The sequence below is a fragment of the Saccoglossus kowalevskii genome, chromosome 1 (assembly GCF_978046115.1).
Source record: "Saccoglossus kowalevskii chromosome 1, keSacKowa6.1, whole genome shotgun sequence".
Taxonomy (NCBI): domain Eukaryota; kingdom Metazoa; phylum Hemichordata; class Enteropneusta; family Harrimaniidae; genus Saccoglossus; species Saccoglossus kowalevskii.
The window spans coordinates 41,085,121-41,149,078 of NC_140641.1; the positions used below are offsets into that span (position 1 = coordinate 41,085,121).

General features: G+C 38.3%; 4 protein-coding genes across 4 annotated transcripts; 2 read left to right on the forward strand and 2 right to left on the reverse strand.

Annotated features, from left to right (window-relative positions):
* Positions 1-852: 852 nt before the first annotated feature.
* Positions 853-5,075, forward strand: LOC102806008 (neo-calmodulin-like). Its single transcript, XM_006818970.3, has 5 exons — positions 853-1,044; positions 1,860-1,890; positions 2,155-2,298; positions 4,129-4,380; positions 4,535-5,075. The coding sequence occupies exons 1-5, from the start codon at positions 976-978 to the stop codon at positions 4,567-4,569; spliced, it is 531 nt and encodes a 176-aa protein (XP_006819033.1). The 5' UTR covers positions 853-975; the 3' UTR covers positions 4,570-5,075.
* Positions 5,076-7,659: 2,584 nt separating this feature from the next.
* Positions 7,660-13,613, forward strand: LOC100369331 (calmodulin-like). The gene is made up of 5 exons (XM_006818969.3): positions 7,660-7,815; positions 8,417-8,453; positions 11,144-11,287; positions 11,433-11,675; positions 12,775-13,613. Exons 1-5 carry the CDS (start codon positions 7,813-7,815, stop codon positions 12,822-12,824), a joined length of 477 nt encoding a protein of 158 aa, XP_006819032.1. The 5' UTR covers positions 7,660-7,812; the 3' UTR covers positions 12,825-13,613.
* A 440-nt stretch (positions 13,614-14,053) lies between these two features.
* LOC100367075 (neo-calmodulin-like) lies at positions 14,054-22,206 on the reverse strand. Its single transcript, XM_085502046.1, has 6 exons — positions 22,081-22,206; positions 17,149-17,182; positions 16,671-16,814; positions 16,459-16,488; positions 15,864-16,103; positions 14,054-15,178 (listed from the first exon to the last, which is right to left on the reverse strand). The coding sequence occupies exons 1-6, from the start codon at positions 22,081-22,083 to the stop codon at positions 15,132-15,134; spliced, it is 498 nt and encodes a 165-aa protein (XP_085358172.1). The 5' UTR covers positions 22,084-22,206; the 3' UTR covers positions 14,054-15,131.
* A 21,873-nt stretch (positions 22,207-44,079) lies between these two features.
* LOC100367223 (uncharacterized) lies at positions 44,080-62,387 on the reverse strand. Its single transcript, XM_002736754.3, has 5 exons — positions 62,295-62,387; positions 61,301-61,358; positions 59,704-59,847; positions 44,605-44,844; positions 44,080-44,495 (listed from the first exon to the last, which is right to left on the reverse strand). Exons 1-5 carry the CDS (start codon positions 62,295-62,297, stop codon positions 44,455-44,457), a joined length of 486 nt encoding a protein of 161 aa, XP_002736800.1. The 5' UTR covers positions 62,298-62,387; the 3' UTR covers positions 44,080-44,454.
* Positions 62,388-63,958: the final 1,571 nt, after the last annotated feature.

The window sequence follows — 63,958 nt, forward strand, 5'->3', positions numbered from 1 at the left end:
TTTCTTCGTATAATAACTTTTAGATGTAGTGTAATTGTGATTTGTCGTATTAGCTGATGTCGCTTGTATATCGTGTCAGTCATGTTGCCTTTGAGGGCGCTCAGTATGATGGTTTGTATCTCGTCTACCATATTATTTAACCGCTTGCTGGCGCGCACATGTCACGTTGTAATGAATGAAAATGTTTGATTGCTATTCCCTGTATTACGATAACTCTAAGATGTCGTAGTAATGGTATTTGTCATTATCGTAAATCTGCAATAACATTATCGAAACTTAAATCATTATATACGAGCGTACACGTGTTGTTCTTTTGGGGATAGGAACAACGATTACAAATTACCAGTCTAGAGAGGTATACTTTTCCTGATTCATTACACATTCTCGATCTAGAAATATCGCCGCATTAATGCCCGGTTTGCTACTAGTGACAAGTGCATAGAAGGTAAATACACACATTTCCATGTTTTCGAAGTAAAATAAAATGTATTGAATCATAGAGGTAACATGTCGTTCACCTCCATGATTGGATCAAAACATGTATGCATACACGAATATTTCGGTGATATGTAAAACAGAGCCCAAGACAGGGTATAGATAGGTACATAAATATCATCATTTCAGAAAAGATAACGCTATCATTTTCTGCAGAGCGAATTAAAATAAATAAATAAATAAACAAACAAATACTTCTTACGTGAAAGAAGATGAATGTAGCACATTTCACATTAGCATTACGCCCTCTGTCTCCTAACATTTATAAACTATTGTAATTTGACAGTCGTTTCTTGACTATTGTTGCCCTACTTACGAAGTGGGTGTGATCTCTATTGTGATTCACCAGTGAAGCGAGTTTAAGGGAGACATAACATAGAATCAGTTAGCATGCCTTGTGGCTACATAACATAGTCCTAGCTACCTAGTGTAACTAATTTCAAATTATCTGGAATTCCACCGTCAATCATCATCATCGCTATGTCACAATATCGCAGCCTAGTCACGGAGTTTGACAAGAAGGAGTCGGACCAACAATCCGCTGCTATGGTAGGTGTGAATATAGTACTCATAGTTATTACGTGGTTCACATACATTATTCATTTACATTACGTTGTATTTTTGAAATATAAACATTGAACTTTACTCAAATGAAATGTTTACTACGTTAGGTTCTGTCCAATTATACCTCAGGTCGCCTCTGTGGTTGTCGGCAGTTAGATGGCTTTGGTGGCAATTTCTTTAAATATCACGTCTAACCCGCCCGCTTTGGCGTTGTACGTTGAACTGTATAAAGTCGAATTGAGTAATGACCTGTTGCTATGCAATTCTGTCCTCGTAACTATGTCGGCTATTTACAACTAAGACTATGGTTAACAGTCATCATACAGGAGTTAAGGAGTTAAATTCCGCTGTGGTAGAGTACTTGAAGTCATTTGTCGTCTCAAACACATATGATTGTTTATTTGAAATACAGTATGACCCGTACCGTGGGTAAGAGAATATCCTTACTCACGCTAGCTAGTAGTGTACTTGTATATTGTTTATTTCAAATATAATTACAAACATTCATGGATATATACGTCTAAAATATCATCACTATTGACATCTGTGTGAACCTTTCCGGCAATAGTGACCTTAAATGTTGCTATGAAATAATCCAACGACGTTTTATCGCAGTGTTTTAAACGGGCCTGTTTTCAAAAATTGAAGGTACTTTCTTTTTATGGGTTCAACATACTGAACTATTGTTAAAAAAACCCTATTGAAGACGTCATCAATGCCGCCCATTGTGTTGTCTGCTATCGGGAGATGAAACCGCGTCTATTGTAATCATTGTCTTCTTTATTTCTTTTGTCATCCAGGATGATGAATTGTCAATGGAGCAGATAGCGGGTCAGTATTTACATACTTCTAATGAGATTTCAACGGTTGCCAACAACTGAACAATTTACAACAAATAAACTACTTTATTTTGCACAATATTTGTGGTACAAAAAATAAATATACCATAACATTGGCATGAATGCAATATTTAAATACAGATATAAGTAGGAATCCAATATGCAAGTAGTATTGTAAATTCACCTGCACTGACTCAAATAATAGTGGTTTTGCGATTCAATAGATATTTCGAATTGTAACCATTCCGTTTCATAGATTTGAAGGAAGCTTTTGCCCTTTTCGACAAGGATGGTGACGGCAGTATAACCGTGAAGGAGCTGGGTATTGTAATGAGATCTCTTGGACAGTATCCAACGGAAGCAGAACTCCAGGATATTGTCAATGAAGTAGATGCCGACGGTGAGTTTGTCCCTTAACGCACAGTCACATTGAATCTTCTCTATTCGGCACTCAATACCTTTGGACAAACCAGACACGAACAGAATACCTCTCATTTTAGATGAACGAACGCAGTGTAAAAAAAACTGTTGTCTAGTTGTTTTGTCCGAATGTATTCTGTTCGGGGGTGTTTTGTTGGGAGGTTTTGTCCGAATGTATTTTGCGTCTAGTACGTTTTGTCTGGATAGCATTACAGGTGTATATTATTATATACACTTTTCAAAAGACAAAAACGGGTGCATTACTTATTTGTCAAAATTCTTGCTTATTTATTTCGCAGTACTGTGTAGCAGTATTTTGGATACTTACAGAGTTTGCAAAATTGAAATTGAAATTCACTCTTCGGTGTTTTGTTATATTTCAACCTTCTTTGGCTTATTTTGTAAGTAGGTGAATCAATCAAAAGATCCGGTCAACTTATCTACTTAACATTCCACAGCAACGTACATTAGACGCGATGGAAACCCTACTGTGATATTTCTGCCTTTCTCGTTTCCTTTCTCGTGGTAAATTTCACGATTTACCGTTGCTAGGTGCATACGTGCATAAACAACACACGTCACAGAAAGCAGCATCGTTCCTAGTAAAATATTAGCATATAATATGAGTTAATGGAAAAATACCTATCATGCACAGTTGTTTACACATTTTAATTAACGCCATGAATTATTCGATGGATTGACGTCATGACACCGGCATTAGGCTAAGGGGAATAGCACCACGCAATATTTCATCGGTTATCGGTTAACCTACAATCTCATTGAATCCAGGCATTTCTAAAAACTTAATAAATAACTAAGTAACTAACTAAGTAACTAACAAACAAACAAACAAACAAACAAGAAAATAAATAATTTACTAAATAATATTTAGATTTTTTGGGAATAAACGGAATATAGTTGTTGAACCTTCAACAGCCTTCAATTGGTTCTTTGAAAATGAAAAATTCATTTGATTCAAATTAAAGAAACCCCAAATGAATCGATTTCACAAGGTAATATATATTCACTTAATTTTAATGAATACTCGGTCTTAAATACACTTGTCACTGATATCGTATATTCCACTTTCACCCATATTACCTACACGTGTCGCTATTAGTGTGGCATTCATCTAATTGCCATAATGGTAGTAGTAACAGTGACCTTGCACTTGTCAAACCGCTAACAGCTGAGTCTTATTATGCTTCACGATATAAAGAATGAAAGACCAATGGTTACAGAACTGCGAAACAAGTTGCATTTGTTTATCAGTGGCAATGGCAAACAATCATATTTCAATAACAATTCGAAATTACTCTTGAAATAAAATAACCCGAATTAGGATTGTGGGGAATTTGTTTTTCTAAATATGTTCTAAAACATATTCTACGGAATTTTATGAAATCATAATACTAGTATATTCAGGAAATCGTGACTATTTTATGTTCTTTGACGTGAATATATTTGTGCACGATGTACCCATATTAGGTTCATTACCTTAATATCTGACAGAACCCTGGATATAAACTCGAACATTTAAAGTTCATGACAAAGAATCGTATATTATAGTATAATAATTGTATACATTAGTATACTTGTAGTTAATCATGACGCGTAGCCATGGTAACCGAGTGACATTTACAAGGAGATTAGCACAACTGAAGATGTTACACTGAAACATCTAACTATGATAGTATATCAATGTAGTCAACGAGCACGCCACCACGAGTGTTAGTAGTCAGTACTAGTAGCAACGAATGATACATTTCAATAACATCAAATAATAGCATTCCACCTTAATATGTCTTAGGCGATGGAACAATTGATTTTGATGAATTCATTGATATGATGACAAAAAGGATGAAAAGGTTAAAAGACGTTGACCCCATCAAAGAACTCCAAGAAACATTTCGAGTATTTGACAAAGATAATGACGGGTTTATCTCAAACGAGGAAATACGACACATTATGAAAAGTTTGGGTGTGATATTGACAGAGGAAGAAGGAGAGGAGATGATAAAAGAAGCTGATGCTGATGGTGATGGACTTGTGAGTTTCCAAGGTAATAACAAACAGAGTTTCATCTTTACATATTTAGATCAAGTGATGTCATAAGTTACTTGCAATAAATTTTGTCGTGGCCCATGTGATAAATGTCTCTTTGCAAAGAGAATTGTTGTAGTCAGTAAATACCTTATTTCCTTCATTCTTTTTAGATTTTGTGAAGATGATGGGAGAAGAAAGTGTTTGAAGTAGATCGCCCTCTAACGACAAAGGATGTACAGATGCACTCGTAATCCGCATATCACCAATAATGAACACAGCTTCATCGTTTGAAATATAAAAGACAAAGTTTCTGTTATGGGCATATTACCAAAAATGCTTTCAATTTTGTAATATGTAAAATTCCGAGATACTTGTGATGATGATGATGTGCATGTGCATACCATGTGCATTTGAATGAGATGTACATAAACTATATATTAGTCAACTATTAATGCGCAGGATTTTCACATTTAGCGCATTGTATGGAGATGGGGAAATAGTCAGCATGCTGAAACATTCAGATTGTTAAACCTCTGAGAATGTACCATACCAGTAGCATACCAATGCAGCACACTACGTCATTTGATTGTCAATTGCAATTTAACTACATAAATCATGGTCCTCATTCCATGACACGCAACCGCCTCGATTAGAACTATTCACAAACAGATAGACAAACAGATGTAATACATTATCGTCCTTCTAAGCAAACTGTATTCATTTATAAAAGTCTGGTGTGAAATGGATCAGTCCGTATGCGTATTCAGATCTGTGCCTTGACCTCATTCGTATATGAAGGCTCCGGGTACACGACGGTAGTACTAGTATTAGATTTATATCATCAAGAAATAATATTACCACATATTTCAGTTAATATTAACTATCTTCTACAATACTCATGTCTCGTCGCCTTGTAAATAAATCAGATTACCAGTACATATATACGTTACATATGTATTATTTGTAAGAAATCCTGAAGTTGAAAGTAACGCCCTTTCCCTGACCATCTTTTTTAGTTGGAGAATTGATATACAATGCTGCCCTCAGTGGCAAAACATGGGAAGTACTCAACGAGAATTGCATCAGCGAAGATTGTTTACAGCATGAGATCTCGGACCTCTGATTGGTATGGTATTTCCCATCTGAAATTAACACACTTAGGCTCAGCCCAAGTATTATGTGATCCGGTTGGGGTTGATGCTCTGTAGGTCTGAGTATTGGTCGACTTGACATTTCTGAAAAACTTCAAATAAAATATTTTCACAAGCTGGTTTTCCCAACTTATTCAGTTCACAATATTTCAATAACCATGGACGCCTATCATGATGTATTAAAAGTATTAAAAGTTGTTTTGTGCACCAACGTGATTGTCGTAGTGGAATGCATGTCGAACTCGTAGAGGGTTTACAGTGTTGTCTTAAACCTTCTCTGAGGTTAATAGTGTGGTTTTAGGCCTTCTGTAAGAAATACAGCAAAAACAAAGTCAGCTTGGACGTTCAGTTGCGAGACGTAACAAAAAAACGCAGCCAGTGATACATTTTGAAAATAAAAACACAAAATAAACGCAATCAGAGGCGCCGACCAAGCGCGTTGGTAATAAATAGAACGCCTTGTAACACAGTCTCACCAGCCTTTCACTGACGCAATATATTTATGCTATTTCCCAACGCACTTATATTTAATACATTGACAAAAAACACAAGAAAAATGTAAATCAACCTTGTAATTACAAGTAACTCAACTCGAACGCAATATTCATCACTGTAAAAGTGGATAAATTCGAACCAGCCAGCTCACGATCGTAGACGTCCCGTCGTCTCTGTTGATAACTCGCCAATTCACCATAATCGTGGTGGTGAACTGTTTAGCCGATTTTTAAAAGATGGACATTCAATTCATTTTCATCCCAACTTATTCTTTCGGAAATTTGAGACATTGTTAAAAAAATCCTGTACAGGGTTATGTCTGATGTAAAGTAATAATACGCAATTATCCAGGCAGTACTAGAAATTATTGCTGATACTAAAAAAAATTTTGTATTGGGAAGTTGGATACTTGAACGTGTAGTCCCGGGGCATGTAGTAGACGAGCATAATCGTATTGTCACATGTTTTTCGTCTTCATTTCGCCTTGTCTTTTCGTCTTAACCGTCACAGTCCGCTTCATTGAATGTTTAGTTTGATAATTTATAAACATATATTCAGTGTGAGACTGTTGCTTTCAAGTTGTGTTAATACAAAGATGATTTAAACTTGTCCCTTCCGTTGCCAACGTATTCAATATACGGAAATAGCATGCGTGTGTGCATTTGCGTGAGTGAAAGATGCAGGTGAGATTTCACGTCGCAACGTGTGCTATTTATTTCCAACGCGCGTGGTCGGCGCCTTTGATTGCGTTTATTTTGTTCTTTCATACTCGAAATCTATCGCTGGCACCGTTTATTTTGTCATGTATCACAACTGAACGTCCAAACTGACTTTGTTTTGGCTGTATACACTTATCCCAGCTATCCTCGGGGTCGGAGCTACGTCACAAGACGTTCCACGTTGCGAAGACGCACACCACTGTACCACCAGTCTAGGACATGAGTCGTTGCAGACCCATGGTTGGATACAATACATACCATAAAACGCCATTGATATAAACGTATTCAATATACAATACTCTGAAAACAGAAACAGGAATGTCCGGATTTATCACACTCAGGGCTTTAACATACTACTGATGCATGTAGGTAAATGTGGTCTGCGAAAGAAGTTATAAAAAATTTGGGCACCAAGCTCTACCCGAGTTGGCCCTTGGTGCTGACACACATAATTTGAGTTCACTGCATATCTGAAGATATCAGAGAAAGAAACTTAGATCAATAGATCCAAAATTCAGTCTCATGCAACTGTGTACGATTGTTTTCATGAACATACTGATACTAAAGTAAGTGATAATTGCCATGGTCTCACTGAATGTTTTCAGTTGAAATTAGCAAACCTTTGTTATTGACATACAATAGAACCTTCCTTTTAATGACAACACTATTTAGTGCCTTTGCCAATGATCACGCATTTAAATATAATAGAAACGAGACATGTCACATCTGAAGATAAATTTAGGCGCCATATTATATAATAAAATACATACAAACAATTGTACTGTCTGGCAGTATATGCGACGGGTTGTAAACACCAGAATGTACCATGCTTCAGTAGACACATACACAGAGGAAACAAAAGCGTGACGGCCGCAGGGCACAGCTGAGGAAAATAGTTGTACGCATGCGCAGTCAATCCTTTCTAATTTAAACATTGGAGAATCTTTGTGAGTTTTTTTGTCAACGAAGTCTTAGGAACAGGCACAAGTATGCGCAGAACCATAATAAAAACAACCACCTAAACAACGGATGTTTGGAAGCAGATTCGAATTTCCTCTATAATCACTCTTGGATACCTCAACGATGGTGAGTAAACCGTATAAGTTCATTTATTTCCACCGTCAAACATAGACACATGCACAAGTTTTTGTAATTGATCAACTTGAACTTCATCTAATGTTGTCATTGGCTTCTACAGTACCAGATTTAACGACGTGGTTTGCTCTAAATTAGCTCAGTCTGCACAAAAAGAGACGACAAGCTAAATATGTTGTGCCGTTTTCATCCTCACAACGTTCAACTCATTTCCAGGTGTAGATTACGCTGTGGGTTGTCCACCCTTAAACTATGGAGATATCACATTAGCAAATTATGCAATTGTTGTATTGTTATTTATATATGGTATAATTATTGATCAGATTACAGTTAGTTATGATAGAACATCGATGTAATGAAGAAGGAGACTCTAATGCAGTGCGATAAAACACTCAATTTAGTGCTTTAGAGTTGAAAGCCACAGTACATGCATGAATGCATTGGGATAAATGAATGAATGAAGTTGTTTGTTTCATTCATCCGGACTAAAGGTTATCGCTTTTCAAAAAGAGAGAATTCATACACAAGGCGCGTGTTTTCCTGTTCAATAGCCCCATTCATCTGATATTTCCTCTCTGTCTTTAATCCGCAGTCAGAAGAGGAGGCGGTGACGCCAGAGGAACTTGCAGGTAAGTTGCTATTGAAGGAAACGTGGTTCTACACTAAACGCAAGAAAGTATTGATGTGTTCAGCATTTATTAATATTGCCTCAGTCAGTTGGGTGTCATAAGTCACAGCACGTTGCCATAAATTACCAAACAAACAATTAGTGCCTCGTAAACATACACTAATCTTGCACTGGTCACTACCGTGCTTGGGCCTATTTTGTTGTTTTTGGTAGGGCTGTATAGAAAACAAAATCCATTCAAAATTCATTTCCCGGCAGTTTGTTATTTGGAAATTGGTGAATTATTCTTAGCAGTTATAATTAACGCTAGTTTCCAGTAGGAGTAAATACTGAACATAGTAACGACAATAGTACTAAACAATGATCCTATAAGAACGCAGAGGTCGTCTCCTAGCACTTACCCTGCGGCTTATTACACCATAAAGCGCCGATTTTTATGAGCTAACACAGGATAACATTAATTCATATCCACCTTTATAACAGCTTGGTTATTACAGAATGACTGTAACCTAGCACGTCGTGTATAGTTACCGAAAAGAAAACAAATACAAAAAAAGCTTCTGTGGGGATAACTGTAGTAACCCAGTATCATACAAAATTACTAAATTGAGGTAATAATAATAATAATAATAATAATAATAATAATAATAATAATAATAATAATAATAATAATAATAATAATAATAATAATAATAATAATAATAATACTGTATACCGTATGGGGCAGTTAAAATAATCCGATTTCCATTCATAGTCCTAACACACGATTTGGTATTTGCATACATATTATGTAATACTTTAAACATCTTCCCGTTGACACCCCCTTTGAGCAAAACATACCACAATCTTCGACAAAGGCACAGTATAATTTACAACGTTTGTTGGTAATATGCCTTTGAGCTGCGGACTGAAGTATATAGATGTTATCAAATGTCGAATAACCATGCCTAAACTCAGCCTGTGCCTCGTCGATTTTCCCCAAGGCATTCGCCCAAAAAGTTAAGCGTGCATTTAAAATGAATAAAAAAAACTTACTAAAATACTAAGTAGCGATATCGCTCTATTAAATGACCTGGATCACTTTTTGCGCCATTTTTTTTTATAAATGGGAACGAATATCACCTTTGACCACTCAATTGGAACAACACCAGAATCAAATACTTTATTAAAATGCAGTATTAAGTATGGAAACAGAATCTGAATATTACTTTTAAAAAATCACCAAGAAGGGGATTTATTATTTTAGATGTTTGATACTTTCAGTAATTTTCGATTCTGTGTTTTGGCCATTCAAAATATTTAAGTCAATTTCCCTGTCATACGTAAAGGTATCAACTGATTCCAAATAACTTAACAATTCAGTGTTATAAATAAACACATCATTTGTTGTCGAGATAGAATAGAGATTACTAAAATAATCACCCCATAAAATGATGATATTTTTCGAAAAAATGCCTCTAATCGTGGACCATAACTGTTTACTACTGTTTGTAAAAGTCATTATGTTTGCTTCCTGTGTATCCATGTAAGATAATTTGCTTTCTTTCATGGCAAGTGTATTTAAATGTGTTGCGCGCACTCCGATAAGCTCTCAAATGGTCAGGGTGGTTTGTATGCCAAAATCTCCGTAACAATTGATATTTTCGCACTTTGAGAATTTTTACATGTGCTGTCAAACCATATCGGTTGATCACGCTTACACCCAAAATTGGAAGATGTCACACGACTTTTTCCTGCAGGTGTCTTCAGCACCCCTGTAAAATATGTATACATTAATTAATATTGATGTCAGGTGATTCTACAATTTCAATAAGCTTACTTTTGACAGAAAGAGAAGAAATTGAATTGTTAAAAGAATTACTACAATTTCCTAACCAGCTAAATTTGCTTTGACTCTTTCCCACCTTTGGGTTACGTGTAAATGCTACTTCCAATCTGTAACGCTAGTAACAAGGGGAGGAAAACAATAAAAGAAGGTGGTTAGATTCCACTATATGATGTTAGAAATTTACTTTACGATATGACTGAGGTTTGGTTTGCCCATGAAGTCAGTAATGTAAAGGTTCTTTTAACTTGTGAGTGAGGGCAGATATCTGCTCATTGGACAAACTAGATACACATGTTTCTTTAAATCTACCCTTGAGCCGGAAATATATTTATTATCTGTTAAAGTCAATACCCATGTACAAGCTTTAGTGCGGTTACGTTGTTCATCCCATTGTCTAAGAATAGAGAGAGGGCGGAGTTCTTTTGAGAGAAACCAGCGCTTATGTGAGTTTTGTGATCTAAATGTAATTGAAAACGAATTACATTTTTTACTTTTATGTAATTTTTACCAAGAAATCAGAAACCGTTATATACAACATTTCTATTTTACTCCGCCGACAGATATTAAATTTATAATTTTCTTACAACCCCAAATGAATCACTTTTACAACGTGTTGCAGATTTTGTGTACCAGGCGTTTAAGTTTAGAAGGGATGCCACTGAAGTATTATTGTAACTGGAAAAAAAAGAATAATCTTGTGATATGTACTAACCTCTTAGGGCCGATGGCGTTTTTCTGGTAATAAAAATCCGATAACAAATATATGAGGAAAAACTGAGTAGTAACCCTTCACATGGCACAATAATATATATATATAAATGTATATATATATATAGTTAATGTAATTGTTAATTTTCTCCTAGAATTTAAGGAGGCATTTTCAATGTTCGACAAGAATGGGGACGGTGCCATAACGCGAGAAGAGCTTGGTATAGTCATGCGATCACTGGGAATGAATCCAACAGAAGCTGAACTTAAAGACATGATTAGTGACGTGGACGAAAACGGTAAGAGATCAGCCCTCCTTTTATTTACATTGTGTTTATATACATACAATAAACGTATCAACGCATGAGTTCCCCAAACCAATTATAGCGCCCTCTTCCCTTATGTATTTTGTGATTTCGTTTTTTGTTGTTGTTTTCTGAAAAGGCAATGGAACTATTGAGTTCAACGAGTTCATTGAGATGATGATTCGAAAGAAGCAGGAACTTGATCCTGAAGAGGAATTACGCGAAGCCTTTAAAGTATTCGACAGGGACGGTAATGGGTTAATCAGCGCAGCAGAGTTACGTTACGTTATGGTCAATCTAGGAGAGAAATTAACTGACGGTGAAGTAGATGAAATGATAAGAGAAGCGGACATTGATGGAGATGGTCATGTTAATTACGAAGGTAAGCTTCACTATTTTGTGTACAAATATTGGTCGCATAGTTGAGCCATGCAGCGCGCGGATGGGTTTACAATTTGTGTCCTGTGTCATGAATTTGTTTTTGCGTATCTGTTAACCGACTTAATTAGCTGATTATTAGCTGAATTGCTGTGTTATGTCTGTCATCGTTTAGGCCTATTTGAAGTTTTGGACGGAACTTGGCTCAGTGATTTGGAACTAATTACCAGATAACCGCCGCTATTCAGACTAATCATTCTGACAGTTTATATTCATAGTTATTAATGTAGTGAACGATTAATCAAAAAATATGACGTATTCAGTGCTTAGTGTGATTGGCTTTAAGATTGAAGGTTACGCCCTAGAGTCTTTTTACTGTTTTGTAATTAGTTAGAGTTTTGAAAATGAATAAAGAGAGTTTGAGTTGGTCTTGGCGAGTACTCCACGATAGACGCACTCCTGGGCAGTCGTAGTGCAGTCCTGGAGAGCCTTGGGGCGAGTGTTGACGCAGTCTAAGAGAGTCTTGGGTCAGCCTTGCGATAGTCTTGGGGATTTTTCCCCAGGGCGCCGTGTCTTATAGAGTGCTCGATTGACCGACTAAGACGAGAGCTGAAACGTATTTCGTTGTGTGTTTCTTATTTGACTGTAAAGTATAAGTGACTTCCCCGATCCCGTACCTCAAGGGGACGAGATATAGAGACGAGACGAGATTCCCCCCTGGCAAGTGTGGAGGAACCCCGTGGAGGAAGATCTTCCCCCTGATACCTGATTGAAAATGTACAATGTAGTATAAGACGTATTTACTAAGTTTGGGATATGCGAGTAAATTCATATCAATATTGATTCGCTTGTACGTATATTTAATGTGACGATCTTGAGGGGGGGGGTTGTATCGTATCAAGCATTGTTTCTATGTAACTGTGCAACAAATTCTAGTGTTGTTATTGGCTGATGTCTTCGATTACTTTGGAACGACACGTAGTATGAGTAGCTGTAGGAAACATGTGGGTCAACATGAACATTACAGGCAATACACGTATCGTATTCAGGCGTTAGACACAATAAAATGATTGTTGAATATATTTATTTTTTGTTTGTTTCAGAATTCGTACACATCATGGCCGGTGAAAGTCTCTTCAAACGCTTGCATTAAAAGCACCTACGTGACATGGATATCTATGCATCGTATGATGAGCAACACATGCAATGACAAATTCACGCGTTATTAACATTATAGTAAGGGACAAAATGTGCGTGGCATGTCGCCATGCGATACATTGGTTTGCTTAAATGCTCCTACGGGTTGTACCTAAACAATATTATTATTATTATTATTATTATTGACATATTTTGTTTGTGTCTTCAAATCAGAGGATGAGTACACTGGTTTATTTCTGTGAATCATTTTACAGGATGTATTCCTATTTTGTGACATCCTCAAAACCTCCAATCACTTGTTACATTTACCAAACACTTAGATGCCTTCGTTATTCAAGTTATCTCGGCGACTCTATCTGAATAATGCGAATAGGATGTGTAGCCGATCATTGTGACACTATAGCACAAAGTTGATTCCATTTTGTTTAACATTCGCAGTCGGGAGAGACGGTTTTATGGAAGAGATAACATTGTCCAGATTCTGGTCAATCCATGAAACGAAACGTGCTATCACATTATTGTTGTTGATGACAGAAAATAATTCATGCAAATTGTTCGTGGTGCCTCATTTAACCATGCTATAAGCTTATGGACGCTTTGATTGCACACTCGATGATGTTGTGCCTCTTTTTTGTTTTTCAATATTAACATAATAGTTATACAAAGACCGACAAGAAATTATTCAAATCCTATTTTATTGGTCCAAAATATACTGTAGAATTGTAAACAATATCTAACATTTATAATGAGTAATAAAATGTACATAATACATATAATACGTTAATTTACCCTGTTTACTATAGTGACGTGTAACCAGTATAGGAGAGAACACTTCGATGATTTCATTCCATATAATAAGGATGACCTATACCTCAAGAGATGATAGTTACATACACAGGTTCTTGCCACGGGCTATGTGATTAAAAACGTTAGCCCGTGTCAAGAAATCATGCGCAAACACTTAGTATATGCTAAGAAATAGCAAGTACGAGCAAAATGTGACCCACTCTTAAAACACAGGCTAGACCCTTAGAACGGTTAGCTCGGACAAAGCGCCCACTTGAATGGAACAAGGCAGCAACAAATACCAATGTGCTTAATGTCGTTTAAAAGATTTACATTTATATTAATAATCATTCATTTCGGTGTATCATTTCCGACATGACAAGCAACATCGGTGTGTCTTGATGTATTGTTCTCTGGGAAAAATAAGTGACGACGACGATCTGTAACACTTTTTATTATTGTACAACTTTCACCTTTGACCCCAACAAAGAATTGACTGTATTTATACAATGCAAACAACTATGCGGTATTGCATTCACTTAAAGCTTATATAGATTATATTTATTGCATTTTATAAATTTCTTATGAACGCCAACCCCAAGTAAACACCAGGGTGCGAAATATCATAAAATATAGAACGATGATGATATGAATTACATCTAGTGTTATTTTACATATTTACAATTGGTGAAATCTACTACAACGAATGAACATCTCTATAAATATACATGACAAAATACCCATGGTAGCATTGGTCGGTTCACAAAATGCTCGGAGGTGTTGGAATCTGGTTGTTGTAACCAACAACGTGTTGATTAAGAAAGCGTGACAAAACACAACTGTAATGACACTTATTGGCGGATGTATGTGGGACTATCTACTTGGGAATGAATTAAAATTGCTGATTCACGATATATTAAAGTAAACTACACATGTTGACATGATTTCGTACCGAGAATAATCCCGTAAAATTATAACATAAATCTAGCGCATTTGCACTTTAAAGCTTGTAAATTATCTTCCTCAGAAATAGAAAATTGATCAGCCGAAATGAAACATAATGGTTAAATAGAACAAAAGCTGGCCTCCACACAACACTAAATACATGCCTGTGGAAGTACATATTCATATAACACACATATGTGGCAATGTATACACGCCAAGCCCAAAAGCAATAGCATTTATAGTTTATATATAAATATAAAATGATAACTATGCTTATATTGAGTCACTAAAACACTATGTGCTTACTATGTACTGACTGGTCTACATCAACAAAGGTTCAGTTCATTAACTGGTTTTGGTGAATGTATAACTTATGGAATGATTGACGACGTACAACTAAAAGCTGTGTCTATTGCAGTACTAGGTGCGTCATATATCACGTGATAGATGTGAAACCCCGTAAATACGACCTTCTCGTGTACATTAATGACAAGTGTTCTACTCTCTCGGTAACACCATTGCGCGGAAGTCTAAAAAAAGACATACAACATTTGTAGTAAATCTATATCCGTTATATTCTTGGAGCATTTGGATGAGGAATGACCATAGCCTGGAATTCTGAAATGGTAAAAAGACAGAGAAAAAAGGTAAAGATAAGGTAGAAAGGATGAAGTCAGATTAGAATATGGCTCACCAATGCGATGACGATGTAAGTGTCGATTATGTCCACCAATGCGATGACGATGTGAGTGTCGATTATGCCCACCAATACGATGACGTTGTCAATGTCCAGCAATACGAGATTCGGTAAGAACAAGATGCATTATAATGAAACACTTCAAACAGAATGAAAACACCGATGACCAACTTTGAAATTTGACTGCCAATAATCGTGGCGTCAAGTTAATACAAAGGAAATGTAATACAGATGAATGATGGATGAGCATGCCTGGAGTGGAAGCACTGAAAAAGTGGTCGTTGCGAGAATAGCGTAGCGTAGTGTAGTGAAAATAATATGATGATTTAATTATTTGTGCATTATGGAAACGAACTTCTATGAAAACATTTTATAACATCATGCCATTGAGTGTTTATTTTTTTATTTTTTAATAAGAGGGTATTATTATTGGGTGATTGGGGCGAAAGATGTCTATAACGGGTGGTAAATAAATTTTAAATAAGAACAAACTCGTTTTAACAAGAATGCATTACGAACCGATTTATTAAAATTATTGTGGAATATTTATTAGTAAAATACGTTAAATTGTGTTCGTTGTGCATTTTAAAAATGTAGAAAGCTGACCTTCAAAATCAATTTCTCCGTCTCCATCGATGTCAGCTGCACGTACCATTTGATCTATCTCACCATCGGTCAAATCTTCCCCAAGATTTCGTATGACGTCACGTAATTCTTGGTAAGATATTGAGCCACCATTATCTTTGTCGAACACCCGGAATGCTTCTTGAAGTTCATCTTCGTCACCTTCTTTCAGCTTCTTTGCCATGACAGTTAGGAACTCCGGGAAATCAATTGTTCCGTTGCCTGCGGGAATATTTCATTGAAATGTTCGAATAGCGAAATATATCTTCACATCTTAATACGTGTTGCCATAATTTTAGCACACGTCGGGAAAAATACAATACTCATTGTCACTACTGACAAACAAATGGTAGCAGTATCCCTACTGAGAATAAACTGTTTTCTTGTTGTCATCATTATTGGTTTACCACGTGTCGTAGCTCTAATGACAGTGAATACAGTTGCTATGCGTGCTAGTATTCACTGTGATCAACGCGCACATATCATGCAGAATATTTTTGTATCCAAGTAACTTAATAATGAAAATAGTACAATAGTTAAAGAGAACAGACGTGGAAAGCTTGTTACTTGATCCTACCTTTTGGTTGTTTACCGACTACCAGTCGCGCTGCCAGTGCAGAAAAGGAAGAACGGTGCATTAGATAGAAACAGATAATGAAATAGACAAATAGCATATACTTATAGATTCTGCAGATAATATCACAATAGTGTTAATGTTATATGCAATTGACACTAATTTATACATTGTAATATTTGATTAAATATAGCGAAGGCTTTGTATTTTCTTACCATCGTCATCTACTTCATCAATCATGTCTTCTAGTTCTTGCGCGGTTGCTGGAATTCCAAGGGCCTTAACGACGAATCCCAGCTCAGTAGCAGTTATTGTACCATCGCCATCTTTGTCAAACCACGAGAACGCTTCTTTGAATTCTGTCATTTGTTGAGAACCAACAAAAAAAAACATCACATTTTATTATTCAGTCATAAATCGCACAACACATCCATTGTTCGAGAACATATGAGCTTAATGTCACCATATTTCGGAATAAAACAGTCGAATGGTCCGGTAATATTGCGATAGATAATTAAGTACACGAGGGAATACTGTCTATCCAGTACTCCAAATAATCAGAAATGCACGGAATGTTTTTTTACGAATGAATAACACGTAGTACGACCACACACAAGGTAAATTGAATTACGAATTTGAATAACCCAAATATCGCATTATTTATCTGTAATCATCCAAACAATCGTCACCTACCAGCAATGTGGTCTTCTGTCAATTGGTGAGCGGCCTGTCAAAGAAACAATCATACGAGTAATATAAAACTCGTCAAATAGTATGAAACAAAGTGGAAGAATTCAGTTTCATTTAAAGTCGTTAGGCCATAAACAGTCTCATTCTCTGCACGATTGTCCGAAAATTTGACGAGAAACAGTTAGTGAAGTTCTCGGCCTCAGTGCTAGGCACGTGCATGCTGTTTCTAACACTTTCACAGCGCCACGTTACACAGCCAAATTATGCTAGACACCTGATATATTAGTATTCTTAGCCCATCCAATACCACATATTTTTACCTTAAGTTACCACAATAATTAATGGGTGTTGGTTACACTGATATATATATACCAAATCGTCTTTCAATAGAGCTCTTAATATTTAGTGATCATAAGTTTATTATATGAATTCTATTTTATGTTTATCATGATAATATAATTAATTGTAGATATGATACCCTATAGATAAATAAGTATAATTTATATGCACATTATTTGTCGCTCTGGTTTACAAATACACAGTACGCAATTCAGCAGACTGCATTGATTTACTGCTTAGATAACGACTGACATAAGAACACAACAGTTCAACACAAACAATCAAATTGGCATCAATGTCCACGTAGTTTGGTATAATTGAACCGTTTGCCTTCGTGACGTACTATTTTTTCTGTGTTTTTCTCTACATACTATTTTTGTTGGACGGACAGATTTTGCTGAAAAAAGTGCTTGACATTGATCATTTGCATTTACACTTGCATTTATGGTGTATACTGTTATAAACGTAATTAGAAGAAGTTGACAGAAAATACAAGAGCCACGGGTAATGAGACGAGGAAGTCTGGTGACGTCCCTAAAAGGAAAGTGCTATTGTTGTTTATATTAAAGTTGTTTTTATTGTACCCTAATACAATTCTGGTTTGTTCATTTTAAAATGAAAGATTTCCTTTTCATTTAACACAATGCATTTCTAGTTTTATTTTTTCCATTCCTATTACACGCCCTTATACCCATTGTGGCCCTTTAAATGAGCTGGAATCTCTCATGCTAAAGATTTAGTTTTCCAGTGTTCAGACAATGTAGACGGCTAGAAGGTCGTTAGCTTGAAAAGCGTTTTCTACAAGGGACAATATAATGAATATAACGGGAGTAGAATAGTGAATAGAACTCGCTGACATTCGTGACAGGAATACGGTAATTAAACACGTACTTTTTACCGGTAGGTGTGATTTAAACAATATCATCGAGAAAACTCAAAATAGTTTAGAATGAACAACCATGGGACGCATAATACATCTGATCTCAGACTGGTGGCACAGAACACTTGAACGAAATAAAAGTATTAATACGTGATCTTCGAATTCAATTTTCGCTTCAGCGACTTGCCTCTTGCTTATAGATTTGTCTCAAGTTACTAAAATTAGATATTTTCACCTATCACCACAATAGTCCAAGATGATATGAACGATGAAACAGGTTCTTTTGGGGACCATCGATCATGTGTTATCTAATTACACTGAAACAGTGTGAATTCTCAAACACATGTTATCTAATTACACTGAACCTGTATGCGTTATCTAAACACGTGTTCTCTAATTACACTGAACCTGTATGCGTTCTCTAAACACGTGTTCTCTAATTACACTAAACATGTATGCGTTCTCTAAACACGTGTTCTCTAATTACACTGAACATGTATACGTTCTCTAAACACGTGTTCTCTAATTACACTAAACATGTATGCGTTCTCTGAACACGTGTTCTCTAATTACACTAAACATGTATGCGTTCTCACAACACGTGTTCTCTAATTACACTAAACCTGTATGCGTTCTCTAAACACGTGTTCTCTAATTACACTAAACCTGTATGCGTTCTCTAAACACGTGTTCTCTAATCACACTGAACATGTATGCGTTCTCTCAACACGTGTTCTCTAATTACACTAAACATGTATGCGTTCTCTAAACACGTGTTCTCTAATTACACTAAACCTGTATGCGTTCTCTAAACGCGTGTTCTCTAATTACATTGAAGCTGTATGCGTTCTCTAAACACGTGTTCTCTAATTATGAGTGAACCTGTATGCGTTCTCTAAACACGTGATCTCTAATTACACTGAACCTGTATGCGTTCTCTAAACACGTGTTCTCTAATTATGCCTGAACCTGTATGCGTTCTCTAAACACGTGTTCTCTAATTACACTGAACCTGTATGCGTTCTCTAAACACGTGTTCTCTAATTATGCCTGAACCTGTATGCGTTCTCTAAACACGTGTTCTCTAATTACACTGAACCTGTATGCGTTCTCGAAACACGTGTTCTCTAATTACACTGAACCTGTATGCGTTCTCTAAACACGTGTTCTCTAATTACACTGAACCTGTATGCGTTCTCTAAACACGTGTTCTCTAATTACACTAAACCTGTATGCGTTCTCTAAACACATGTTCTCTAATTACACTGAACCTGTATGCGTTCTCCAAACACGTGTTCTCTAATTACACTGAACATGTATGCGTTCTCTAAACACGTGTTCTCTAATTACACTGAACCTGTATGCGTTCTCTAAACACACGTTCTCTAATTACACTAAACCTGTACGCGTTCTCCAAACACGTGTTCTCTAATTACACTGAACCTGTATGCGTTCTCTAAACACGTGTTCTCTAATTACACTGAACATGTATGCGTTCTCTAAACACGTGTTCTCTAATTACACTGAACATGTATGCGTTCTCTAAACACGTGTTCTCTAATTACACTGAACCTGTATGCGTTCTCTAAACACGTGTTCTCTAATTACATTGAACATGTATACGTTCTCTAAACACGTGTTCTCTAATTACACTGAACCTGTATGCGTTCTCTAAACACGTGTTCTCTAATTACATTGAACATGTATGCGTTCTCTAAACACGTGTTCTCTAATTACATTGAGCATGTATACGTTCTCTAAACACGTGTTCTCTAATTACACTGAACCTGTATGCGTTCTCTAAACACGTGTTCTCTAATTACATTGAACATGTATGCGTTCTCTAAACACGTGTTCTCTAATTACACTGAACATGTATACGTTCTCTAAACACGTGTTCTCTAATTACACTAAACATGTATGCGTTCTCTGAACACGTGTTCTCTAATTACACTAAACATGTATGCGTTCTCTAAACACGTGTTCTATAATTACACTAAACATGTATGCGTTCTCTAAACACGTGTTCTCTAATTACACTGAACATGTATACGTTCTCTAAACACGTGTTCTCTAATTACACTAAACATGTATGCGTTCTCTAAACACGTGTTCTCTAATTACACTGAACATGTATGCGTTCTCTAAACACGTGTTCTCTAATTACACTGAACATGTATACGTTCTCTAAACACGTGTTCTCTAATTACACTAAACATGTATGCGTTCTCTAAACACGTGTTCTCTAATTACACTGAACCTGTATGCGTTCTCTAAACACGTGTTCTCTAATTACACTGAACATGTATGCGTTCTATAAACACGTGTTATCTAATTACACTAAACATGTATGCGTTCTCTAAACACGTGTTCTCTAATTACACTAAACCTGCATTCGTTCTCTAAACACGTGTTCTCTAATTACATTGAAGCTGTATGCGTTCTCTAAACACATGTTCACTAATTACACTGAAACTGTATGCGTTCTCTGAACACGTGTTCTCTAATTATACTAAACCTGTATGCGTTCTCTAAACACCGTGTTCTCTAATTACACTGAACATGTATGCGTTCTCTAAACACGTGTTCTCTAATTACATTGAACCTGTATGCGTTCTCTAAACACGTGTTCTCTAATTACATTTAAGCTGCATGCGTTCTCTAAACACATGTTCTCTAATTGTGACTGAACCTGTATGCGTTCTCTAAACACATGTTCTCTAATTATGACTAAACCTGTGTGTGTTCTCTAAACACGTGTTCTCTAATTATGACTAAACCTGTGTACGTTCTCCAAACACGTTCTCTAATTATTTTGTATTTTGTTCGACATTGCTTGTTGATTTTTAATATAATTTTGCAAACTAAAACGACATATATTGCACAACAAAATAATATTCGTTCGATGAAATAGTGCACAAACGCATTCATAGTACGTATCTTGCCTATGTGTATTCAACTTATACATTATTTCATAGAATGACTTCTCTATTCTGTGAGTGTTCACGACCAAAGAATACCCAAATTTGTCCGGGTTATTTTGTGAAGTTAATTCATCATTAAACATAATTTTAAAGCAGCGTGATCTTCGTTGAACGTCGCACCATGATGCATAACACTACTCCAGTCTAACATCAAGTGAACCTCGGTATTGATCACCACAAGTCAGTCTTCGTCCATGGTTTTTATCCCAAACGATTGTCTTTTCACAAAAGCTATTATTTTGCGGCACACGACGAATTGTCACGTCTGATTAGCAATTATGATAATAATCACGTAAAGGTAACACGAGAAAGGTAACACGAGACATTGAACAAACGAGACGCAAACATTACTATATACATGTTTAAATCAGTGAATGGAACGCATAACCCAATACATGCAGCTAAGAAATGAAATAATGTAGCGTTTATAAAAGAAGATAGCATTATAATGCAGTTTCCGTGTGACGAGCCGTCAATATATCACATAGCGTTACATACCAGTGTGTGTTGTCACACAACTCACACAGAATTAGCAGTAATATGTACATTTCAGTCATGGAACTCGACGTCAGTATAGCGCCCTGTTTGTGTACCTTTTGGAAAACACTAGCCAAACAGTCTATACGTATCGACAACAAACAACAACGCTAAAATTAAAGTGAGGACAAGCACAAGTGACTTTTTTGAATATATCCCGTGATTCAAGCCGAATAATACACTAAATGTACTTACCATTGTATATATATAAGTATGTAGTAATGAGGACGGAGGAAAACAGCAGTTCACGGCATACGAAGGACGATTTAAGAATATCACTGCAGTGGCAGTGCGTCTGTTTGTTATATACAGTATAATCCGGTCATATGGACATTGCGCATGCGTGGACACACCTGGTGAATGAACACAGAGTTGGGTAATGATATTACAAGGTCAAATGGTTTAAAAAACCTTGTAAATCATTATACGCGCCACCACGCTCTATATATTTATACGATAATACGCTTCTAGAAGAGCAGACTGTGTTATTACGATACAATTCCAATTTGTTCGATTTAAAATGAAGGTTTTATTTTCTATTTATTGCAATATAATATATATTTAGTTTTACTACTTGAGGGCAGTATGACTACCCATAATTCACAGCGGGGATTTATATATATCGTGATATGGATTGGCGAGAATTGGATGGCCAAATGTTGCTATGGTATTTTAAAGAAGTTTTCCATGTCGACTTATTTACACCAGAAGGAAGGATCTTTGCGATGTTCCTTTAGAGTGAAAGTTACAAAGCAGTGCTTCGTGGATCATTTAGCTAGGCTTGTTAATGCTTTTATGATTAATAATGCAGATATTTTCAATGATTCCCATTTTAAATAGAGTAACTGTGTCCAATAGATTATGGACTTATTTGTATTACTGGTATTGTAAAGTTTTGCTTCTGGTTTATTTTATTTCAGTTATATTTATAATGTTAGTATTTGTATTGTTTTTATCTCACCTGTCAGTAGCTACCTCAGTAGTGCGCTAATAAATAAAGAAAAATAAAATAAAATGTACGACGGGGTTATGATACGGGGAGATATAGATGAAATCAACATGAGGACAGTGTTCTTGTTTTATGATGTACGATGGGGTGTGATTCGGAATATAAAGATGAAATTAACACCATGATTAAAGTGTTCTTGTTCATCATTTTGCGATGTAAGGGTAAAGATACAAATTGAATTTTTGTTTTATGGTGTACGAGGAGCTGTGATAGGGGTTATACTGTTGCAATCAACAGCTATTTGTGTTGATGGATTATTTCCAAATTTGCACGTCTACGTATCATGATAGGTGACGTCTTTCCTGTTTCTTGTTTACTTTAAACGAAGTTATATATTGGTGTTGTTATTGGATAGCCCGTTCGATCATTCGTTCTCTCTCTCATTCACTCACTTAGTCGAGAGAACAATATCGTAAATTCACAATGATAGTAGTGATACAGTAAGGCGGCTATTCCAATTACTGTGTGCCCTGACTCTCAGGGTTGATATAAGAGCATTTACCTTTGTGTGCAATTGTATGGTTTACGAGGGATGATAACAGTGTGTTTTGTTTTGCCTTTGTGTTTACTACGTCAGGGATCGGCTGACTTATAGTCTATCTGCGTCACGGTCGCAACGATACCTCCATTCTTCTCAACCCAACGTCACACCAAGACGTCAAATGACAGATATTCTGTTAACATAACAGCGATATTCTACGCCGGGCCCCAAATGGCCGACATTTCCAAACATATTTCACCACACGCATACTCAACGATCATTGTGCCAGCCGAATGTTTAGTAATAAACAATGGTTGAAACACACGAAAACGAAAAATCGTGAAAGTCTTTCCGGATTGTTCACTTAAGATGTCAAAGTGTAAGGTGAAATAATGTAACAAAGGTTGGATTATACGACCTGTTATTGAACGGGCAAAATCTTCCACCGATCTCTGTAAAAAAGAAATAATTTGCCAGTGTAATGGTCTTGGTAGCAGTGTATTTGTGTGTTCTCTTGATTCACTGTCTAGTATTCTAGCATTTATTTGGATGATCTCACGGTTGCTTTAATGGAAAATAAATTTATGGACAATTTGAGCCGAAGACATGTGTGTAATAGCGCCCTCTATTAAAGATTTGCGCAAACTTTTACATATTTGTAAGATATACGGAGATAAGCATACCATTATCTATAACTCAAAGAAGTATAAATGTATTTACTTCTATTGACACAATTGCATGAAAATTTGCCCATCATTGCATTTATTTAATAATAATGTTGACCAATTTAATTAGCTGGAACATAAAATAACTGGTGACCTGCGAACTTGAATGCGGACAGGGATTGTCAGAAACGTGTGCTCACTGTGACCGTGAATTCAAACTTTTGTTTTTGTAAACATCTGTTCGAGTTTGTATTCCTGCCAGTAATGGTGTACATATATAAAATCGACCCGGATTCCTCAGTAGTAGTAATAGCACTTTTCGTAAACTGCTGGGGTACGACCGTGACTGTTATGCAATCACTTTGTTCATTGAAAACCGTACATTTACAATTACCGGTTTATAAACGAAGCTAATTATGCTTTTATGGATCGTCGTCGAACATCAATCAATACGCATGTTTGTGCCATGTTCAATATTGATGTCAGATGGAAGTCTGATTCAGTACAGTATTGGAACAAGAGTCTACAGTAATGATAGTTTTAATATCCCTACCACTTTACAGTCTGTTATTTAATGTACTTTTGGGTTTCCGTCTTTACGTCACAAACAGTGAAATAACTGTAACAAAAGTTCGATTGTACCACCTGTAATTGTACGAACTATATTACGTTACAAACAGTAAAATAAATGTTACAACGGCTGGAGCGTACCACCTGTAATCCTACGAGCTATATTACGTCACAATGAAATAACTGTTACAACGGTTGGAGTGTACCACCTACAATCCCACGAGTTAAATTACTTCTAGGTGAAATAACTGTCACAAAGCTATGATTGTTCCACTTGTAATCCCACGAGCTATATTACGTCACAGTGAAATAACTGTTACAACGGTTGGAGTGTACCACCTGTAATTGCACGAGCTATATTACGTCACAGTGAAATAACTGTTACAAAGGCTGGAGTGTACCACCTGTAATCCCACGAGCTATATTACATCACAATGAACTAACTGTTACAAAGGTTGGAGTGTACCACCTGTAATCCCACGAGCTATATTACATCATAACGAACTAACTGTTACAAAGGTTGGAGTGTACCACCTGTAATTGCACGAGCTATATTACATCACAATGAACTAACTGTTACAAAGGTTGGAGTGTACCACCTGTAATCCCACGAGCTATATTACATCACAATGAACTAACTGTTACAAAGGTTGGAGTGCACCACCTGTAATTACATGAGCTATTTTACATCACAATGAACTAACTGTTACAAAGGTTGGAGTGTACCACCTGTAATTACACGAGCTATATTACGTCACAGTGAAAAAAACTGTTACAAAGGTTGGAGTGTACCACCTGTAATCCCACGAGCTATATTACATCACAATGAACTAACTGTTACAAAGGTTGGAGTGTACCACCTGTAATCCCACGAGCTATATTACATCACAATTAACTAACTGTTACAAAGGTTGGAGTGTACCACATGTAATCCCACGAGCTATATTACATCACAATGAACTAACTGTTACAAAGGTTGGAGTGTACCACCTGTAATCCCACGAGCTATATTACGTCACAATGAACTAACTGTTACAAAGGTTGGAGTGTACCACCTGTAATTACAGGAGCTATATTACGTCACAGTGAAATAAATGTTACAAAGGTTGGAGTGTATCACCTGTAATCCAACGAGCTATATTACATCACAATGAACTAACTGTTACAAAGGTTGGAGTGTACCACCTGTAATCCCACGAGCTGTATTACATGACAATGAACTAACTGTTACAAAGGTTGGAGTGTACCACCTGTAATTACACGAGCTATATTACGTCACAGTGAAAAAACTGTTACAAAAGTTGGAGTGTACCACCTGTAATCCCACGAGCTATATTACATCACAATGAACTAACTGTTACAAAGGTTGGATTGTACCATCTGTAATTACACGAGCTATATTACGTCACGGTGAAATAACTGTTACAAAGGTTGGAGTGTACCACCTGTAATTACACGAGCTATATTACGTCACGGTGAAATAACTGTTACAAAGGTTGGAGTGTACCACCTGTAATCCCACGAGCTATATTACATCACAATGAACAAACTGTTACAAAGGTTGGAGTGTACCACCTGTAATTACATGAGCGTTATTACATCACAATGAACTAACTGTTACAAAGGTTGGAGTGTACCACATGTAATTACATGAGCTATATTACATCACAATGAACTAACTATTACAAAGGTTGGAGTGTACCACCTGTAATTACACGAGCTATATTACGTCACGGTGAAATAACTGTTACAAATGTTGGAGTGTACCACCTGTAATTGCACGAGCTATATTACATCACAATGAACTAACTGTTACAAAGGTTGGAGTGTACCACCTGTAATTACATGAGCTATATTACATCACAATGAACTAACTGTTACAAAGGTTGGAGTGTACCACATGTAATTACACGAGCTATATTACGTCATGGTGAAATAACTGTTACAAAGGTTGGAGTGTACCACCTGTAATTGCACGAGCTATATTACATCACAATCAACTAACTGTTACAAAGGTTGGAGTGTACCACCTGTAATAGCACCAGCTATATTACGTCACAATGAAATAACTGTTACAACGGCTGGAGTGTACCACCTGTAATAGCACCAGCTATATTACGTCACAATGAACTAACTGTTACAAAGGTTGGAGTGTACCACCTGTAATTACATGAGCTATATTACATCACAATGAACTAACTGTTACAAAGGTTGGAGTGTACCACCTGTAATTACATGAGCTATATTACATCACAATGAACTAACTGTTACAAAGGTTGGAGTGTACCACCTGTAATTACACGAGCTATATTACGTCATGGTGAAATAACTGTTACAAAGGTTGGAGTGTACCACCTGTAATTGCACGAGCTATATTACATCACAATCAACTAACTGTTACAAAGGTTCGAGTGTACCACCTGTAATAGCACCAGCTATATTACATCACAATGAACTAACTGTTACAACGGCTGGAGTGTACCACCTGTAATAGCACCAGCTATATTACGTCACAATGAACTAACTGTTACAAAGGTTGGAGTGTACCACCTGTAATTACAGAGCTATATTACATCACAATGAACTAACTGTTACAAAGGTTGGAGTGTACCACCTGTAATTACACGAGCTATATTACGTCACGGTGAAATAACTGTTACAAAGGTTGGAGTGTACCACCTGTAATTGCACGAGCTATATTACATCACAATGAACTAACTGTTACAACGGTTGGAGTGTACCACCTGTAATTACACGAGCTATATTACGTCACTGTGAAATAACTATCAGAAAGCTTTGGAGTGTACCACCTGTAATCCCACGAACAATACTACGTCACAGTGAAATAACTATCAGAAAGGTTGGATTGTACCACCTGTAATTACACGAGCTATATTACGTCACGGTGAAATAACTGTTACAAAGGTTGGACAGTACCACCTGTAATCCCACGAGCTATATTACGTCACAGTGGAATAACTATCAGAAAGGTTGGAGTGTACCACCTGTAATCCCACGAACAATACTACGTCACAGTGAAATAACTATCAGAAAGGTTGGATTGTACCACCTGTAATTACACGAGCTATATTACGTCACGGTGAAATAACGGTTACAAAGGTTAGACAGTACCACCTGTAATCCCACGAGCTATATTACGTCACAGTGAAACAACTATCAGAAAGGTTGGAGTGTACCACCTGTAATCCCACGAGCTATATTACGTCACAGTGAAATAACTATCAGAAATGTTGGAGTGTACGACCTGTAATAACACGAGCTATATTACGTCACAGTGAAATAACTGTCAGAAAGGTTGGAGTGTACCACCTGTAATCCCACAAACTATATTACGTCACAGTGAAATAACTATCAGAAAGGTTGAATTGTACCACCTGTAATCTCATGAGCTATATTACGTCACAGTGAAATAACTAGCACAAAAGGTTGGAGTGTACCACCTGTAATCGCACGAGCTATATTACATCACGGTGAAATAACTGTTACAAAGGTTGGACAGTACCACCTGTAATCCCACGAGCTATATTACGTCACAGTGAAATAACTATCAGAAAGGTTGGAGTGTACCACCTGTAATCCCACGAGCTATATTACGTCACAGTGAAATAACTATCAGAAAGGTTGGAGTGTACCACCTGTAATCCCACTAGCTATATTACGTCACAGTGAAATAACTGTCAGAAAGGTTGGAGTGTACCACCTGTAATCCCTCGAGCTATATTACGTCACAGTGAAATAACTATCAGAAAGGTTGGAGTGTACCACCTGTAATCCCACGAGTTATATTACGTCACAGTGAAATAACTATCAGAAAGGTTGGAGTGTACAACCTGTAATCCCACGAGCTATATTACGTCACAGTGAAATAACTATCAGAAAGGTTGAATTGTACCACCTGTAATTACACGAGCTATATTACATCACGGTGAAATAACTGTAACAAAGGTTGGACAGTACCACCTGTAATCCCCCCCGAGCTATATTACATCACAATGAAATAACTATCAGAAAGGTTGGATTGTACCACATGTAATTACACGAGCTATATTACGTCACGGTGAAATAACTGTAACAAAGGTTGGACAGTACCACCTGTAATCCCCCCGAGCTATATTACGTCAGAGTGAAATAACTATCAAAAAGGTTGGAGGGTACCACCTGTAATTACATGAACTATATTATGTCACCGTGAAATAACTGTTACAAAGGTTGGATTGTACCACCTGTAATTACACGAGCTATATTACGTCACAATGAACTAACTGTTATAAAGGTTGGAGTGTACCACCGGTAATCCCACGAGCTATATTACGTCACGGTGAAATAACTGTAACAAAGGTTGGACAGTACCACCTGTAATCCCACGAGCTATATTACGTCACAGTGAAATAACTTTCAGAAATGTTGGAGTGTACCACCTGTAATTACATGAGCTATATTACGTCACGGTGAAATAACTGTTACAAAGGTTGGACAGTACCACCTGTAATCCCACGAGCTATATTACGTCACAGTGGAATAACTATCAGAAAGGTTGCAGTGTACCACCTGTAATCCCACGAACAATACTACGTCACAGTGAAATAACTATCAGAAAGGTTGGAGTGTACCACCTGTAATCGCACGAGCTATATTACGTCACAGTGAAATAACTTTCAGAAATGTTGGAGTGTACCACCTGTAATTACATGAGCTATATTACGTCACGGTGAAATAACGGTTACAAAGGTTAGACAGTACCACCTGTAATCCCACGAGCTATATTACGTCACAGTGAAATAACTATCAGAAAGGTTGGAGTGTACCACCTGTAATCCCACGAGCTATATTACGTCACAGTGAAATAACTATCAGAAAGGTTGGAGTGTACCACCTGTAATCCCACGAGCTATATTACGTCACAGTGAAATAACTGTCAGAAAGGTTGGAGTGTACCACCTGTAATCCCACGAACTATATTACGTCACAGTGAAATAACTATCAGAAAGGTTGAATTGTACCACCTGTAATCTCATGAGCTATATTACGTCACAGTGAAATAACTAGCACAAAAGGTTGGAGTGTACCACCTGTAATCGCACGAGCTATATTACATCACGGTGAAATAACTGTTACAAAGGTTGGGTAGTACCACCTGTAATCCCACGAGCTATATTACGTCACAGTGAAATAACTATCAGAAAGGTTGGAGTGTACCACCTGTAATCCCACGAGCTATATTACGTCACAGTGAAATAACTATCAGAAAGGTTGGAGTGTACCACCTGTAATCCCACTAGCTATATTACGTCACAGTGAAATAACTGTCAGAAAGGTTGGAGTGTACCACCTGTAATCCCTCGAGCTATATTACGTCACAGTGAAATAACTATCAGAAAGGTTGGAGTGTACCACCTGTAATCCCACGAGTTATATTACGTCACAGTGAAATAACTATCAGAAAGGTTGGAGTGTACAACCTGTAATCCCACGAGCTATATTACGTCACAGTGAAATAACTATCAGAAAGGTTGAATTGTACCACCTGTAATTACACGAGCTATATTACATCACGGTGAAATAACTGTAACAAAGGTTGGACAGTACCACCTGTAATCCCCCCCGAGCTATATTACATCACAATGAAATAACTATCAGAAAGGTTGGATTGTACCACATGTAATTACACGAGCTATATTACGTCACGGTGAAATAACTGTAACAAAGGTTGGACAGTACCACCTGTAATCCCCCCGAGCTATATTACGTCAGAGTGAAATAACTATCAAAAAGGTTGGAGTGTACCACCTGTAATTACATGAACTATATTATGTCACCGTGAAATAACTGTTACAAAGGTTGGATTGTACCACCTGTAATTACACGAGCTATATTACGTCACAATGAACTAACTGTTATAAAGGTTGGAGTGTACCACCGGTAATCCCACGAGCTATATTACGTCACGGTGAAATAACTGTAACAAAGGTTGGACAGTACCACCTGTAATCCCACGAGCTATATTACGTCACAGTGAAATAACTTTCAGAAATGTTGGAGTGTACCACCTGTAATTACATGAGCTATATTACGTCACGGTGAAATAACTGTTACAAAGGTTGGACAGTACCACCTGTAATCCCACGAGCTATATTACGTCACAGTGGAATAACTATCAGAAAGGTTGCAGTGTACCACCTGTAATCCCACGAACAATACTACGTCACAGTGAAATAACTATCAGAAAGGTTGGAGTGTACCACCTGTAATCGCACGAGCTATATTACGTCACAGTGAAATAACTTTCAGAAATGTTGGAGTGTACCACCTGTAATTACATGAGCTATATTACGTCACGGTGAAATAACGGTTACAAAGGTTAGACAGTACCACCTGTAATCCCACGAGCTATATTACGTCACAGTGAAATAACTATCAGAAAGGTTGGAGTGTACCACCTGTAATCCCACGAGCTATATTACGTCACAGTGAAATAACTATCAGAAAGGTTGGAGTGTACCACCTGTAATCCCACGAGCTATATTACGTCACAGTGAAATAACTGTCAGAAAGGTTGGAGTGTACCACCTGTAATCCCACGAACTATATTACGTCACAGTGAAATAACTATCAGAAAGGTTGAATTGTACCACCTGTAATTACACGAGCTATATTACGTCATGGTGAAATAACTGTAACAAAGGTTGGACAGTACCACATGTAATCCCACGAGCTATATTACGTCACAGTGAAATAACTATCAGAAAGGTTGGAGTGTACCACCTGTAATCCCCCGAGCTATATTACGTCACAGTGAAAAAACTATCAGAAAGGTTGGAGTGTACCACCTGTAATCCCACGAGCTATATGACGTCACAGTGAAATAACTATCAGAAAGTTTGGATTGTACTACATGTAATTACACGAGCTATATTACGTCACGGTGAAATAACTGTAACAAAGGTTGGACAGTACCACCTGTAATCCCCCCGAGCTATATTACGTCACAGTGAAATAACTATCAGAATGGTTGGATTGTACCACCAGTAATCCCACGAGCTATATTACGTCACGGTGAATTAACTGTTACAAAAGTTGGAATGTACCACCTGTAATTACATGAACTATATTACGTCACGGTGAAATAACTGTTACAAAGGTTGGATTGTACAGCCTGTAATTACACAAGCTATATTACATTACAATGAACTAAGTGTTACAAAGGTTGGAGTGTGCCACCGGTAATCACACGAGCTATATTACGTCACGGTGAAATAACTGTTACAAAGGTTGGAGTGTACCACTTGTAATTACATGAGCTATATTACGTCACGGTGAAATAACTGTTACAAAGGTTGGACAGTACCACCTGTAATCCCACGAGCTATATTACGTCACAGTGGAATAACTATCAGAAAGGTTGGAGTGTACCACCTGTAATCCCACGAACAATACTACGTCACAGTGAAATAACTATCAGAAAGGTTGGATTGTACCACCTGTAATTACACGAGCTATATTACGTCACGGTGAAATAACGGTTACAAAGGTTAGACAGTACCACCTGTAATCCCACGAGCTATATTACGTCACAGTGAAATAACTATCAGAAATGTTGGAGTGTACCACCTGTAATCCCACGAACTATATTACGTTACAGTGAAATAACTATCAGAAAGGTTGGATTGTACCACCTGTAATTACACGAGCTATATTACGTCACGGTGAAATAAATGTAACAAAGGTTGGACAGTACCACCTGTAATCCCCCCGAGCTATATTACGTCACAGTGAAATAACTATCAGAAAGGTTGGATTGTACCACATGTAATTACACGAGCTATATTACGTCACGGTGAAATAACTGTAACAAAGGTTGGACAGTACCACCTGTAATCCCCCCGAGCTATATTACGTCACAGTGAAATAACTATCAGAAAGGTTGGATTGTACCACATGTAATTACACGAGCTATATTACGTCACGGTGAAATAACTGTTACAAAGGTTGGACAGTACCACCTGTAATCCCCCCGAGCTATATTACGGCACAGTGAAATAACTATCAGAAAGGTTGGATTGTACCACCTGTAATCCCACGAGCTATATTACATCACACTGAAATAACTATCAGAAAGGTTGAATTGTACCACCTGTAATTACATGAGCTATATTACGTCACAGTGAAATAACTATCAGAAAGGTTGGAGAGTACCACCTGTAATTACACGAGCTATATTACGTCACGGTGAAATAACGGTTACATAGGTTGGAGTGTACCACCTGTAATTACATGAGCTATATTACGTCACAGTAAAATAACTATCAGAAAGGTTGGATTGTACCACCTGTAATTACATGAGCTATATTACGTCACGGTGAAATAACTGTTACAAAGGTTGGACAGTACCACCTGTAATCCCACGAGCTATATTACATCACAGTGAAATAACTATCAGAAAGGTTGGAGTGTACCACCTGTAATCCCACGAGATATATTACGTCACACTGAAATAACTATCAGAAATGTTGGATTGTACCACCTGTAATTACATGAGCTATATTACGTCACAGTGAAATAACTATCAGAAAGGTTGGAGTGTACCACCTGTAATTACACGAGCTATATTACGTCACGGTGAAATAACTATCAGAAATGTTGGATTGTACCACCTGTAATTACATGAGCTATATTACGTCACAGTGAAATAACTATCAGAAAGGTTGGAGTGTACCACCTGTAATTACACGAGCTATATTACGTCACGGTGAAATAACGGTTACATAGGTTGGAGTGTACCACCTGTAATTACATGAGCTATATTACGTCACAGTGAAATAACTATCAGAAATGTTGGATTGTACCACCTGTAATTACATGAGCTATATTACGTCACGGTGAAATAACTGTTACAAAGGTTGGACAGTACCACCTGTAATCCCACGAGCTATATTACGTCACAGTGAAATAACTATCAGAAAGGTTGGAGTGTACCACCTGTAATCCCACGAGTTATATTACGTCACAGTGAAATAACTGTAACAAAGTTTGGACAGTACCACCTGTAATCCCACGAGCTACATTACCTCACAGTGAAATAACTATCAGAAAGGTTGGAGTGTACCACCTGTAATCCCACGAGCTATATTACATTACGGTGAAATAACTGTAACAAAATTTGGACAGTACCACCTGTAATCCCACGAGCTATATTACGTCACAGTGAAATAAATATCTGAAAGGTTGGAGTGTACCAGCTGTAATCCAACGAGCTATATTACGTCACAGTGAAATAACTATCAGAAAGGTTGGAGTGTACCACTTGTAATCCCACGAGCTATATTACGTCACAGTGAAATAACTATCAGAAAGGTTGGAGTGTACCACCTGTAATCCCACGAACTATATTACGTCACAGTGAAATAACTATCAGAAAGGATGAATTGTACCACCTGTAATTACACGAGCTATATTACGTCACGGTGAAATAACTGTAACAAAGGTTGGACAGTACCACCTGTAATCTCTCCCCCCCCCCGAGCTATATTACGTCACAGTGAAATAACTATCAGAAAGGTTGGATTGTACCACCTGTAATTACACGAGCTATATTACGTCACGGTGAAATAACTGTAACAAAGGTTGGACAGTACCACCTGTAATCCCCCCCCCCCCAAGCTATATTACGTCACAGTGAAATAACTATCAGAAAGGTTGGAATGTACCACCTGTAATTACACGAGCTATATTATGTCACGGTGAAATAACTGTAAGAAAGGTTGGACAGTACCACCTGTAATCCCACCCCGAGCTATATTACGTCACAGTGAAATAACTATCATAAAGGTTGGAGTGTACCACCTGTAATTACACGAGCTATATTACGTCACGGTGAAATAACGGTTACAAAGGTTGGAGTGTACCATCTGTAATTACTTGAGCTATATTACGTCACAGTGAAATAACTATCAGAAAGGTTGGAGTGTACCACCATTAGAGCAGTCTGAAGTTGCGTTTGTGTTGAGTTTGGCCTGACAACGTCATTTGCATAACATCGAACGCCATTCCGGCTTCGCCGTCCTTACATCACCTGCAGTCTGCTACTCCAATCTTAGTCCGAGTTATAATGTACTAGGATATTATGGTCAGGATTACCGACACTCGGATCATGCTATTGTAGAATGTTTGACAAAAACATTAGCTACACAGGTTGTATAGCTTTTATAAAAGTGTAACAACGCGTCGGGTTACAACATTTTGTATTGACCAATGAGTAAGAAACAACGTTCAGAGTGCGTACTTGTGGTGCACCTGTTGGCAAACTAGTTCTGAAAGCGAAAGTGCTATTTTAGCTGAACTTTTCTTCCTATCGTCTTCAAAATAAATTTACAATATTATGGTTATTAACAAAATGCCGGAATTAAGGTTATCGTACGCCTTGGGATATACTCCGCGATTATTTGGCCTGTGTTTTCTTTGATTAGGTGGAAAGTTACAAGTATAAATAACGTGAATACAACAACGAACATTATTTTAACGCCCAACGGTTACAGGGCTAGGCTTTTGATAACATTGTATATTGGTGTGCTAAATATTCATAACTGATTCTATGTTCATAATTGTAATAGTTTCCGTATAATTTATATTTATCATTGAAGAGACCATTTATACTAGATACTTGATGCCCAGTTGTAAGTTTATTCTTGTATGAAATAAATTAATAATAAACTAGTTGCGGCGAGTTACTAGTCAATACGACGGAATATAATGTGATTTTCAAAATTAGGACTAAATGTATTATAGGGTAGTGTTCATTCAAGAAATTAATTCAAACTTTCTTAATTATTTTAGTGGCATATATAATGCGCTCAACTAAATGATGTGACAGTCCCACGAATGTCACGAATTTGTAAGTGTGCGCTATAGAATTGTTAAGTGTACAACAAACGTCACAATTGCGTGAAATTAGTCAGATCGAAACGTGTCCCAGTGTCGGCGACAGGCTTTGTAAACGGTTATGTTTTGGTTAGTAGAGTAGACATTTATGATAAACAAATACATTGTTGCAAACATAACGCCCAACCGTCAACCGTACGTAATATAAATAAGTGACGGTAAATGTTGTATTGGCGACGCACATCTGTGTTAGGCTAGTTTATAGAGGGGCATAGCTCTTCTGTGTCGATAAAAATATATTAAAATAAAAATTTGAAGACACCAACTAAAAAACCACCACAAAGACTAAACGCCGACACAAAAAGAGCAACGGATCCAGGGGCGGTGTCCAAACTTTAAAATCGCCAGACTAAGTTAATGATTGTTTTATATTATACAAAAACAAATTGAATAATTTTTTTCAACGGGGGGCGGCGGACGCCAAGAACACCCCCCTACATCCGCCACTGAACGGATCCATAGCTACATCAAACTGTTAAACTTGTTAAAACACGGTATATCTCTTTCTGGAGGATGTGGTGGCCCTAAAAAGGGCCGTTTTGTACAGTTGTTGAGCTAAACGCCAAACGAACAGATATCCTGTTGCATTGAAGAATGATCTAGTATCAGCTGGTGTAATTTCCTCAACGGCAGAGTATATAGCATACGGAAAATTTTCAGAGCTGATTAAAGACAACGGTGGTCGCTCTAAACACCTTTTTATTTTGTTAAAACAAAATTCAACTGCGTTGAACTCTGGGGAGTATGTTGGCGTAAATACTGCGGAAGTCAAGCAAGTGTTCAAAACGTAATAAAAAAGACGCCGCGACCGGTGCGCGTGGCCCAATCAATTGACTAGCTGTAAGCTAACTTGTCAAACGAAAATATCGACGCGCCAAACTGAAAAGGTTGACGCGCCAAAATAAAAATGATAAACCACGCCCACTGCTTCAAAACAACCTGTTCACGTGCGGTGCAAGACAAAATGAAGTTTAGCAGAGATTTAAGGCCGTTTCAAACGCCAATCAGAGAAAATCAACTGGAATCATGGCTCCAAAATATTGACTCCGAACTTTTAAAGTACGTTTCTGCCTTACGAAGGGCTGGATATACCAGTTTACGGGCACGCTTAACAGCGGAAGACCTACAGGACTTTTTACAGGGAATCCCTACGGGACATAAAAGACTGTTACTTTACGAATCGTCCAAACTAATTAATGAACTGCACCGTGTCCATATTTTGATGTATAATTTTAGCATAACTAATTCCTTCCAAGCTAACCATTAAATGTAAAGTCACAGTGGGTGTCTTCATATACCGTTGAATTTCGACTGCTCGTTCACCAATTAGAGCGTGTCCGTAGCGAGGGTTCAAATCCTTACTCAATTTGATGCCGGCTTCATCAAAAAACTGGATTGTATTTGGGTCTTGGGTGTGCAGAAAATTTACATATTCATCGCAATATGCTATGTTAGCGTCCCGGTGTTGGTGTTTTGTAAGTCCATCGGCCGCCTGACAATCGGGTTCGAACTGTCCGCCCAATAGTAGTGATCGAAACATTTTCTACAACTTCACCATGTTCATTGATATGGTCTGCAATAGCACGATACGTTATAGATTGTTGTAATCTTTTCAAACTTTCGATCAGCTCCAAGTCACCATCACCAAGCTTATGGTAAAAACCTCTGTTGCGCTTGCTTGATCTACAATGAACGAATCGCTGCTATATTTTACGAATGCCCGGGTCACTGAAGCGATACTTCTCGGCTATTTCACGGAAAGATTAACAATTCCCATTGACCGGATCTCCCCCGTTCAACAATATGTCAGTTAGAATAATATTTTGTAGCTCCTCCGATGTTTCAGCACCTCGTTTAAATTTTCTGCCCGTGTTACTCACGTTACCGGCCATGTTTCAGTAGTCAGCTGACGAGTTTGATGTGCTCAGAAGCAGTGGGCGTGGTTTAACGTTTTTACTTTGGCGCGTCAACCTTTTCAGTTTGGCGCGTCGATGTTTTCGTTTGACAAGTTAGCTGACAGCTAGTCAATTGATTGGGCCTCGCGCAGCGATGGCGGCGTCTTTTTTATTACGTTTTGAACACTTGCTTGACTTCCGCAGTATGACGTTAATGCCTTGTTGGTTCAACCACATCTCTAAAACTTGTGAAACTTGGCTGTGGTGTATAGGCGCGTTGTCTAATATTAGAATGTCACCAGGATGCAGCGCCTGTACACCATAATCGCTGACGGTGTCCACACACTGTTTAATAAAATCACCAAACGTGACTGAATTCGATGGCCCTTCAACAACCTGTACATGCGATAGATACCCCATCGAGACCCATGAGTAAATTCAAAGTCATGTTAGGACTGCGATCATAGCGTACTACATCAACACAACGTAGGCCCTTAAGCGAGTGTCCGTATCTGGGTTTACCATGGTCGTTCAATTTAAACCCACTTTCATCCATAAATTTCAGTCGTCTTGGTTCTATGGTGTGCAATAAATCCAAATACGCCTGTGTGTACATAAGGTTACCAAGGGAAAAGCGTTGACTTGCTGACCGAACAGTACGCTTATAGCTCCAACTACCGCCGGTAAATCGTTTTTTGATAGCTCGGTCGATAGTTTTAACCGATACACTTGTAGCTGACACTGTTTCGAGACTTTCTTTCATATGTTTAGATGAAACTGTTGGTCTTTTAACTTTCAAACTTTCTAGGTATGCTACGTCCACGTGTAGCAAAGCAGCTGGTCTGCCTACCGTTTCAGAAACACAGCGGTTGCATGAACCAGTTCTCACGTAACGATCCCATACCTTTTTCGTGCCCGAGTTAGAAAGTCTGTACCGCTTCGAAATTGAAGTTAGAACTCCTCTCGGTATTTCACCGGTGCTAGCATCACCACCACCGGTTTTGATGTCGGCAATTACCAATAAAGCAAGATCTTTACTCAACGTTTTACCATTTTGAAAGTGGCGACCATTTACGTTGATATTCATATTCACTGACGCGCGGATAGGCTATGTGACCGTTGGTAAGATTTGGCGGGGTGGGTGAATTTAGGGAAAAGCAGAAATCGGAATAAGGGGTGGGCCATTAGAAAATTTGGGTGGGTGTGAGATAGCAAATCACTGCAAAATATTTTTGTCCTTTCCTTGCTTCTGTTTTTCTATGATGAATACTAAATATGGTGTTTTTTCACTGTGAAATAATTGGTATTTTTTTTCAATTCTGCCATCGCTCCTCAGAATTTTTAACGGCTAACTACACAAACAATGAATATTTTTCGTAAAACGAATACTCATCAAATTCGCGTGAGTTTACCAACAATTCAAACTGGTCCAACGATTTTCTGCAACATAATCGCAATATGAGAACATTTGTTTCTGCTGTGAAACGTTAATAACATATAATACATACTGGCTTTTTGAAAGCCTTGTTCATGATCGCAAAGTTCATAATTGATGATATCTCATCAGGCCGGCCTGCTTGCAATCATATAAGATCGAATGTGCAATATGTGCATGTGCATCTGTTCGTGTTCAAAATAAATGAATACAATCTCCAATGAGCATCACTGTTATAATACACAACATAACTTAGCACATAAGTAAAGAACACGATTTATTAACACTTAATAACAATGCATTGCATACAAAAATAAACCAAAATACACCTGTAGTGGTAGTATATTTAAAGAGAAAGCCAAAACTGTATTGTGTATGGCGTCACAATATAACATCAGACCGGACTAAACTTTTCATTCAAATATAGAATCAGAAATATAGCATTAGAAATGTAGTTTATATTGTTACAATTGCAATGTCAATTGATAACAATATAATATTATAACCCATACTTTCGGTTATGTTTATCAAATCAACCAAGGTTGGGATAACACAAAGGGTATACAATTAAATGAACACTGTACGACATCGTCATACGCGAAGTCTAAAAATAACATATCAAGTGAATTACTTACTACATAGAGGTATAAACAGTACCTCCATTCTAAAACAACTTACATTGGCTTACACCAAAAGTATTTAAAAAGTTATGTTAACGAGTGTTATGTACTTGTTTGCCTTTTCTTACTGTCAACATAAAACGATACGACAGTCAACACCAACAATGTTACGCGACTGTAGATTTCTTACATAACAAATGAAGCAATCATGGCAGTTTGTTTTTCATTCTTACACAAACGTGCATACATGGCCTAACACCAATCGAGCGCTGACTTCCCCTTATAATGTAATCAAAATTATAGAAAGCTAAAATTTCAGCAGCTATTTTCACATTGATTTCAGAAAATATGATTACGAGTAATGTCCACATTGCTGTGCAACATTTATCACAGTGTATTTAAAACAAATAAAAGTCAACACGTGTAAACGGTATGATGGAAATTGATGATTATTTTTCATCTAAATTGCTATTAACGGTATATGGCGGTGGTGGTGGCGTAGAAGGGAGTGAATCTGTCGGCAATGGCTGTGTCACCACAGGTTGTATTTCCGGTCTACTCATCACCGAATCACTTGGCAACTGATATGTGTGTTCTGGTACATACATGGGGCTAGTCAAGGTGCCAGGCGGCTGATAATTTCCAAGCGAGCTGTCTTGTGCTGATCGAGGCTGCTGTTGAATTTGGGTAAACAAATCATTGTTGGTAGGGTACTGGGACGGTGGAACCATCATTCGTAGATTGTATGCATTCGGAATTCCTGTAAATGATCCACCATAATATAGTTGTTGGTTCATGAGTCCATGATATATGTACGGATTTGTGTAGTATTGTACTTGTGGAACGCTTGGCGTAACAGACTGTTGAGATATTAAACTTTGTTGAATAGCTATTTCTAATTGTTTGTTTTCCTCAGCATAATTCCGTGGAGGAAAGCTAATTGCACCGCTATTTCCAGAGTCGGTGTCTAGCAATGTGCCAATAATATGACTTGAAGAATTTGTGTTAATGTCACTTTTGTCGCGAGTGGGGGATGGGAATCGAACACTGTATTTAGGATCGTTCTCCAGCAACTCGCGAACGCGATCTTTTGGTTTACGCTTGGTAGTTTACCAAGAATCCGTGTGTTATGTCTATTTATTATCTGACTGAAGTTATCTTTCTCGCGACTCAAATCCTTTGGCAATTTTCCCGAATAATGTCCTTTCAAAATAGAAATGTCCTTGTTCAGGAGATGTCGTTTAGGCTGCAGTCCTGAAGATGTGTTAACAAGGTATTTTTCTTGATCACTCCGAATTAAATAGCTTTCGACTTGTCTTTCGAAAGATGAACAGAGACTCAGATTCAACTCACGCTTTTGCTGAAGCTCTGTTTCCGTTTTCCTAATAGATTTACTCAGGTCGTCGCGATGCTTAGCTAGTACATTAATTACAGATCTTTCATCTGCATGGTCCGGGTGTGTTATATCACCACAGATTTCAGCAGACTTACACGATTCATACGGGCAGTTGCGACGTGTATGTGTTTCGCGTAGATGACATTTACCGCATCGTGTTCTACTTGTATCGGATGGAAACGGGGAGGAGTACTTTTTGTTTTCCTCAGTCAGATTAGACACCACAATCTCAAGTTCGCTGTGCAGGTCATCTAATTCGCCTTCTTTAATTGCAATGTCAAGTTCTAGAGGAGACCTGTAAACGAAATCAGAATCTTTCGTCTCGTCCGGACAGATTGCAGCTCGTTTGGCTGGACTGGAGAAATCAAGTTGTTTGGGTTGGTGCTGCGTTGGTGTCTTTCTGTTGGTCACGTGGATTAGCAGGCTTATTTGGAAGCATCACAGGAGAACAACCCTCTACTACTTGGACTTTTATCCGTCTGCAGTCTGCACCGGGAACTACCAAGGAGCATCGAAACATGTCACCGATGTCAAACATGTTGTCTGAGAGAGTTATGGCCGTGTTTTCGTCGTTTATAAATACGAGTTGAAAAATACAGTCCGATAATGACAGGATATTTTTTTTCACGTTACGAATCAATTCGTCATAGCCAACCTGGCGCTCCAGGTAGAATTGTCGAACTTTTCCCCTGTAGTTTACTTGTATCTGGTACGCCATACTCGCTCGAAGAAGACACTACAATTCCCCAGACTATTTCGCACACACAAATCCTTTTCCAATGATTACTGAACGTGTGTTCAGAGAAACTTCCACTTCCTGAATTCAGATGGGTCCCAGACTGGGGTGCCAAACCGGGGTGTCAGGTAGCTCCAGCTTATTACAGGATTTAGTTATCGATATATTTCGAAAATTGTCGAACCGTTACCGTCCAAATCTTGTTTTTATACAAACGATCCCTGTCACATTCCGGGTTTGTTCGGCACAAATGAGATCACAGTTACCACTCCTTTGAGTAAAATGGTTTGTCTCGTTAACCTCCGCCTTTTCGTCGCTGATTGTTTTTAAAATGTAGCCAGTTTGTTATTACAGTTATATCGGCCGACAAGCAATTGACGGCACCAGGTGCCTGGCAGGACAGGCCGGCAGGACAAACGCACAATCAATCAAACGGACCGACCGTTCCAAACTAATTTCACGCAATTATGCCGTTCGTTGTATGTGGCTTTGATCGACTTCATAGACATTTGAACGTACCTATCACTATATTGTTTATTTTACAAACAATTGAATTCTGGTATGAAATGTAAATTTTATAATGGTTTATTTTCTATGTAGAAAAAAATGTAAAGAGCTAGTGCACGTACAACTATGGGTATTACAGATTACTTTGTTTGTAACTTCGTTGTGCAACATGCATCGGTCTGTCAATGGTGAATTTCGACTGTGAAGCAGAGAGTGGTATGTCTCTGAGTCCGCCTGTCTCTCTAAGTCTGAGTCTGTCTATATCTAGATCTCTAAGACTATCTGTCTGAGTCTATCTCAGTCTGTCCCTAAAGTAGCATGTCTTTTTATAAGGTAAATCACGTGATTCAAAACGATACATCATATGACTCAAAATACATTTTATGATGGGACAATGATTCAATACACCCGCATACGTTTCCCGAAAATATGTTGAATAATTATTATTTGAATATTCTTTTAGATGAACAGTAAATCTGATTAAACCCACTATCACTGTGTTTAAAGGAGGAGAAACTGAAACTTTATGAAAACAATATTTACAACAATGAGATTGTCACAAAATTACCTTGTAGTCGTGTTTTCCTGGTTGGTGTCGTGGTTTCATACTATATAGATTAAATAATAGATTGTAATTGTGTTTCCATCACGCTCCACGGCACTGGAATATAGGGATTCCATCCATGCTCCATGACTTAATACGTATTAGATACCTATGGTTTCAGGGAAACCCGGGTCCAATAAGGCCAAGTATATTTAAACTTACACCTGAGCCTTATTCATCATAAACATGTACAAGTAGGCATGTGTAAGTTTAGAACCTGATTGATTGAACAACACCCAAGGCAAAAACAGAAAATGTATACAAGTCTATATAATCTCAAATTAGTCGAAGACGAATATCAGTTTTTGTTACTATGTCCCCTTTATATACTGAGCTTATGATTAAGTATAATGCCCAGTCATTCTTAAACCCACAACATATATGTAAATTGTGCTCGCTTCTAGCCTGTTGTTACCATAATGACATCATATGGTTCACACGTCGTTGCAGTATTAGTTAGGATCAACAACTTGCATGTTTGAAGTAGACGTTATAAACATATATTACAGGAATTACATAAATATATTGTTTACTATTGTATTCAGTAGTAGAAATTTCGCAATGCTTTAACCGTGAGACACATCGCCGGTAATCACGTGATCGCGCAAACGGCTGCAGCGATTGGCTGATCGCATGTTTACTCTGTTTTTAATAAAGCTGGATTCAATATTCTATTGCGATTTCGTCTACTTTTATACCGGTATCCTGTAGTAGTGAATAATAGCAATGGAATATATATGTGTTTACATAACCAGTACCATAATCGTGAATATGTGCTACAAACTTGATTATTCTGTCAAGATAAGTGACCTGATTCAATAATCTTACCAAGTACGCAATTTATTCGACTCAGTATTCCATGACGTCGATCAAGCTTACACTTCAGTAATCCCAGATTCGCTCTAGCATTTATTTTTCGTCATTGCGACACTGTAAATGCCTGTTTGACTATCTGACGTCAACTATGTTAATAATTATATGTATCAGTCTAATGTCACAAAGATTCGTTATTTTTCTTTCTGTTAATATACCATAAATGCTCACCAATAACGAATTAATGAATCGATAAAGTGTATTGAAAGCTAAATGATTGACCATGCTTTTTACACATTTAGCTTGTCTGAGTCAAGTCCAATTTGTTTGTTTGTTTGTTTGTTTAATAAACGAGATTAAAATTTGGATCGGTTTAAACTCAGTAAAAACGTACCTATACAGGTTAGACAGAAGCGTCCTTTTTAGAGAAGCAGATTTGTTACGCGTACAACATGGTGGGCCTCAACGTGTTTCTCCTCAGAGTTGACAAGCAATGGATCATGAAGGTTTTATTAATTTGAATTTACTGTGTTTTTTCTTTGAAAATTTGTTTAACAAAGACATGAACAATTTTACTTACATACATACAGATTAAATGTGACATACACATAAAGAGAACATTAGAAATTGGCAATTGAAGTTAGAAACTATTATTTAGGCAAGAATTTAAAATACGTCGAATCACTATTTTGTTGGCAGTTTACACAAAGTACAATACCATTGGTGTTTGCCCTACAGGCATATTTGACACAAATTATATATACAACCAAATGACCATGGTCATACATGTATATTGTGTGAATTTAGTATAAATTATGCCATCTGGTGCGATTAAAATAAATTAAAAGTAACATATAACGTTGTGGTAAAGAGGCTTCATCTTCACTTGAAAACACTTTCCCCTGTCATCATTTCAACAAATTCTGTGGATAGAGAAAAAGACGTAGTTAAAATTAGTATTCATATGACGGAACACATAACAGGTACTAAAATCAAATAATACAACGCTATCTGTATAATAAGTTTCTGTACCTGTATATTCTATCAGTCCGTCGTTATTTGTGTCCGCTTCACTTATCATTTCTCTTACTTCTTTATCAGTTAATTTTTCTCCAATACTCGTAAGAACGATCCGCAATTCTTTAGCATCGATTTTACCATTATTGTCTTTGTCAAAATAAGCGAACGCATCTTGGAGTTCCGCTTTTGTATCAACGCCGAGTTTCTTTAGCATAAGGGCTACGAATTCCGGAAATTCAATTGTTCCACTGTCTATGATGAAGATATCATAAAATACTGTACTGTTATCATCGCATAGAAGTGTATACATTTTATGTTAGCATTTCAACAACATTGTCATAGAGCCGCATCGTGGATAAGTACACTTGGTATTAGACAATTTTGAATGAAAAAAAAAAAATAATAAAATCCATCCATCATGAATTTTTTTAAATTCTCACAATATCAATGAACTGAGTTAGATAAAATTACATTTTCAATTTGGACTTCAAAGAGTACAACTTTAAATTATAATTTGGTTATTGGAGAATTACCTCACTGTCACTGATCGGAAAGGAAGCCAGAGTTAGCCACGTTAATTTGTACATTGTTGTACATTGAACGTATCAATGAAATGGTCGTCGCAATTAATCGCCGAATATGGCGCTTGAAAAGATTGTAGCAGAAGCATAGAGTCCGCTCGGACTGTGTGCCAAGAACAAAATATATATTATTGAAACATATTCTACAGATTTAATAACTGGGAAATGATATAAATAGCGATTTACCAATTGCACAAGGAAAGATGGTACCCTTTCAGGATAAGTCAAAAACGTTAATTATAGCTGGGACACTTTCCAGATCGCTGTGATTAAAGTAACAATTACGAGATGCAGAACTGATACGAACACCCACAATGTAGCTGCACATAATCGTCTCAGTGGACTAGTCACCTTGTTTCAGAAGCTACAGACCCTAGAGACCTTTTTTCAGATGCTATAGACTGTCCACTAGAGACCATGTTTCAGATGCTATAGACTGCACACTAGAGACCTTGCTCAGATGCTATAGAATGCCCGCATGAAACCTTGTTTCAGATGCTATAGACTGCACTCCAGATACCTTGTTTCAGATGATATAGACTGCCCACTAGATACCTCGTTTGAGATGCTATAGACTGCCCACTAGAGACCTTGTTTCAGATGATATAGACTGCCTACTAAAGACGTTGTTTCAGGTGCTAAAGACTGCCTACTAGAGACCTTGTTTCAGATACTACAGACTGCCCCTAGAGACCTTGTTTCAGATGCTATAGACTGCACACTAGAGACCTTGTAGCAGGTGTTATATACTGCCTACTAAAGACGTTGTTTCAGGTGCTAAAGACTGCCTACTAGAGACCTTGTTTCAGATGCTATAGACTGCTCACTAGAGAGTTTGTTTCAGATGCTATAGTCTGTCCAATAGAGACCTTCTTTCAGATGATATAGACTGCACACTAGAGACTTTGTTTCAGGTGCTAAAGACTGTCCACTAGAGACCTTGTTTCAGGTGCTATAGACTGCCCACGAGAGACCTTGTTTCAGATGCAATAGACTGTCCACTAGAGACCTTGTTTCAGACACTATAGACTGCCCACTAGAGACCCTGTTTCAGATGCTATAGACTGCCCACTAGAGACGTTGTTTCAGGTGATATAGACTGCACACTAGAGACTTTGTTTCACATGATATAGACTGTCCACTAGAGACCTTGTTTCAGGTGCTATAGACTGCCCACGAGATACCTTGTTTCAGATGCAATAGACTGTCCACTAGAGACCTTGTTTCAGATACTATAGACTGCCTACTAGAAACCCTGTTTCAGATGCTATAGACTGCCCACTAGAGACGTTGTTTCAGGTGCCAAAGACTGCCTACTAGAGATCTTGTATCAGATGCTACTGACTACCCACTAGTGACCTTGTTTCAGATGCTACAGACTGCCCTCTAGAGACCATGTTTCAAATACTATAGACTCCACACTAGAGACCTTGTTTCAGATTATATAGACTGCACACTAGATACCTTGTTTCAGATGATATACACTGCCTACTAGAGATCTTGTATCAGATGCTACAGACTACCCACTAGTGACCTTGTTTCAGATGCTTCAGACTGCCCTCTAGAGACCATGTTTCAGATACAATAGACTACACACTAGAGACCTTGTTTCAGATTATATAGACTGCACACAAGAGACATTGTTTCAGATGTTATAGCCTGTCCACTAAAGACCTTGTTTCAGATGCTATAGACTACCCACTAGTGACCTTGTTTCAGATACTAAAGACTGCCCCTAGAGACCTTGTTTCAGATGCTAGAGACTGCCCACTAGAGACTTTGATTCAGATGTTATAGACTGCCTACTAGAGATCTTGTATCAGATGCTACAGACTACCCACTAGTGACCTTGTTTCAGATGCTACAGACTGCCCTGTAGAGACCATGTTTCAGATATTATAGACTGCACACTAGAGACATTGTTTCAGATGTTATAGCCTGTCCACTAAAGACCTTGTTTCAGATGCTATATCCTGTCCTCTAGAGACCTTGTTTCAGATGCTATAGACTGTCCTCTAGAGACCTTCTTTTAGATGCTATAGACTGCCCACTAGTGACCTTGTTTCATATGATATAGACTGTCCACTAGAGACCTTGTTTCAGGTGCTATGGACTGCCCACTCGAGACCTTGTTTCAGATGCTATAGACTGTCCACGAGAGACCTTGTTTCAGATACTATAGACTGCCCACTAGAGACCCTGTTTCAGATGCTGTAGACTGCCCATTAGAGACCTTGTTTCAGATGCTATAGACTGCCTACTAGAGAGCTTGCTTCAGATGCTATAGACTGCTCACTAGAGAGCTTGTTTAAGATGATATACACTGCCGACTAGAGACCTTGTTTCAGATGATATAGACTGCCCACTAGAGACCTTGTTTCAGATGTTATAGACTGCCTACTAGAGATCTTGTATCAGATGCTACAGACTACCCACTAGTGACCTTGTTTCAGATGCTACAGACTGCCCTCTAGAGACCATGTTTCAGATACTATAGACTCCACACTAGAGACCTAGTTTCCGATGCTATAGACTGCACACTAGAGACCTTGTTTCAGATGCTATAGACTTATCACTAGTGACCTTGTTTCAGATGCTATAGACGGTCTACTAGAGACCTTGTTTCAGATGCTATAGACTGGCTACTAGAGACCTTGTTTCAGATTATATAGACTGCACAATAGAGACCTTGTTTCAGATGTTATAGCCTGTCCACTAAAGACCTTGTTTCAGTTGCTATAGACTACCCACTTAGACCTTGCTTCAGATGCTATACCTTGTCCACTAGAGACCTTGTTTCAGACGCTATAGACTGTCCACTAGAGACCTTCTTTTAGATGCTATAGACTGCCCACTAGTGACCTTGTTCCAGATGTTATAGACTGCCCTCTAGAGACCATGTTTCAGATACTATAGACTCCACACTAGAGACCTTGTTTCAGAGTATATAGACTGCACACTAGAGACATCGTTTCAGATGTTATAGCCTGTCGACTAAAGACCTTGTTTCAGATGCTATAGACTACCCACTAGTGACCTTGTTTCAGATACTACAGACTGCCCTTAGAGAACTTGTTTCAGATGCTATAAACTGCCCACTAGAGACTTTGATTCAGATGTTATAGACTGCCTACTAGAGATCTTGTATCAGATGCTACAGACTACCCACTAGTGACCTTGTTTCAGATGCTACAGACTGCCCTGTAGAGACCATGTTTCAGATACTATAGACTGCACACTAGAGACATTGTTTCAGATGTTATAGCCTGTCCACTAAAGACCTTGTTTCAGATGCTATAGACTTATCACTAGTGACCTTGTTTCAGATGCTATAGACGGTCTACTAGAGACCTTGTTTCAGATGCTATAGACTGGCTACTAGAGACCTTGTTTCAGATTATATAGACTGCACAATAGAGACCTTGTTTCAGATGTTATAGCCTGTCCACTAAAGACCTTGTTTCAGATGCTATATCCTGTCCTCTAGAGACCTTGTTTCAGATGCTATAGACTGTCCTCTAGAGACCTTCTTTTAGATGCTATAGACTGCCCACTAGTGACCTTGTTTCATATGATATAGACTGTCCACTAGAGACCTTGTTTCAGGTGCTATGGACTGCCCACTCGAGACCTTGTTTCAGATGCTATAGACTGTCCACGAGAGACCTTGTTTCAGATACTATAGACTGCCCACTAGAGACCCTGTTTCAGATGCTGTAGACTGCCCATTAGAGACCTTGTTTCAGATGCTATAGACTGCCTACTAGAGAGCTTGCTTCAGATGCTATAGACTGCTCACTAGAGAGCTTGTTTAAGATGATATACACTGCCGACTAGAGACCTTGTTTCAGATGATATAGACTGCCCACTAGAGACCTTGTTTCAGATGTTATAGACTGCCTACTAGAGATCTTGTATCAGATGCTACAGACTACCCACTAGTGACCTTGTTTCAGATGCTACAGACTGCCCTCTAGAGACCATGTTTCAGATACTATAGACTCCACACTAGAGACCTAGTTTCCGATGCTATAGACTGCACACTAGAGACCTTGTTTCAGATGCTATAGACTTATCACTAGTGACCTTGTTTCAGATGCTATAGACGGTCTACTAGAGACCTTGTTTCAGATGCTATAGACTGGCTACTAGAGACCTTGTTTCAGATTATATAGACTGCACAATAGAGACCTTGTTTCAGATGTTATAGCCTGTCCACTAAAGACCTTGTTTCAGTTGCTATAGACTACCCACTTAGACCTTGCTTCAGATGCTATACCTTGTCCACTAGAGACCTTGTTTCAGACGCTATAGACTGTCCACTAGAGACCTTCTTTTAGATGCTATAGACTGCCCACTAGTGACCTTGTTCCAGATGTTATAGACTGCCCTCTAGAGACCATGTTTCAGATACTATAGACTCCACACTAGAGACCTTGTTTCAGATTATATAGACTGCACACTAGAGACATCGTTTCAGATGTTATAGCCTGTCGACTAAAGACCTTGTTTCAGATGCTATAGACTACCCACTAGTGACCTTGTTTCAGATACTACAGACTGCCCTTAGAGAACTTGTTTCAGATGCTATAAACTGCCCACTAGAGACTTTGATTCAGATGTTATAGACTGCCTACTAGAGATCTTGTATCAGATGCTACAGACTACCCACTAGTGACCTTGTTTCAGATGCTACAGACTGCCCTGTAGAGACCATGTTTCAGATACTATAGACTGCACACTAGAGACATTGTTTCAGATGTTATAGCCTGTCCACTAAAGACCTTGTTTCAGATGCTATAGACTTATCACTAGTGACCTTGTTTCAGATGCTATAGACGGTCTACTAGAGACCTTGTTTCAGATGCTATAGACTGGCTACTAGAGACCTTGTTTCAGATTATATAGACTGCACAATAGAGACCTTGTTTCAGATGTTATAGCCTGTCCACTAAAGACCTTGTTTCAGTTGCTATAGACTACCCACTAGAGACCTTGCTTCAGATGCTATACCTTGTCCACTAGAGACCTTGTTTCAGACGCTATAGACTGTCCACTAGAGACCTTCTTTTAGATGCTATAGACTGCCCACTAGTGACCTTGTTCCAGATGTTATAGACTGCCCTCTAGAGACCATGTTTCAGATACTATAGACTCCACACTAGAGACCTTGTTTCAGATTATATAGACTGCACACTAGAGACATCGTTTCAGATGTTATAGCCTGTCCACTAAAGACCTTGTTTCAGATGCTATAGACTACCCACTAGTGACCTTGTTTCAGATACTACAGACTGCCCTTAGAGAACTTGTTTCAGATGCTATAAACTGCCCACTAGAGACTTTGATTCAGATGTTATAGACTGCCTACTAGAGATCTTGTATCAGATGCTACAGACTACCCACTAGTGACCTTGTTTCAGATGCTACAGACTGCCCTGTAGAGACCATGTTTCAGATACTATAGACTGCACACTAGAGACCTTGTTTCAGATGCTATAGCCTGTCCTCAAGAGACATTGTTTCAGATGCTATAGCCTGTCCTCAAGAGACCTTGTTTCAGATGCTATAGACTGTCCTCTAGAGACCTTCTTTTAGATGCTATAGACTGCCCACTAGTGACCTTGTTCCAGATGTTATAGACTGCCATCTAGAGACCTTCTTTCAGATGCTATAGACTGCACACTAAACACCTTGTTTCAGATGCTATAGTTTGTCCACGAGAGACCATTTTTTCAGATGCTATAGACTGCCCACTAGAGACCTTGTTTCAGATGCTGTAGACTGTTCACTAGAGACATTGTTTCAGATACTATAGACTGTCCACTAGAGACCTAGTTTCAGATGCTATAGACTGCACACTAGAGACCTTGTTTCAGATGCTATAGACTTATCACTAGAGACCTTGTTTCAGATGCTATACACTGCCTACTAGAGACCTTGTATCAGATGCTATAGACTGCCCACTAGAGACTTTGATTCAGATGTTATGGACTGCCTACTGGAGATCTTGTATCAGATGCTACAGACTACCCACTAGTGACTTTGTTTCAGATGCTACATACTGCCCTCTAGAGACCATGTTTCAGATACTATAGACTTCATACAAGAGACCTTGTTTCAGATTATATAGACTGCACACTAGAGACATTATTTCAGATGTTATAGCCTGTCCACTAAAGACCTTGTTTCAGATGCTATAGACTGCACACTGGATACCTTGTTCCAGATGCTATAGACTGCACACTAGATACCTTGTTTCAGATGCTATAGACTTATCATTAGAGACCTTGTTTCAGATGCTATAGACTGCCCACTGGATACCTTGTTTCAGATGCTATAGACTGTCTACTAGAGACCTTGTTTCAGATGTTATAGACTGTCCACTAGGGACCTTGTTTCAGATGCTATAGACTAGCCACTAGAGACCTTGTTTCAGATGTTATAGCCTGTCCACTAGAGACCTTGTTTCAGATGCTATAGACTGTCCACTAGAGACCTTGTTTCAGATGCTATAGACTGGCTACTAGAGACCTTGTTTCAGATGCTATAGCCTGTCCACTAGAGACCTTGTTTCAGATGCTATAGACTACCCACTAGAGACCTTGTTTGACATGCTATAGACTGTCCACTAGAGACCTTGTTTCAGATGCTATAGACTGCCCACTGGATACCTTGTTCCAGATGCTATAGACTGCACACTAGAGGCCTTGTTTCACATGCTATAGACTTATAACTAGATACCTTGTTTCAGATGCTATAGACTGCCCACTGGATACCTTGTTCCAGATGTTATAGACTGCCTACTAGAGACCTTGTTTCAGATGCTATAGACTGTCCACTAGAGACCTTGTTTCAGATGTTATAGCCTGTCCACTAGAGACCTTGTTTCAGATGCTATAGACTACCCACTAGAGACCTTGTTTCTGATGTTATAGCCTGTCCACTAGAGACCTTGTTTCAGATGCTATAGCCTGTCCACTAGAGACCTTGTTTATGATGCTATAGACTAGCCACTAGAGACCTTGTTTCAGATGTTATAGCCTGTCCACTAGAGACCTTGTTTCAGATGCTATAGACTGTCCACTAGAGACCTTGTTTCAGATGCTATAGACTGGCTACTAGAGACCTTGTTTCAGATGCTATAGCCTGTCCACTAGAGACCTTGTTTCAGATGCTATAGACTACCCACTAGAGACCTTGTTTCACATGCTATAGACTGTCCACTAGAGACCTTGTTTCAGATGCTATAGACTACCTACTAGAGACCTTGTTTCAAATGCTATAGACTTATCACTAGAGACCTTGTTTCAGATGCTATAGACTGCCCACTGGATACCTTGTTCCAGATGCTATAGACTGCACACTAGAGGCCTTGTTTCACATGCTATAGACTTATAACTAGATACCTTGTTTCAGATGCTATAGACTGCCCACTGGATACCTTGTTCCAGATGTTATAGACTGTCTACTAGAGACCTTGTTCCAGATGCTATAAACTGTCCACTAGAGACCTTGTTTCAGATGTTATAGCCTGTCCACTAGAGACCTTGTTTCAGATGCTATAGACTGTCCACTAGAGACCTTGTTTCTGATGCTATAGACTACCCACTAGAGACCTTGTTTCTGATGTTATAGCCTGTCCACTAGAGACCTTGTTTCAGATGCTATAGCCTGTCCACTAGAGACCTTGTTTCAGATGCTATAGACTGGCTACTAGAGACCTTGCTTCAGATGCTATAGCCTGTCCACTAGAGACCTTGTTTCAGATGCTATAGACTACCCACTAGAGACCTTGTTTCAGATGCTATAGACTGGCTACTAGGGACCTTGTTTCAGATGCTATAGACTGCCCATTAGAGACCTTGTTTCAGATGCTATAGACTGTCCACTAGAGACCTTGTTTCAGATGCTATAGACTGGCTACTAGAGACCTTGTTTCAGATGCTATAGACTGGCTACTAAAGACCTTGTTTCAGATGCTATAGACTGGCTACTAGAGACCTTGTTTCAGATGCTATAGACTGGCTACTAGAGACCTTGTTTCAGATGCTATAGACTGGCTACTAGAGACCTTGTTTCAGATGCTATAGACTGCCCATTAGAGACCTTCTTTCAGATGCTACAGACTGTCCACTAGAGACCTTGTTTCAGATGCTATAGACTACCCACTAAAGACCTTGTTTCAGATGCTGTAGACTGGCTACTAGAGACCTTGTTTCAGATGCTATAGACTACCCACTAGAGACCTTGTTTCAGATGCTATAGACTGGCTACTAGAGACCTTGTTTCAGATGCTATAGACTGCCCATTAGAGACCTTCTTTCAGATGCTACAGACTGCCCATTAGAGACCTTGTTTCAGATGCAATAGACTACCTACTAGAGACCTTGTTTCAGATGTTATAGACTTATCACTAGAGACCTTGTTTCAGATGCTATAGACTGCCCGCTGGATACCTTGTTCCAGATGCTATAGACTGCACACTAGAGACCTTGTTTCACATTCTATAGACTAGATACCTTGTTTCAGGTGCAATAGAATGTCCACTAGAGACCTTGTTTCAGATACTATAGATTGCCCACTAGAGACCCTGTTTCAGATGCTATAGACTGCCCACTAGAGACTTTGATTCAGATGTTATAGACTGCCTACTAGAGGTCTTGTATCAGATGCTACAGACTACCCACTAGTGACCTTGTTTCAGATGCTTCAGCTTGCCCTCTAGAGACCATGTTTCAGATACTATAGACTCCACACTAGAGACCTTGTTTCAGATTATATAGACTGCACACTAGAGACATTGTTTCAGATGTTATAGCCTGTCCACTAAAGACCTTGTTTCAGATGCTATAGACTACCCACTAGTGACCTTGTTTCAGATACTACAGACTGACCCTAGAGACCTTGTTTCAGATGCTATAGACTGCTCACTAGAAACCGTGTTTCAGATGATATACACTGCCTACTAGAAACCTTGTTTCAGATGCTATAGACTGCCCACTAGAGACTTTGATTCAGATGTTATAGACTGCCTACTAGAGATCTTGTATCAGATGCTACAGACTACCCACTAGTGACCTTGTTTCAGATGCTACAGACTGCCCTCTAGAGACCATGTTTCAGATATTATAGACTCCACACTAGAGACCTTGTTTCAGATTATATAGACTGCACACTAGAGACATTGTTTCAGATGTTATAGCCTATCCACTAAAGACCTTGTTTCAGATGCTATAGACTACCCACTAGTGACCTTGTTTCAGATGCTATATCCTGCACACTAGAGACCTTGTTTCAGATGCTATAGCCAGTCCTCTAGAGATCTTGTTTCAGATGATATAGACTGTCCACTAGAGACCTTCTTTTAGATGCTATAGACTGCCCACTAGTGACCTTGTTCCAGATGTTATAGACTGCCATCTAGAGACCTTCTTTCAGGTGTTATAGACTGCACACTAAACACCTTGTTTCAGATGCTATAGACTGGCTACTAGAGACCATGTTTCAGATGTTATAGACTGCCTACTGGAGATCTTGTTTCAGATGCTAAAGACTGTCCACTAGAGACAATTTTTTTCAGATGCTATAGACTGCCTACTAGAGTCCTTGTTTCAGATGCTATAGACTGCCCATTAGAGACCTTGTTTCAGATGCTATAGACTGTCCACTAGTGCCCTTGTTTCAGATGCTATAGACTACCTACTAGAGACCTTGTTTCAAATGCTATAGACTTATCACTAGAGACCTTGTTTCAGATGCTATAGACTGCCCACTGGATACCTTGTTCCAGATGCTATAGACTGCACACTAGAGGCCTTGTTTCACATGCTATAGACTTATAACTAGATACCTTGTTTCAGATGCTATAGACTGCCCACTGGATACCTTGTTCCAGATGTTATAGACTGTCTACTAGAGACCTTGTTTCAGATGCTATAGACTGTCCACTAGAGACCTTGTTTCAGATGTTATAGCCTGTCCACTAGAGACCTAGTTTCAGATGCTATAGACTGCACACTGGAAACCTTGTTTCAGATGCTATAGACTTATCACTAGAGACCTTGTTTCAGATGCTATAGACTGTCTACTAGAGACCATGTTTCAGATGTTATAGACTGCCTACTGGAGATCTTGTTTCAGATGCTAAAGACTGTCCACTAGAGACCATTTTTTCAGATGCTATAGACTGCCCACTAGAGACCTTGTTTCAGATGCTATAGACTGTTCACTAGAGACCATTTATTCAGATGCTATAGACTGCCAACTAGAGACCTTGTTTCAGATGCTGTAGACTGCCCATTAGAGACCTTGTTTCAGATGCTATAGACTTATCATTAGAGACCTTGTTTCAGATGCTATAGACTGCCCACTGGATACCCTGTTCCAGATGCTATAGACTGTCTACTAGAGACCTTGTTTCAGATGCTGTAGACTGTCCAGTAGAGACCTTGTTTCAGATGATATAGACTGCACACTAGAGACCTTGTTTCAGATGCTATAGACTTATCACTAGAGACCTTGTTTCAGATGCTATAGAATGCCCACTGGATACCTTGTTCCAGATGCTATAGACTATCTACTAGAGACCTTGTTTCAGATGCTATAGCCTACCCACTAGAGACATTGTTTCAGATGCTATAGACTACCTACTAGAGACCTTGTTTCAGATGCTATGGACTACCTGCTAGAGACCTTGTTTCAGATGCTATAGACTTATCACGAGAGACCTTGTTTCAGATGCTATAGACTGCCCACTGGATACCTTGTTCCAGATGCTATAGACTGCACACTAGATACCTTGTTTCAGATGCTATAGACTTATCATTAGAGACCTTGTTTCAGATGCTATAGACTGCCCACTGGATACCCTGTTCCAGATGCTATAGACTGTCTACTAGAGACCTTGTTTCAGATGCTATAGACTGTTCACTAGAGACCTTGTTTCAGATGCTATAGACTAGCCACTAGAGACCTTGTTTCAGATGTTATAGCCTGTCCACTAGAGACCTTGTTTCAGATGCTAAAGACTGTCCACTAGAGACATTTTTTTCAGATGCTATAGACTGCCCACTAGAGACCTTGTTTCAGATGCTATAGACTGCCCATTAGAGACCTTGTTTCAGATGCTATAGACTGTCCACTAGTGCCCTTGTTTCAGATGCTATAGACTACCTACTAGAGACCTTGTTTCAAATGCTATAGACTTATCACTAGAGACCTTGTTTCAGATGCTATAGACTGCCCACTGGATACCTTGTTCCAGATGCTATAGACTGCACACTAGAGGCCTTGTTTCACATGCTATAGACTTATAACTAGATACCTTGTTTCAGATGCTATAGACTGCCCACTGGATACCTTGTTCCAGATGTTATAGACTGTCTACTAGAGACCTTGTTTCAGATGCTATAGACTGTCCACTAGAGACCTTGTTTCAGATGTTATAGCCTGTCCACTAGAGACCTAGTTTCAGATGCTATAGACTGCACACTGGAAACCTTGTTTCAGATGCTATAGACTTATCACTAGAGACCTTGTTTCAGATGCTATAGACTGTCTACTAGAGACCATGTTTCAGATGTTATAGACTGCCTACTGGAGATCTTGTTTCAGATGCTAAAGACTGTCCACTAGAGACCATTTTTTCAGATGCTATAGACTGCCCACTAGAGACCTTGTTTCAGATGCTATAGACTGTTCACTAGAGACCATTTATTCAGATGCTATAGACTGCCAACTAGAGACCTTGTTTCAGATGCTGTAGACTGCCCATTAGAGACCTTGTCTCAGATGCTATAGACTTATCATTAGAGACCTTGTTTCAGATGCTATAGACTGCCCACTGGATACCCTGTTCCAGATGCTATAGACTGTCTACTAGAGACCTTGTTTCAGATGCTGTAGACTGTCCAGTAGAGACCTTGTTTCAGATGATATAGACTGCACACTAGAGACCTTGTTTCAGATGCTATAGACTTATCACTAGAGACCTTGTTTCAGATGCTATAGACTGCCCACTGGATACCTTGTTCCAGATGCTATAGACTGTCTACTAGAGACCTTGTTTCAGATGCTATAGACTACCCACTAGAGACATTGTTTCAGATGATGTAGACTGTCCAGTAGAGACCTTGTTTCAGATGATATAGACTGCACACTAGAGACCTTGTTTCAGATGCTATAGACTTATCACTAGAGACCTTGTTTCAGATGCTATAGACTGCCCACTGGATACCTTGTTCCAGATGCTATAGACTGTCTACTAGAGACCTTGTTTCAGATGCTATAGACTACCCGCTAGAGACATTGTTTCAGATGCTATAGACTACCTACTAGAGACCTTGTTTCAGATGCTATGGACTACCTGCTAGAGACCTTGTTTCAGATGCTATAGACTTATCACGAGAGACCTTGTTTCAGATGCTATAGACTGCCCACTGGATACCTTGTTCCAGATGCTATAGACTGCACACTAGATACCTTGTTTCAGATGCTATAGACTTATCATTAGAGACCTTGTTTCAGATGCTATAGACTGCCCACTGGATACCCTGTTCCAGATGCTATAGACTGTCTACTAGAGACCTTGTTTCAGATGCTATAGACTGTTCACTAGAGACCTTGTTTCAGATGCTATAGACTAGCCACTAGAGACCTTGTTTCAGATGTTATAGCCTGTCCACTAGAGACCTTGTTTCAGATGTTATAGACTGTCCACTAGAGACCTTGTTTCAGATGCTATAGACTGGCTACTAGAGACCTTGTTTCAGATGCTATAGCCTGTCCACTAGAGACCTTGTTTCAGATGCTATAGACTACCCACTAGAGACCTTGTTTCACATGCTATAGACTGTCCACTAGAGACCTTGTTTCAGATGCTATAGACTACCTACTAGAGACCTTGTTTCAAATGCTATAGACTTATCACTAGAGACCTTGTTTCAGATGCTATAGACTGCCCACTGGATACCTTGTTCCAGATGCTATAGACTGCACACTAGAGGCCTTGTTTCACATGCTATAGACTTATAACTAGATACCTTGTTTCAGATGCTATAGACTGCCCACTGGATACCTTGTTCCAGATGTTATAGACTGTCTACTAGAGACCTTGTTTCAGATGCTATAGACTGTCCACTAGAGACATTGTTTCAGATGTTATAGCCTGTCCACTAGAGACCTTGTTTCAGATGATATAGACTGTCCACTAGAGACCTTGTTTCAGATGCTATATACTACCCACTAGAGACCTTGTTTCTGATTTTATAGCCTGTCCACTAGAGACCTTGTTTCAGATGCTATAGCCTGTTCACTAGAGACCTTGTTTCAGATGCTATAGACTGGCTACTAGAGACCTTGCTTCAGATGCTATAGCCTGTCCACTAGAGACCTTGTTTCGATGTTATAGCCTGTCCACTAGAGACCTTGTTTCAGATGCTATAGACTACCCACTAGAGACCTTGTTTCAGATGCTATAGACTGCCCATTAGAGACCTTGTTTCAGATGCTATAGACTGTCCACTAGAGACCTTGTTTCAGATGCTATAGACTGGCTACTAGAGACCTTGTTTCAGATGCTATAGACTGGCTACTAGAGACCTTGTTTCAGATGCTATAGACTGGCTACTAGAGACCTTGTTTCAGATGCTATAGACTGGCTACTAGAGACCTTGTTTCAGATGCTATAGACTGCCCATTAGAGACCTTCTTTCAGATGCTACAGACTGTCCACTAGAGACCTTGTTTCAGATGCTATAGACTACCCACTAAAGACCTTGTTTCAGATGCTGTAGACTGGCTACTAGAGACCTTGTTTCAGATGCTATAGACTACCCACTAGAGACCTTGTTTCAGATGCTATAGACTGGCTACTAGAGACCTTGTTTCAGATGCTATAGACTGCCCATTAGAGACCTTCTTTCAGATGCTACAGACTGTCCACTAGAGACCTTGTTTCAGATGCTATAGACTACCCACTAGTGACCTTGTTTCAGATGCTGTAGACTGGCTACTAGAGACCTTGTTTCAGATGCTATAGACTGGCTACTAGAGACCTTGTTTCAGATGCTATAGACTGGCTACTAGAGACCTTGTTTCAGATGCTATAGACTGGCTGCCAGAGACCTTGTTTCAGATGCTATAGACTGGCTACTAGAGAACTTGTTTCAGATGCTATAGACTACCCACTAGTGACCTTGTTTCAGATGCTATAGACTGTCCACCTTAGACCTTCTTTCAGATGCTACAGACTGCCCACTAGAGACCTTCTTTCAGGTGCTATAGAATGCCCACTCCCGACTTCGTATCAGATGCTACGAACTACCCACTCCGAATCTCGTGTCGGATTAATACTGGTATAATGGCTGGGCTGATCGAGTTATCGAGCCCACCGCTGAGTGAATAATGACGTTTCAGGTGACCGCGAAGAGAATGTTTATGTAGTATTTATACTACAACTTAAATTAAGAACAAAGACCAACGTAAAATTGGTTCCAAATACACGTCGTTTGTGAGGGTCACTACTTACTGTCAATGTCAACGTCTGATATCATGTCAAGTATCTCTTTATCACTTGGATTCTGACCCAGTGATCTCATGACTGTACCAAGTTCTTTCTTGTCGATTTTGCCATCACCATTTTTGTCGAATATTGAAAAACCCTCCCTGAATTCTGTAAATGAAAGTGATACGAAATAATAAAAACGCATTAGGTAAAACCAAATTTCACCTTTTTGAACGATATTTTGGTATATTAAGGTAAAATAATGTAATTATATTTACGTAGTTTGTAATGCTCGAAATCATCGCATTTAGTTTGAACACTTAATTACTGCCCGGATGCCCGGATATGGAGGCCCGTGTCGGAGTGAATGGGACCACTTATTTATTTATTTATTTATTTATTTATTTACTTACTCAATTAATTAATTAATTTTGAATTTAGGAGATGAATTTTAAGGTGTTTTTTTTACACACTATTATTCGAGCGACTGAGTCGGCTCACAATCTTGAGCCTTTAAGCTAGACTATCTGATGTGAGAATTAATCATTTCGCTGAAGAAATTACGGTTTATAGATAGAAATATAGAATATGAATATTAGATACAATTAGATAATCTTAGTACAAATTGTGAATATAGGATGAGCAGAATATCTCATGAGGGAACCTGCAATACCAAATTTAACAAACTCGCGTAATAAACGAAAATTACTACACTCGTTTGATATCATCGTCCGCCTGCACGGTGTTGTTCCGTTCGGACTTTCCTCCCTCCCTAACACCGTGTGGTAATTCTATTCATACCGTGTATGTCACGTGGTTGCGCGATAGAAAGTTTACCGACCAATAGAAAGCTTTGTTACAATGACTGCCAAAAAGCACTTGGGTGCGCGTCTGCCAAGCGCGTTGATGAAAGAAGCAATATGATTGGCTGTTGGTAAACTGATTCTAAACTGTGAGGGCATTGTCTTTTTCGCGAATTTAGCGAGAGAACTAATTCGCTAATTCAAGATGTCGCTAATGACTTTATTATACATTCAAAATGGCTGCCAAACAACGCCCTTTCTCCACCGTACTGACATGATAGATACACTTTATTAACACAAAAAAATAAACGTATTCATTGTGGTCATTATTTCAAGAAAAATAAATAAATTAAATGATACTGATATATATTATTACGGAAATTAGTAGTACTTGGTAATTTTTAGTCCCAATAAAAGGTCAGTGTTCTGGATGTAACGCAGCAACTATACTCGCTATTTCAAATCCCCGTTGAATCATTTTTTTATGATTACGAACAGAATCAAATTACACTTGACAGTTTTCGTTGTTTTATGGAGATGATAACTGCGCATTTGTTTTGGCATGCAACAGACAAGTATTGTGAAAACAGGAAATCAACGAGAGATCGCTAAATCAACATTTCGCTATTACGTCATTTTACCACAATTGGCTAAAATTGCATGTCGCTTTTTCAACATGTTTTGCAATACTTCAAGGTGATAGTGGAGTGCTTCGCCGAACATTCACCTTGAAAATTCAAGATGGTTTAATATATATTTAATGAAATATCCTCTGTATGTACTATACAGTCACATCAAAACATATAAACTAGTAGTACCTGCTACCTGCTCCGTGGATAAACTCGACATAACATCTTCGGGTATGTTGCAGTCCGTCTGTAAATTGAAAAATAATGTTCTTATTATAAGAAATAAAACTCTAATTGGAAATGTGTTTATATTCAGCTGCGAATGAAACCGGTTGCATATAAAGGTAATTAAAAAGAATAGGCTTATCTAAAACAAAATGAAATTGAGCCACTCTAACATTAGCTTCCCAACATAATGTGGTTGTCAAGGATGCAATGTCACCATGTATAGCAACAAGTAATGACACTAGATCCAGCTGATCTAGAACAGTAACACAGTTATGCCGTACCTTTTAGCGTAACATTCCATTCAAGGACAGGCCGGGTGTTAAATATACACTGCGTTCACACAATTGGATTCATTGTTTGTCATAGAAAGTTTGATAAAGTCTTGTAGAATTACCATTGTCCAGTCAATGGCGAGTTAGCATTAAGTCTATAAGTATTTTTTTTATTTAAACAAAATATTTTTGTGCCAGGCGACAGATCCCGACATTAAACGTCATTGCAAGAGCGACACAGAGTTCCAAAAGTGGGTTTATATTGTTATTGTAGCATTTCCCCATAGTACTACCATTGGCACTACCCAGTATCCGTTATGTTTAGCGGACGACAGTCAGTGTAGAACTTTTAGGCGAAAACAAAACTACATAATAAGCACCATAGTATATTGACCATGAACCTGAAAATTGAACACGCAAGGATTCAAGCACAGTCCCTCACAGTTGAGGGACTGTGATTCAAGTAACATATTCGTTAAGGTATCGGGTGGCAGTTATCGAACAGTCGAATGGAACATACACAGTATATTTTTCTTTAGTAGGCACTCATTACGTATTAGTGGCTCATTTACATTGTGACATTTCCATGCCGTGACAGAGATTTTATATACATTCTCTGGAAATATGGATTGTCAATGTGTATTCAATTTAAATAAACAGAGCATCAGGAGTGTAGTACTCACCATTTTTCCGGTTGTTGAATATAATGTTTACAACACACTCCTTAGTTACCATGCACCAATAACCAAACAATACGCGTATACCATGACCACAACTATTGTTTGATTGTCAAGATTCACCCAGACATGCACATGCGCATTCCGAAGCATTATGTTCAATACACAAGACAGGTCACGGGCCAGGAGGGCGCCGACCCTGTACGTACACGACACAGGTACAGACACGGCCAGCTGGTGTACAAGCAATAATAACACCAATGAGATTAATTTGACGACAATTACTTTAGAGTGAACGCAATCTTGAAACCGGTCCGACTCTAAAAAATAAACGTTTTGTGTAATGTGTTTTCTACAATTTCTACAAATCAGAGAAAAATATCAAACTTTCACAGTCAAGCGAACAGTTGGGGTAACTTTAAGCCAACTACAAGCAAAATTCGACGACATTCGGTGTTTTCGTACGGAAAAACATCCCTTGCATACGTATCTTATACGTACAGAAGAACAATTTACCGGGTGATTTGAAATCGAAATTATCATTCGAAACTACCACTCGAATGTGTGCTAGGTCATGTGTGGTACGAGGTGTTCTTGTGCAAGGAATTTTTAACACACACAAAAATCATTTTAGTACAAAACGTACGAAACAGAGACAATTTGACTTCGTAATTGATAAATCTACCACACTGTATTGAGTTGTACACTTCGAGAATTTATTTGTGCGTACGAGACACCTTTCACTGTTTTCTTGTTTATAAACGCGACTTAATTATAGTCATTCCGTTATTAGTCCGTTATTCCGTTATCTCAAGCTCAGACTAGTAATACAATATATATATATATATATATATATATATATATATTTATATCTGTTTAATTCGTTTAAAAGAATCCTCTCATTAGTAAATAGCGCCCTCACTCCACAATATTTAGAATGAGTGGATGGTCAAAAGTTTGATGAGTCAGGTGCATCTATTGGCTAAGCTTGTTGTACATAGATGCAAATGAGTATAGGAACCATTAATGCTGTAGGGTGTACTGGGAGGGGTGGAGGATTTCATGTTTGTAATGACTGGTTGTAATGTGGTATCTCGTTGTTTTCAAGATGCAGCCTGATATTTGTTGCTTTCTTGGTTGTTCAATTGTGGCTAAAATTTGTGTGGTGGGTGGGAGATGTGTTTATTGTTTGTTGAGTCATTGTTTAGACACCCTGCAGCTTGAAATGGTATGGCCAAATCCAAATTCGATATGGTGGTGTTGAATATCTGTGCGATATGGCAGTGTCGTCTAGAAACCACGCATCAAAATGATTTCTGTTTATTTATTTACTGTTGTAGACCCTGAGAACTAGCCATTGAATATGGTGTCGGGAATAAATGGTTTTCTGAACAAGCTTTATTAATAATTGCTGGCAATATTCCAGTATGAATTGGGAGCAAACTGTGACACCAAATCTAGTCGTTGTATTGTTATGCCTCTAAAATATTTTTTTTTTAAATAAAATATATTAAATAGAAATATATTATGTGTATTTTTGTATGTGGAAACATGGCTTGCCCACTAATAAATATAAAGAAGTGTGGTCTGCAGTTCTTTTTTTTTTTTTATTTGTAAAAAAAACTTTAGTATAAACAATAAAACACTCACAGTGCAAGGCTAGTTCACCA

Bases quoted from the DNA above. Each gene is read 5' to 3' on its own strand.
- LOC102806008 (XM_006818970.3), top strand. From the start codon at position 976: ATGTCACAATATCGCAGCCTAGTCACGGAGTTTGACAAGAAGGAGTCG. The intron at 1,045-1,859 runs GTAGGTGTGAAT...TTTGTCATCCAG, and splicing joins ACCAACAATCCGCTGCTATG to GATGATGAATTGTCAATGGA. The intron at 4,381-4,534 runs GTAATAACAAAC...CATTCTTTTTAG, and splicing joins TGGACTTGTGAGTTTCCAAG to ATTTTGTGAAGATGATGGGA.
- LOC100369331 (XM_006818969.3), top strand. The intron at 8,454-11,143 runs GTAAGTTGCTAT...ATTTTCTCCTAG, and splicing joins GACGCCAGAGGAACTTGCAG to AATTTAAGGAGGCATTTTCA. The intron at 11,676-12,774 runs GTAAGCTTCACT...TGTTTGTTTCAG, and splicing joins TGGTCATGTTAATTACGAAG to AATTCGTACACATCATGGCC.
- LOC100367075 (XM_085502046.1), bottom strand. The intron at 16,489-16,670 runs GTAAGAAAATAC...CTGCACTGGCAG, and splicing joins TGATGAAGTAGATGACGATG to CGCGACTGGTAGTCGGTAAA. The intron at 15,179-15,863 runs GTCAGCTTTCTA...TTACCATTTCAG, and splicing joins CGGAGAAATTGATTTTGAAG to AATTCCAGGCTATGGTCATT.
- LOC100367223 (XM_002736754.3), bottom strand. The intron at 44,845-59,703 runs GTAAGTAGTGAC...TCTTCATCATAG, and splicing joins ATCAGACGTTGACATTGACA to ACAGTGGAACAATTGAATTT. The intron at 44,496-44,604 runs GTACAGAAACTT...CTCTATCCACAG, and splicing joins CGGACTGATAGAATATACAG to AATTTGTTGAAATGATGACA.